Source organism: Anguilla anguilla, chromosome 9 (assembly GCF_013347855.1).
Source record: "Anguilla anguilla isolate fAngAng1 chromosome 9, fAngAng1.pri, whole genome shotgun sequence".
In the NCBI taxonomy this organism is placed as follows: domain Eukaryota; kingdom Metazoa; phylum Chordata; class Actinopteri; order Anguilliformes; family Anguillidae; genus Anguilla; species Anguilla anguilla.
Genome location: NC_049209.1, coordinates 45,627,862 through 45,688,809, shown reverse-complemented (window position 1 = coordinate 45,688,809; position 60,948 = coordinate 45,627,862). Strand labels below are relative to the sequence as shown.

Genomic DNA, 60,948 nt, shown 5'->3' with positions numbered 1-60,948 from the left:
GTTGTGATGATCTTTTGTAGGTATGAAGGGGCTGCCTAGTAGACTGGCACCAAAGTTTTAAACGTGATGCCAGGGGTTTATGGGTATGCAGTGGAGGGCAGTGAAGACGCAGGTCACATGGGTGTGTTTTTTTTTTGCATCTTGCTGTATTGGAGAAAGCTTCAACCGATTCAACCAGGATTCTAGGTACCCCCTGAAAGTGGAGCAGTGTGGCTGTAGTCCAAAGCAACTGCTCACGTTGTCTTTGTTGCTTGTCCATAAATCCCAAACCAAAGAAGAATTTCACTCTAGTACAAAAGCAGGCAGTAAAACGACGGGAGAGGGCGGAGAACTAGCGTGTGTGTAGAGACAGCCGCTAGCTCGGGGGTGGGGGTGGGTGTGGGGGCTGGAGATATTTGGCCTTGCGGGGGTGTCCAGCGAGCTTGTGCGCGGATGTGGTGAGGAGTTCAGTTTTGAACAGGAAGCTGTTAAATACAGCCCCCCTGCAGCCTCTCGCCACTCTAGCACCTTTCAGGAGCCCTGCCGACATGGAAGTACTCCGGCGGCCCATCAGATAAAGGTAATGTCCTCAAAAGTGCCCGTTCTTCACTTTGTCCTCTCATGTAGGTCTTTGATAAGGTAGCAGGACGGATGGTAATCAAAGGCACAAATGTGAGCTGCAAGCTGATCTGTCTGTAGTCTGGCCAGACTTTGAGCTTGGGCCAATCTTACTTTTTCCTCTAAAAATATTCTAGGTTTTTTTTGTTTGTTTGTTTGGTTATTTTTTTGGTTTTTTTGGGGGGAGGGGGGGGAGGTGGGGGGATGTTTTTTGTATTTTATTTACTTTTTTTAATTTTTTAAAAGAATGGCCAAAATCCCTGTCTGCTGTGTAGACCTGTCTAGATGAAATGCAAAGGACATTCGGGCCATCAACCTAACTTGTATGCATAGGTGTGCTGCTAATTTTTAGCCCATGTTCTCTAAGTTAAACGTAAAATCAGGATTGCTTTGTTTCATTGTATATGTATTGTATATGTATTGAAAGAATGTGAAGTTCATATAAAAATACTGATTTCAGAATTGTAGGCAGACAACACATGCCGTAATAGCAAAAGCAACCTTTAAAAAAAAGATTATCCTTAACCCCTTTTGTCTGAATAAGGCAAAACAAACAAAAAAAACAATAGGAGGGCATATTGTCCATTCTCCTTTTTTAAAAAAGAAAATGCCTCATTTTATGCAATTATTCAGTGCGATAGATTACATCATAATTGTCCAGGCATGTAATGATTGTGAACCTTAAACTGCCAAAGTGGTCCTTTCCTTGAGGAATATCGTAAACATGCACTGCATGTATATTTATACATTGTGCTCCTCCCCAGCCCTCAATAAACTCCTCTTAGTCCTGGGTCATTTCCATTCAGAATTCAATGTAAATATGCAAGCCTTCGATAACTGGCTCGGCTCAAAAATGTAATTTGGCGAAATGACTCGGAAAATCCATTTTAATTCTGTGTTCATTTCGATTCCAAAAATCCGCATTTTAAAGAGGTTCAAAGAGTTAAATTTTTCCACGCTGCTTGAGGAGCATTATAAGTCATTTTTAGACCAAAGGAAGTTGTGTAGTCACTAAGCAGGAAGGCCTAGCCACAACAGCATGCAGCAGGATTCTGATAGTGGCAGCAATGCAGATTTAACATCTCTGAACACTTGGGAAATTCTTAAGCCCTTTCCGCTGCTTGTATATATATGATTACGTTCCTGCCTATACTGTATGTAAAGAATAGAATTTAAGGAAACGAGGAAAACAAGCACAATGCCACTACTACTGTGAATGTGAAAACCTTTCAAAGACTCTACTTTCTTTTATTTTTTGACAGCATTTGGAAAGGCGTCGCAATGGGCTTTCAGGTGGTTGAGCCCGTAAAAGCACTCACTATGAGTTACAGCTGTGCCTATAGTCTATAAAATTGTTTGTTAAGTTCTTTAATTAGAATACTGATAGTTGGCATGACTGGGACTCGATTATTCCAAATTAGGAATAATAATGAATGCATTAATAAATGCTTTTGTTCAGTCCCAAATGGAAGTGGATAATTCATTTTCCTGAGGAAACTTAACCAAAAAAGGCATCTCATTTCAATTAAATGCAGGGGTCACTTAGGGGTCATCTAAATAAAGGATAAATTTATAAATATTTATATATGGAGAGCTCCATAACGTTTGGGACGAAGAGAGATATTCTTTTCTTGATTTGGCTCACAATTTTAGATTCGTAATCAAAAATTCATATGTGCATAAAGTGCAGATTCTAAGAGTTTATTAAAGGGCATCTTTTATACATTTTAGTTTCACCATGTAGAAATTACCGATTTTAATATATAGCCCCCTCCCCAGTTTCAGGGCACCGTAATGTTTGGAACAAATGGCTTCACGGGTGTTTTTGATTAGTCAGGTGCGTTCAATTTCTTCCTTAGTACAGATATAAGAGAGCTTTCTGTATGTAATCTTAATTCTAGGCTTTTGATTGCCTTTGGAGCATGGTTATTGGTGTTTGTCAACATGAGTACCAGATTTGTGCAAATGAATATTGGGGAAGCCATTAGGTTGAGAAATAAGAAAAAAGCAGTCTGAGACATTGGCCAAAACGTAGGCTTACTGTAATCGACTGTTAGGAACGACGTTAAGAAGAGTGCTCTGCTGAGCTCAGTGGTCTCGAAGGGCCAAGTGGGCCAATAAACACCTCTATGGTTAAAGGCCAACGAATTTTCACCACACTGAAGAAAACCCTCCAAACGCCTCGGAAACAATTTAGAAGGCAGTTGTAGATGCATGTGAGTGACTACCGTTTGCAGAAGACTTCACAAACAGAACAGCAGAAACTATGGTGCGAAATGCAAACCACTAGTTAGCCGCAAACAAAAGGCTGGCCAGGTTACAGGTCGCGAAGAAGTACCTTAAAGAGCCTGCAGAGCTCTGGAAAAAGGACTTATGGACAGATGAGACCAAAATTCACTTGTAGCAGAGTGATGGCAAGAGCAAAGTATGGAGACCGAAAGGAACTACCCAAGATCCAAAGCATCCATCTCATCTTTGAGACATGGTGGTGGGGGTGTTATGATTTGGGCACGTATGGCTGCCACATGTAGTGGCTCACTTGTTTTCACTGATGTAAATGCTGGTGGCAACAGAACAATGAACTCGGAAGTGTACAGAAGCATCTGATCTTCTCAAGTTCAAGCGAATGCCTCCAAACTCATCGGGCGGCACTTCATCCTACAGCAAGACAATGATCCCAGATATACTGCTAATGCGATAAAGGAGTTTTTAAAAACCAAAAACTGGTACAGGCCCGGTCAAACAATTCACATGTGGTCAAAGTGCACATTCTGGCTTTAGAATGTGTACTTCAACCACGTGAATTATTTGATTACAAATCCAAAACTGTGGAGTAGAGAGCCAAAACAGGAAAAAACATGTCTTTGTCCCAAACATGATGAAGTGAATTTTTAAATGAGATCGTAAAACCAGTTTTTTCTTTTCTAAAAGACAGCAAGCTCTCAATTGGAGAAGAAATGCCTAATCACAACACATACCTTCATACCAACGAAGAGATGGGGATTTGAATGGGCGCTGTAAATTTACCATCTCTGTATGTGGGCACTTCAGTGAGCACTACTGCATTGCTTGGACTCAGGGCATGTGTGTTCACCTGTTCCAACTGCAAGACATAACATGAATATTTTGATTACATTTTGCCAAAAGTGGATAGGGATCCATTATTCCCTGGGCCCTACTACAGAGAGTGATGAATTGTCGGAGGAATTTACGGAGAAAAAAAATCATTTTCTTTTGTTTTCGCTTGAATAATTCTTGTTTGTGAAGGGAAAAAGAAATGTATATATTTTTACAAGGGCGAAATTCTCCTTTAACATGCTGTTTCTATGCACCCCTTGTTTCATAATTACAGCTTTATTATTTAGAGCCAAAATGTATTTTTATATAGAGCCGGACTCTTCTTATTGCACTGATGTGTGTACATCAGTTTATCGTTTCAGCTTTTTGTCACAGGAACTACAATGAGGTCAGTAATACTTGGTGACAACAATGGTTTCATTACTTAGAACGGTTTTTTTGATCTGTATAGCCCACCTCGAGCCTTCTGGTAGTCACATACACATCCTGTGGTTGACTGCAAGTTGTTTACAGGAAAGCAGTTTGAGCTGAGGCGTTTACCTGGGCGGGCATTTCTTCGGGTTCGTTTATTTCTTTATTTTATTATTTTATTTTTATTAATATTATTTATTCCCCAATTTATGCGAAGGTTGTCTGTGTAATACATATTTTGGCCCAATTAAGATATAGTTGAGTGTTCCGATTTCTTTGGCTTTTAAGATTGCAATACACTTTTTAAAAGCCCTTATTAAAGCCTTTTAATCATGTTCTATTATTAATTATTGCATACTTCAACTATGATTGTTTGATATGAATTCACATTTATTAAATGATCATTCATGATTAACAACATTATCCTAAATAATGTTATCTTTTTTATTCTCAATGTTGAATTGCAAATCTTGTTTTTTGTTTCATTTCTTCAAGTTTATATTCATGTCTTTAACTAAACAAATTCCCTCCAGGAAAATATTAATTCATAAATGATTCATTGTTTCCTTCAATGACTACTGGTCATCATTACACTTAAGACCTCTGTGGAAAGGCACTGGCTTTATTAGCTCAGGAGGTAAGAGGGGTTGTCTGGCAGTCGGAGGGTTGCCAGTTCGATCCCCCGCCCTGGGTGTGTCGAAGTGTCCCTGAGCAAGAAAGTTAAGTTAAGTTAAGTGTCCCTTAACCCCTAATTGCTCCCAACGAGCTGATTGGTACCTTGCATGGCAGCCTTTCACCGTTGGTGCGTGAGTGTGTGTATGTGAATGGGTGAATGAGAGGCATCAATTGTAAAGCGCTTTGGATAAAAGCGTTATATAAATGCGGTCCATTTACCACTGATAAATGAAGCAGGCCCTCGCTCCCTCTGTTTCCCACTAGGTGATGACTGTCTTCCTCAGCCAGCAAGAGGCTGGCTTGGCCGTAGCATCCCTGCTTTCCCTAGGGGTCCTGTGTGTCATGTGTCTAAGCTGTCGTAAGAAACCTAGTGAGTACCGTCCATTTTGCTTCATGCCCAGTGACTTTTTTTTTAGAACTCTTCGTCTACTGCCTGGCTACCTTAACCACCAGCAACCGTGTGGCTTCCACCTGGGCGACACACGGCAGCCATTTCGTGCCAGAACACTCCCCACACATCATCTTAGCATAGATATAACCAAGTATAAAGAATAAATCATACATCTAAATCTGAGATAAGGAAAAGCTGCTACTATTTTTCCGATCTGAATGAAACATCTTCACAAGGGGTTAATGCTGCTACTCATGAATTCCCCCAAAAACAATCATTACAGACAATCTGGGAGAAAAATTATGGTAACATTGGGCCAGTTCCAAAATATGTGTATTTTTCTACCGCAGGGATTATTCGTGAAGAAAACGTCATTTATGGCCAGCAACTGGTGTAAGTACGATTTGTGTAACGGGGCAGATCAGTCATCGATTGGAAGCAAGCGTAGATCAGATTACTAAGTGAGAGTTCAGTTCATTTATCAGGAGAATCTGAATCTGAACATGTCATTGTAATTATGTAACTTCAACGAGGAAATCTAAGAACAAATTTGAGGCCAAATATTGAGTGTTTATGGGAAGTAGAAACTTGTTACATGAGATTTTCTTTTTCCTGTGGTCTGTCTTTTTCCCGCACGTGCCAGAACCAGAATCACTAGCCAATCAACCCCAGACTTGTATTACTTTAACCATTTTGTGAAGAAAGATGAAAAATAAAATTTAAGTGATATGATTATGAAATAGATCTGCTATCACTTGCCGTTTATTTTTCATTTTCTCTTAGCCGTGGAGGTCGTAGGTTTACCGTATTACGATCCAAAACCGGTAAGCAATCAATCAATCGCTCAACCAATCAATTCATTTGCCTCTTGGTTTTAGCCACGTTAAAACAAACACTCAACTTACAAAAGATACCACATCATGTGGCAAGGAATATACCAATTAGAAATTAAATAAAAAAATGTGGTGTTTTGAGACACCAGGGCCTACACAGTTGCTAAAATATTAAAAACATAAAATTTTCTCGGCACCATGTAAAATAAGTTCATACACAGTCACAATGAAAGTGCCCAAGAGAAATTACAAGCTCAAAGGTTTCTACATAGTAGTATTATCGGCAGTTTCATGCTCTAATTAATCAAATAATTGATGCACAAAACATTTGCATAATTTCATTATGATACACTGCATTAATTCCTCCTTCTTACCCAATGTAGTTGGCTGTGTTCAGGTTAAACAACTGTACGCTAACATTTAAACTGTCATTCACTCATTATCATGGCCTCCTAGTTTTGTTTTTCTCTTCTACTCCACAAACGCATATTTTGACATGATCGGCCCCAGTACAAAAATATATCACATTCCAGAAAAGGGCTTTGCAAGGTAACAGACTGTACTGAAACTAGAGAGTACACGTACTATGATCTGCACGATATAATTAGCCTGACTGGGTTTTTCCAACTCAACACTTTCGACCTTTTTGACCTTTCATCTTTAATGTGCCTCCTCTTGCTTTTTTCTAGTTCGACTGACCGCGACGCCAGGAGACCTACCGCCTACCCCACGGTACGGGCTCCACAGATTCCATCAGTCAGCACTTTGATTGAACTGTATTTCAAGGCCACGTAAAGTAGCGTACATTACTCTCCACTAAAATGGTGTGCAGCACAGCTACAGTATGTATTGTCATTCAAGAGTGTTCAAAATATGTCTTCCTTAGCGGTCTCTTTTCTTCTTTCTCAAAATTTCCCTATGCCATTCCTTCAAAACTAGACCCTGTCTGCATGAGTTATAATACACCCAGTTTTATTATTGGGTCACAGTGTCAAATGCAATTTCAGCAGTGTTTTTGTTGGAACTGCCAGGGTATTTATTATATGATTTATTTATGATTTTCATTAAGAGGAGATTCAAATGCTTTGATTGTTATTTTAGGGAGTCGAGGATCTGTGCTACTGCAGCAGGTAAACATCATTTAAATCCGACACAAAATGAACAATTGAAATTGTCTTTGAATGATGCATTTGTTTTGGGTTTTAAGATTCTGATGAAAAACTTCACGAATTCCAACCTGAATTATTCAACCTGAATTATTAAATCAGCGTGTGCTTTGTTGTGCATTATAGTTTGGCTGAGATTTTGGAAAACCAAAACTCCACTATGGTGCTGCTACCAAAAGATGCAGACATTGAGGCATATATATTAGAGTCGTGGAGTTAAAAATCTTCTGCATCAGTTCAGTGAATGTAAAACTGCACCTGTAAATTTGTATAAGAACTAACAATGCATGTTTTGTGATGCACAGAAGCTTCCCCATTCCCTTGTTTTCAATGACAAATACAAATGCATTTATTTTTATTTAATCCCTAGCTGCTGACGACCAACCCAACTATCAAAATATTCATAAATGTAAGTAGCTGCTTTGAATTCCTTATACGGTACCACACAATGTAGTCGTATGAGCTGTTTGTTTTATTTCACAGTTGTGGTATTATCACAACTGTGATAATACCACATGTGAAAATGTGTTTATGCTCCATCAGTAATGCTTTTTAAAGGAAATCATCAGACTACTCTTCTCTCAATTCCCTTTATAGCTCATTTGAATGAATTTGACAACATGTATGTGTAAGTACTGCATTCCCCTTATTTCTGAGGATCGTTCATTGTTTGGGTTGGTGTATAGCAGTGAATAACGATTTGCACTAAGGAAGCATGCCTGTTTGTTCTTTTTAGTTATTATAAGCTGTACCTTTCCTGTGGGTCAAGCTCACCAATGCTTTGTTTATGAGCAAAACCTGAAAAAATATTAGCAGCTTCCCTTGACTGGATCATTATACACTGAAAAGAACCCCTTGGAAAAATGGTGGATAAGGTAAATGTGTTGGGGTATAAACAGGAGAAAGCATCAGGATAAAAAACAATATATCCCACAGAAACGTAGCTCAGAAGTTTTATATCCTTTATATCCAGTTATTTATCCATTAAATTGTTATAACTCCACCTTCCACTACAATGTTTAAAATGTAACTGGTATGGGCAGACTAATCTCTTTACATCACAACAATAAATGTGTGTATCAAAAGCAAAAGAAACCATTTATTATTATTATTATTATTATTATTATTGTTGTTGTTGTTATTATTCTGATCCACTTTTAAAGAATGCTTTGAATCTTTTTTTCCTTTCCTTTGCATTTTGTCATTAGAATCCTAAATGCATCATGCTGTAAAATTGGAATATGTTCTACTACATGCATTCACAAGGTATGCTCAAGACCTGTCTGTTATTTCACAGGAATCCGATTCCAAACTTGGTCTACCAGAACGTAACAAAGCCTGGTCCAAACAAGGGTAAGCAAACGGGGGGGCCTGTATCACCAAGCAGGATTACTGAGTAAAAACCCAGAACAGCTCTTTTTACTTCAGTCCGTGTTCCAGATCTGGGAGGGTTCAGGTTTTTACTCATTGCAGTTATTCAGCAGTGATCCTGATTCAGGTCTCGAGTGCGCACATCTGACGAAGTTTACTGAAAAAAAAGTGCGTCCATGTACAAGGGATAGTAAGTAATATCGTAGCAAACAGAAAGCCTCTTCGTCGCTTCAGACGTATTCGGTTCTTCTCGCTTTTGAGTTTTTGCGACATGAAGGCCGATTTATTTTCTAAGGGTCAGAACGAGAGCAGAATGGAAACTATTTGCAAGCGCTCTTTGAAGAAGCAGCAACTCGGTTCAGCTATAATAGCAAATGTCAGGTCACACGACATCCTCTCACTCTGTGTGATCTGGGTAAGGGCGATGTCTACCGGCCAAACCGCAGAGGTTGTGATGAGAGCGCCATTTTACCTTCAGCTGAACAAAGGACGACAACGCAGAACGGATACTCGTTCATTAAACACGACGCAGAAGAGAACTGTTTTTAAAAAATTATTTTTTTTAGTAATTCAGTCTTGACTGAAATAGTAATCTAGCCATTTACACACGCACTTATATTTTTAAAGTGCTTTTAGGATCAGTCATATGCCTAAAACCAGGGCCTTCTTGTGTTTTTGTGTATTGTGTAGCCACAACAAATGTTTTATGTCAATTCCTTGTCTGTATGTTCCCCTTTTTACAGATGAGGACTCATATTCATACGAAAATGTGTTCCCTACTCTACAGAACGCTGTTAATGAAGACTCTGGTAAGCCCTTCGGTACCGTCCAAATTCTTTCAACAGAGAAATTTATTATTAATTGGATTTTGTCCAAATTGTTGAGTAGTAAGGTAATTTTTGGATTTTTAAGTTTTTAGTTGCCACGCCATATACAATGGCCATGATGTCACTTATGAATAAATGTCACTTATTTTTTCTTCTACATTTTTAATTTTTTACCTCGGCATTACAGCATCTAAATTCTAAATACGTTTCCTTATTGTATTCCTAAAGATATAAAAACGAGATACCTTCTTCTAGCTTATTAAATTGTTCAATTGTTCATGCACATTTAGTATTCAGTAGTATGGTTTATTATTAAGATATACGGTTTTTAAACATCATCCAAATGTGCTATTCATTTCATTACAGAGAGTTCCGATTATGCAAACACCAGCTTCCTGGAAGAAATGAAACAGGAAGGTGTGTACATTTTTAGCTTCCCTCACCTGCACGGATCTTACTTTAAGCCATTACATAATCCGCACTCAACATTGAAAAACTATGCATATCTCTGTTTCAGAGGAGCCAGATTACGTGAACACTGAAGAAAATAATACCTGACAGTACGCCACCCCCCACCCCACCCCAGTCCAAGATATCGCAAGCCCGTTTACATGAAGAGAACCAAGAGATTGCAAATAATGTGTGGTGCCGATAGGCTACGTACTCTGAAAAGAGTACCAATAACTCCCGGAGGAACTGAAGACAGGCAATATTGCTACAGAATTGAATTAACTTGGGAATGGTCAGACAGCTGCGGAGTGTAATGACCAAGACTACCCGTTCAAATCAAATCTGCTCTGTCGACTCCAAGTGACGTACAAGCGTAAACGCAAGCCTCATCTTCCTCGTCTTCAGGAGTTTCGTGTCGAGGTTCTGAGCCAAATCCGATACCATGAATGATGCATTTCGCTAAATTATAAGTGGCGAGTCAACGAGAACCTTGCTCGAGTGTTGAAACTGGCCTGAAAACCCCCGGCTTCTTTGTTTTCAAAATAAAATGTGATTAAGATATATTTGTACTTTTCACTTTTTAGACCAATTTCTCAACTGCTTTAATATTAAGCACCTACAGCTAAAAATTCATTAAAAACACACGAAAAGCACAAGAACTATACTCTCTTGCCTTTTGTGAAAAATTCAACGTTTATTATCGTTTCATGAAAAATGTAAGCATTGTAAGTTCTATCACAAAACATCAGGTGTGCTCAAGGTGGAGCACATCAAATACCTGGATCTGGCCGGGGTGCCCGACAACAGGTTTGGGAACCACTGCTCTACAAAACAGACCCTTGTTTGCAAACTCCCAACAGCAGTTTTTGCATGCAACCTTCACAACTGCAGTCCCTTGTTGTCACTATAGTGGAATCGGCAGTGGCCACTAGATGGCACTGCTGTAAAGTTGACTCGGCACTCTCACATGAAGTAAGATCAAGAAATATGTGGTGTGATGAGGGGAGGAGCCAGAAGGGGAATTGAAGGGAAGCGACAGGATCGAGGAACCAATGGGAGGTTCCGATGTGGGCGGGGCTTAGCTAGCCTCAGGAGCTACAGTCTTGGCACAGAGTCTGCCCAGCAGCCCAGCCATCTGCAGCAGTGAGTTGACCCCCTCCGCCACCTTCATGTGAGTGTAGCCAATCTCCTGAAAGAGGCACAGCAGTAACTGGAGGGTGAGAGGTGCGCACAGAATGGAACGGTCAAGTCCAGTTTACCTTCTTTTGGCAATATTAACTGCAAAATACAAGTACTGGCTAGCTCAAACAGAAACACAATAGTTTTCAAACAATGAGGAAATTCTGTGGAAGGGTATTTGGTTAATGCAAGGACAGGCCATTCCTGTCCAGACGACCTACCCAAGCTCAGTTTCAACTCCAATCAAGTTCAATTTCACATCTGAGAGTTGCGGAGGAACAAAAACTGGCAGATCCTCCGGCCCGTTTTAGAGTGGAGCTGCCTGTTCACTGTCACACCCTAAAACAGAAGTGACACTAACCCTATCGTAGTCCCAATAGGCCAGGTTGCTCACCTTGATAAACTCCAGTTTCAGGTACTCCGGCATCTGGAAGGTCTTGCAAACTCTGAAGATGTTACCGATGATGTCTTCGGGGGAGTAACCTAGCAACCACAGCTGCTCGATGACCTTCAATAGGGTTCAAAAAGTGAAAGTTAAGCAATGGGGTTAAAACCAGTGCTGATGGGAAGTGAAGTCCGTGGTCAGGGTCTATTTAGTACTTCTGCCCATGCTCAGATTTCACCATCCACCAGTGATCAGTGGAACCGTGCAACACCCCTCATTTTACACCCAAAGTAACAAAATCTAAACAGAGGATTCTGTGCACACATTATACACAATTTTCCATTGTAATATTACAAATCGATTACCATTGAGGCAGACCAACAGAAATCTTATGCTGATTAATATATATATATATAATTTATTTATTTTAAACAATTAGCTATTAACTACCTTGTAGGCCTCATCAATGTTGCCATTTACACAATGTTCCAGCATGCTTTTCACCAGCAGAGGATGGGGTTCATCACACACCTGCAAGATAAATACCCCCACATCGTTCAGAACCACTCACTCACTGCTTGCCCCCATTCAAAGTTAAACTAAAATTTCTCCATGTTGTAGACACCAACACCAAGCCATCAGATTATTTTTATTTAATTACTTTAATTTCCATAGGTAACTAGCATTAAAGAGGTATAGACTCAATAGAAGTGAATTGAAGTATGCGGTGAATTCAGAATTCAGTGAAATCTGCATACCTTGAACACATTCTCACTGTTGACAAATCCAAATCCAGAATTTGTGGACTGCAAGTTGTTCAGGGCCTGTTTTCAAAAGAAATGTAATGACAACATTGGTATCAAATTGTATGAGGACTCCCAGCCCAAGTAAACACACCTTACCTTCTAACAACAACTGATATTTACTGCAATTTTTCTCAAACACATATCTGAAACTCCTTGTCTTTATATACTAGAAAAATATGAGAATATTCCAGCAGACCCCCAAAATTTTTCAGAAAAACAGGTTACTAACCTTAACCAACAATCAGAGGAAAATAGAATTTAAAACTTTAAATGTTGTTTCAAATTTAATATTTTAAAAAATTGTTTAAGACGTTTTAAAAAATGTCTCTTAGCCCATTTAAGCCTGCGGGCAACTAAAGTCGCCGAAGTCTCTACCACTCTTTTTCCATCTGTGAATATTTCTTGGATGACTATAGATGCTTACATAAGAAATCTCTGGGAACAAGCTTGCATTAACGGGTTAAAACAGTCGATGACCCGCAGGCATTCCAGTGGGTCTGAAAGGGATAGAGTATCTCTGAGATGCGCACGGCTGAAGACTTCTCTGTGCAAAACGCCACACCTGCCGCATGTCCCCCTGGGCGGTGAAGATGATGGCCTCCAGGCCGTCGCTGGTGGTGGCCACGCCCTCCTTCTCCACCACCTCCATCAGCCGCATCATGATCTGCTCGTCCCTCAGCTTGGTGTAGCGTAGGACTGCGCATCGCGACTGGATGGGTTCTGAGCGGAGAGTCACGCACGCACGCGCACACACACACACACACACACACACACACGGTCACGAGGAGCCTCGGCCCACACGCACGTACACTCCACTGCCGTGTGTGTGTGTGTGTGGTTGTGCATATGTGTGCATGTTTGTGTGTGTAGGTGTAGGCAGACATGGGTGCACAGGCACATTCTGTTCAACACCATCAATAAATTTAAAAAACTGCTTAAATTTTTAAATAGACCAGGGTAGCCTAAGCTTGGTCCTATTTGGCTCTTAGAACTAAACCACTCAATTGAAATAATGGCTGCTTGAAATAGACTAAATGAATCTTCCCTCGCAAGTCAAAGATTTGCAGTCAAAAGAGAGCCAGAAAATTCAATGTACTGCAGTGTGGGATTAAAGTATCAGTCAGAGCACTGCAGCCAATTATTAGAGAATAAAAATGTAAGTGGGATATTTATTCTCTACTTCCTCCTTCTGCGCTGCCGGACTGCTCACCTATGATCTTATCGGAGGCGTTGCAGGCCAGAGCAAAGCGCGTGGTCTTGGAGTAGATCTCCATCGTCCTCCTCAGGGCCTGCTGGGCTCCGTCCGTCATGCTGGGGAGCGCGGTAACAAAGTTATGTTTCAGTTAGTAAACACGCTCACCAGAAGTACATTGCATGCTGGGCTCTGTAGTCCCAATATTGGTCTTCGCCCATGTCATCAGAAGACTACGAATGTGTCCATAATGGCAGGACACGATCGGCCTCATCCTGTCAGTAGGTCAGGAGGGCTTAACCAGAGCTCCTCAGGTTCTCTCTCCAATAAGGTACCATGCACCCACAGCCACCCAGTTCCCACAGTGAGCACAGTTAAAGCATGCATCTACCTGGAGGTTTAAACTAAATGGCGTTTCAAAGAAAACATTGGCAGCTATTACATAAACCCCTCTGTAACTGTTTTAATGGACATATAGGGTATACAGCTTGGATGTCCTCATCATGTGCACATTTACAAATTCTTTCAGACCTCTCTACCTCAGTCCTTTCCCAAGGTTACCCCCGACTAAAGTGATATGGCAGCTTGTCAACGCACAAAGGACCCGATTTACTAAGACCACCAGCAGGCGGAAGACCTTTCATAGCACATGCAAAACCAATAACAAGACCACTGATTGGTCGTGGTATTTGTTTCGCACCACAGTCATTGGCTGTGTTATTAGTTTTTGACATCCATACACAGTGAGGCTATGTGCAGGCTGTGTTACCTGTCAGCTTCATCCAGAATGATGATCTTGTGTCGGCCTTTTGGTAGAGTCACTTTCTGCTGGGCAAACATTTTGATCTTGTTTCTGACAACGTCAATTCCTCTGGAGAAATGCAATACAACAATGTTATTAAGATCCTATGCTTTAGTTTCAAAAGTTTGCGTTGAACGTTTATGTTACAGTGAGTACTTAAAATAGCCGTTATTTATTGTACGGTATACAGTGCTTTTAAAACCAGCTTGTATCAAAGTTTCGTTGATGCACTTCTATTTGAAGAGCAACACCAAAATGCATCCTCAGCCAAGGTGCACCTACTGCTAATAAACAGCAGCTTCAATTAAGCTACATTAGATAAATAAATAAATAAATAAATAAATAAATCTGCACATGCTGAAATTTACGTTGCAATTAATCACACTTGATGTGCTTAAATACATGCCAAGAGGACAGCTTTGTTTACATACTTTGAGCACAAAATGAAAATTTTAGTAACGTCTGTCATTTTCTGACTGGATCTCCCAACACTATTCATCTTGACATTCTTTTGTTTTGTGGTCAGATTACAAAAGTGCATCTGATAAATGTCGCAAACGTTGCTAGGAAATTATCACGAATAAAAACTGAAGTTAGGCTGTCTCGTGTTGCACCAAACATCTTCCCCATCTAGCAAGCTCTGCGATGGCTGCCTGGACTAAATGATCTATTCAGAAAAGACAAATGATTCTGGCTCACCGGTCGTTGGAAGCATTGAGTTCCAGCACTGCGTCTTTCATTGCGGGACCAAGAAGAGCTCGCGCTAAACAAAGAATACTGGTGGTCTTTCCGGTACCAGGGGGACCCTACAAGTAAATATTCCAGACAAAAAGAGGACCGAGAAAACGTATCCTGGTGAAGGTAAAATACTAAAAAGAAAAATACTACTTAAAGTGAAAACCCAGTATGGACTTTTTCAATTTCGATATTCTCCACACTACAAATACTGTTTCCACTATTTAGTGTGAAGCACTTACTGCTATGATGATGTTGGGTACATTTCCTTCTCTGGCAAACACCTGAAACGACATAATTAATCAGAGAACCGTTAATTCAGGTGGCATTGGTGCTGAATTTAACAATTTATTGCTAATGAGAAAAAAGATGAGCTGATACCAAAGCAACCTTAAAATGAAGCCAACAATCTGCATAATAAACTGCTGCTTTGGACCTACCTCCAATCTGCTGACAGTGTCTTCATTCCCGACTATTTCATTCAACTTCAAGGGTCTGTATTTTTCCACCCTTAAATAATTAAAGGAACAATCAAGACGTCACCGAAAGAAGCTCGCAAGCCAACCTAAACGACTACATTGTGCGATGTCTATTGCGTCGGGAACAGCAAGCGTTTACTGACAGCTCTAGTTGAGCATATCATGAAGTTGTCTAGAGAGGTTACATAAAACTAAGCTGAACCTCACTCGTCCCCACCGAACGAGCAGCCGCGAAGGAGATCGTGGATATTAAACTACGAATCTGCGCTATTCGGAAAGCAATTTCAGTCCTGAGTGGCAGGCGGTGGCAAGACTTGCCAGTTAAGTCCTAGCCAACTAACGTTAACATTAGCTATCACGATAACGCGCTGTCAACATTAAAATAGAAAACTTTAGTAACTTTACCATGGTAACTCATATGCAGTGCCTGACACCTTTCCTGGAGCCTCCTCTTTCTTTGAATCTGTGTCTGCTTGAGGTTGTTCTACAGTTTCTTTCATTTCGACATCCATGCTTCAGCTCCAGACGAACCTTGCCCACTGGGTAGCTCCTTCCCGCCACCGCCAAGACGAAGAAGAACCAAACAACTGGCGCTTGAATGACATCACATCCTGCACAGTGGGAGCCACCACCATAGATATTCTCCACCGCAACATAGCTGCAATTATGGCTGCAATTTGAAAACGCTCACAGATAGTAATTTAATAAACAGTATTTGATACTGTGCATTATTACATTGTATATTTGTAGATTAACACTGAATTGAATACAGACGCAAGAGACAACCATGACAGCGAGGATTTGCTCCAGGTCACACAGGTAAGGTTGCTAGCTCGCCAGCTAGCCTTATAGCAATCTTTCACATTCTGATGACTGAAAAGAAATATCTGGAAGGCACCACTTTCGTTCTTCCAAGTTTCGTATTCACCATGAGGTGATGATTTAACAAATACGAATAATCTTCAATAACACACCGGGGGCTTCTGTTTGAAAGCCAATATGGTTTTAGGCCGTGTGTATGGGTGACATTTCTCAATATTTTATTTACGAGACGTGATGTCAGAATGGTAAAAGTTAGTGCAATCAATTTGTCACAACAGAAAGAATATTTGTATAACTGATCATAGAATTCTATGTCTGCATTATTTCTGCTGCAGAGGACGAATTGTGCAGGCGTTTGAGAGCTGTCATAGTTCACAGTAGCATCTATGTACCCAATGTGCTAATAATAATATCGAATACTTCCAGTCTGTATTTTGAATGCAGAGTGTTGCAAGAACAATTGCAAAAAGGCTAGAAAGGTCTTTATGTGAAGTGTAGAATCATAAGTCTCCGACAATACTCTTCGGTTGTTAATTTTAAGGTAACACACATACACGTTTCTACTGGACACGTTGACTGGTTTGTGCTAATGGAAAGTACTACCAAACAAATGATTAAATATACCCGTAAAATCTCACTTTGATACACAAGGTTAGGTGTGCTGTTACAATCCATCAGCCCACAACGATGCTACTTGAACCAAATGATAATTCACTATTTTGCATACCCCTCACCCATTGGCATGATTTTACTGTAATTTGGAATGCATTAACCCACTACCTTTGCAGAGGAGCGGGTCGGGCCAGTTCTATGCCGTATATGAGCTGAGCCCTGTTACCCTGTTACTGTTTTACTGCAGTATTTCAGGGTAAGAAGCATGGCACATGGACATTAAAGGAATAAAGTTTTTGTGTTCCTGTAACTCTGAAACTGACACTAAACGCGTTGCTGTTAACAACTGTCAGCGTTGGGGAGGCGTATATCTGTTATAAAGAAAGCGCCTCGAACGCCAAAGGTTATTGCGTGCGGGTGTCCGCCAAAGTTATCTCATGAAACGTGCGCGCTCTTCAAACTTCTCCTGAAACGTGCGCGCATTATTGTTCTCTGGGGCATCTGCATCAGTCGTGATGAATTACAGCGGGGGTGTGACGTTGGTGATGGAACCAGCGGGGGGTGTTCGAGGTTCTCATCTTCCTCGTTGCTAGTGTAGTCATTCATGTGGGTACTTTATGTTCCGTGTTTAGCTGAGAGCAGTTCAGAAACTTCATTGAACTAACAGCCAAAGTTTACAGCGCACGTTGAGAGTAGACAAAGGTAAGTGTTCATTCGCTTCAGCGATCATTTCTAACCGAGTGGGCTTGCTCCCTCGGTTGAAAAATGCATTATTGTATGTAACGTTAGCTGACACATACCGTTAATACAAAAGTGAATGCATTGTTTTGCTAACGACACTAGCTAGCTAACCCTAGCCATCGAGTTTCCGTAAAGAAAATGTGCGGTTAGTCAAGTAGAACAGCTTAAATAAGTCGAATTCTTGTTACAAGTAGCTTGCTCAATACCACAACAAAACGTTGTAGGTTTCTAAAACAACTAGTTAGGTAATGTTAACTGAAAAGTGGCGTGGGGTAGCCTAGTGTATAGCAGTAACTTATAACCGTGATGTTAGTCAGCTTTAGCTATAGCTAACTGGCCAGTGAGGCACCGGAATGCAATGAAAACGCAGTGTTAGTGACATGTACGTTATCTGTTCTAGCTGTTTAGATAACTAGCAAGCTAATGCGTGTAAGCTAATTAGCTAGCTAATTTCTCGGCTCGACTGTTTAACGAAGTAGTAATGTAATATCAGTGTTGGTAATGTTTCGTTAGTTTTTAAACTTTTGACGAGTTTTATTCACTTCTTTTCTGACGCACGGAAATGGCAAGTAAAGTGAATTCAACCACTTGGCTAACTACTTTGCAAAACAAAATAATTTGTTGAGTCAGGTTTGAACTGATTGTAGCATTTAAACTAAACCAACACATACAGTACAAAGTATTAGATTGAAGTATACCCTATGTTAGAATGACAAGCGTGTTCGAGGAGCATTGTTGTAAACAAACGTTCAAACACGAGATTCTCCTTTAATTCGTTAGTACAAGCAGGCTTGTGTTAGTGTGCATAGAAGTTTTCGCCGACCCAGATCCAGATTCCCCACCGCGTCTGTTAGTCAGTTATATTTGTATTTTTAGTGATCAAACAATAGCTTGAACCTCATGGGACTGTGCTATGACCCAGCAAATTGGACCTGGTTTTTGAATATATTATGCATTCACGGTCAGTGATTGTAATAAAAAAGACAGGATGACATACGTGTGAGAAAACGATAATGAATTTAAATGAATTGCAGCGTCCCCTGGCACGCACTCCCTCCTCGTCCATAAGCTACATGCGCAAAATGCTTTCCTTTTTACTGTCCGTGTGACCTTTGATCTGTTATTACTGAGCTGGTCATTTGCATATAGAACTGTATCGCTGTGTGCTGAGTTGCACAGCGCGCCCATTGTTTTAATTGTTTGCAGGAAGGGCGACGGAGCTGTGAAACGTACTCGTATGACTATGCAACAGACAGGCAGCCCTTACAATAAAGGCCGATCTCTACGCTCCGACTGTAGAAGCTGCTTACTTGTGTTGTAAATCATGTAGTCTGATCATTAATGGCGGTGTTGAGTAAAAACTACCAATAATTAATTTTATAAATAGGTGCAAACTGTTAGCCAGTCTTGTTTTGGATAAAAGCGTCTCCTAAATCAATGTAATGTAATGTTTTTTCTTTTTTTCTTTTTTTCTTTTTTTTTTTTGCATAAGGAGCATCAGCTACTCCTTAGGGTTCTGGCTTCTGGCTTAGAATACTACATTGTGTTGTATCAGCAAGTCCCTTGCCTTCAAAAATCTATCAAGGCATATATAAACGGACAGCTCTGTCTTGTGATAAAATGATGCATTGTGGATCGTCCTACATACGTGTCCCCTCAAGGCAACTGAGTAATCGTGATATTGCAAAACTTTTGAAGAGTATGGAAACTGACACTGCCCTGCAAAATTGCGCTGTCAAGTCGCTGCTGTAAAGGATCGACTCGTTTTCCCACACTTGTTGACCCCTGCACCTGCGTGCCAGAATATCAGTGCTTGCACACAACAGGGGCTGCCCTGGCCGCCCCAGCTGCTGTTCCAGAGCGGAGTAAACCTCCCATGGCCCGGTTTCCATGGTAGCGAGTGTGTAAACAGAGCAAGGGGTTTGCCCGCTGGAGCCCTCTGCCTCCAGAGAAATGTTAGATGGCAGCTAAGTGAGTTTCGGGTTTTTGTGTACGCTGTTGAATAATTTCCTGTGATTGCATTTAGCATGAGTGCTACTGAAACCCTTAAGGAGCTTAGTCTGCGCTAAGACATGGGCCTGCCCTGTAAGCCAGACTGCGCCAAGTAATTGCATTATCTGGTCGAAAGGTCAGTTTAATAGTGTGTGTTTCAGCCACTGACTCATAGCTTGATAGCTTGTTGCAAGTCCAGAGTGCTTGTTTCCCATGCTCGCGTAGAAGCTAATTTCATTTTCACTGGCACTTGGTTTCATACACACTAAATTAGTTACCATAAGCATGTAGTTCTGCATCATATGTCAGCAACTGGCACCAATACAATATAAAAATGATGATTGTGTCGCCAGGGTGTGGCCAGTTTTATTTAATTGAATGGCAGGCTTTTGGGAAGAGGCAATGGCTCAGATTCAGCCAATCAACACTGTGATTTTTCCCCAAAATTTGCAAAGTAACGAGCAAGTTATTTCTGTATTTCCAGCAAATTTTTAATGCTTGTGCAACATGATTTTATACAAGTAACGAAAAGATTTGGCTGCTTGAGCAGCACCAGCAGGGGGTGATGTGGAAGCCCCTGCTCTCTTGTTTATCACTGTGTAAACCCCTCAGAAACGAGGTGCTGGTTTTCCACCCTCCCCTTACCTGGGCGTCCGGTGTGCAGACAGTCTGGCCAATCGGTAGCTCTAATTGTTCGGTTACTGACCTGGGAGGAAGGAAAACCAGGACCGGATTTGGATTCAGGGGCCAGATTCGATGATCCCTGGTGTGTGTGACGCGCGCTCCTCTCAGCCCAGCCCTGTCCCCACCCCGCCCCCCACCCCCTGTGTGTCTCCGGCAGGCTGGAGCATGTGGACGTCCTGCTGTAGCTGGCTCTGCGTGGAGAACACCGCCTCTGCCACGGTGGAACACAACGGCAACACGCGGCGCCAGGTCTACACCAACTCGGGGTTCAGCTCCTCCCCCACGGCCCCCGAGCACCTGTGCAAGGCCTGCGGAGGCCGCTTCAACACCGTCGCCAGGAAGGTAAGACCCGCCCCCCCCCCCCCCCCCCCCCCGCCGGGCGTCAAGACCATCAACGCCATCAACGCTTTCCCAGCGTGCACAGCTTCACTGGCCTGCTCAGTGTTTATACAGGGAAGAGCATCGTTGTTTGACTTAATTTCCAAAGTTAAATAATTTAATAATCAAAATGAATAATTTAGTGATAAAATGAGACAGTCTGTCCTTCCTCCTTAGGTGTTTTTGTTTTAGTTTAGTTCCCCAGTCAGGGGGAAGCAAAGAGAGCTACAGGTAGGGATGGGATCGTAGTGCAGACAGTGCCATGGTGGGGAGTCCACCCTGTGCACTGAGTTGCACAGTCTCGCCATAGTAACGTTGTTAAGGTTTTTAAAAACCTGATGATGTCCCACGGCTCCCAAAGAGGAACCGTACGGGAGTGTTAATATCGTTTCAGCCTCACGCTGTACGGCAACGTCGTCGTAAACCAGGTGTGTCGTTAAAATGAATAAAATACGATCTAATTCGGGACTGCTCAGTTCTGTTCCTGGAAATCTGTCGTCCTGTGGGTTTTCGCTCCAACCCAAACAAAGCACACCTCATTCAGCAGCCAGAGATCCTGTTGCGCTGCTCATTAGTGGAGGTGTGCCAAGTTACGGATGAAATGAAAACCAACTGGACGGTTGGTCTCCAGGAAAAGGGGTTGGGCAGCCCTGGTCTAAAGGCATTTTGCTCAGGTCTTTCATTTGATAACTGTACCATCAGTGACTTCAAGGGTGGAGTCATGCATTCGGCTGAACGCCTTTTCCAAATGTGTGCTTCAGTCATATTCTGGGATAACGGGGGTCAGTCAGAAAATGGCCCAGATGAAAGCGGGTGGGGGGGGGGGCAGATGAACCACATCACGTCAGCCGAAAAAAAGATCTGGGGCTTCAGTCGGCCTGCATCATTCAGACGATAGAAGAACCGTACTGCCATTAACAATGGACAGGTCTGTGTGCTTTTTGTTGTGGACATTTTGTGGTCCGGTGAAAGAGGAACATCTCTGCTTTGTAATGAACTGACCGGTCTTTGGCTTGTGCCCGTTTCGCTCGCGCGGCGCTCTGTGCTTTCCGGAGCCACGCCCTCGGCTCGCCAGTCCCACCCGATTGGCCGAGCCGCGCGCCGCGCGGGTACGCGGGCAGAAGAGAGGCTCGCGTGACAGCGCGGCACCCGACATCGGCGCGGCCGCCCGCTGTTGCCCGCCGCTCCCCCGGCGTCTCCGTCACACGGCACGGTCGTCACGCCCCCCTTACCGCCGCACAGCCTCTTTTCAGTCCAAACCACCGGATAATGTTTTGAGCGGTCAGTTACAGGAAGTCTGGCCTTTCCCATTTCTTACACAATCGTGAGTTTATTTACGTGCGGGATGACTGTATTTCATATTACGCAAGACTTTCCTCCTTAAAAAAAATCCCCCTTAAAATGACTACTATATGTAGTTTAATTAACGCCGTGTAGCAGTGATAATTACTCCAAACACGTGTTGGTCAGTGCATTGTTTATACAGAAACCAGCGGGCAGATGGCGTGTATTTGCCCAAGCGAGACCATTTGTTTGATTACGGTAAGGACACAGGCGCAGATACCCTAGAGGTGTTTTAAAGCAATAAAATTTTAGAGATATTCTCAAACCCCTCGTGTTTCTGCTTTTACAGCAGATGATTTTAAAGGAAAAGCAGACCATCTTGCCATGTTTTTTTTTTTACATCTAAAGTGTACACACAGGAAAATTTTGTTTATGAAGATAAAGTTAATATTTATCGCTGGTGTTCACAATAGAACGATGCCGAAGGAAGTGCTTGTTCTTTTTTGTGTTTGTTTCAGTTTGTGGTGACGGACAAGGGTAATTTAAGCGAAATCCTGTTTATAATTCCATCCTTCTAAAGTCATCATTTACCTCCTGTAATCCTCCAAATAAGATTAATCGCCATCTGTGTATGAATGAAATTGTTGTCGGGCGTCCGCATCGCATCCGCAGTAGTTTTCCCCCATTTTGTTTCTGGCTCTGATTGCTGTGCCCTGGTGTCCATTATCTCTCTTGTACTGTGCTCTGCGCTGGTAAGACACGGCTCTTTGAAGCCCCTGCAACCCGTACACACGCTGATTCCCACGTTTTTGCGCCAGTTCCGTAAACCTAAACGTTGCACCTTTGGTGACCTCGTGCCTTCAAAGAGAATCCGCTCAAAGGCTGTTTTGCCTGCCCTTCAACCCTGCTATAATTCGAGCTCTGGACATTCAGCCAGGTCCACTTGAATTGTTTATGGTCTGGAATCTGCCTCTGGCGATGGAATCGCGCCCTAGCACGAGGGTTTCAGTCTTCCTGTTTACGACTGGGGGAGTTGAAGTGGTGGGTCATCATGTGTTTGGTAAATTTGGTCCCCTTTTCGGGGGTTGGGGTTGGTTGTGACTTCTCGCTGTGGCTAAAAGCAGGAAGTGGCTTCAGACTTGCCTGCATGTAGGGAAATGTAGGCTGGGGATTTCTCTCTTAAGTTGCATTACATTACAGGCATTTAGCAATTTAGCAGACGCTCTTATCCAGAGCGACTTACACAACTTTTACATAGAATTTACAGTGCATCCATTTATACAGCTGAATATATACTGAAGCAATGCAGGTTAAGCACCTTGCTCAAGGGTACAATTGCAGTGTCCTAGCCGGGAATCGAACCTGTTACCTTTAGGTTTCAAGACCTGCTCCTTACCTGTTATACTATACCTTACCCTCCTCATCAGCTTTCCATCATGGAGTAGTCCCTGCCCCTTTCCGTCTCCATGCCTACCCCGTGTGCAGCCTGTGTTGTCGTGGACGACTGACTGCGTGTTCTTCTCAGTGCCGTAAACACAGCCTGGTCTTTGGGGAATGAAACTGCTTGTCATTTCTGTGCGGAAGCCTTTTGGATATCCCAGGTATACATGGAGGGGACAGACCAGGTCAGGAGTGCATTCGATGGTTTTGTGACACGGGGAAAAACAACTTGATTAGCTTTAGCTGTATCTGGACTGGTGGGGGATTTGTAGTTTGGGGCACCTTTTAGGTCAAGACTGGTTGAGCGCTTTCACATGTGCTGTACGTGTGTTTGTCAATAGAAAGTGCACTGGAGGGAACTCCATTTTGTGTCTGTCATAAGAGGCCGACTGTGGATTCCTTCTGGCTGTTTTATGCTTCATTTTGTGGTGCCCGACTGCTTAAACACATCAAGCTCCAAATTTTGATTTGGTGTGTTCGATTGCCCGTGTTTTTGTGAGTGCTTGTGGTCTCTTTCACTGCCTTCTCCCCCCCCATTTCATTGACTAATGCTGCAAGACGGTAAAACAGGGCTGCCCAACCCTGTTCCTGGAGATCTACCATCCTGCAGGTTTTCACTCCAACCGTAACAAAGCACACCTCATTAAACAGACAGATATCTTGGGCTGCTGATTAGTAGAGTCAGTTGTGCTACATCAGGGTTGAAATGAAAACCTGCAGGACGGCAGATCTGCCGGAATAGGGTTGGGCAGCCCTGCGGTAAACACTGTGTGATTAGCCTAGCTGAAAAGCTAATGTTCCCTAGGTGACTGGCACCCAGAGTTTAGCTTCTGATTCTGACGTTAGCTGTCTGTGGTGGAGTGTCTCCCTTTCCACCCGATGAGCATAATTCTCATTTTGCGCAATGACCAAGCATGGCGGTATGTGTTGCACAAAGTAAAAAATAAAAATCTCTTCTTTGACTTCCTGTTTTTGGGTTTTTTGTCACCACAGTAACAATGCTGGGCCCACAGTCAACTCGAAACCTGTTTAGGGAGCATTCTTTGGTGTTACCTTTGAAATCTGTCCCTAATGGATGCAATTGAGGCCCCAGATGTTGTTCACGTAGGAGCAGTTCATGAAACTCTGCAGATGGTCGTGCTGCTATGTGAAACAGACTTGGCACCAGAACTTTGATGAAATGATTTAACAGGGTGAGCTACACAGCAACCCCTTTTAGTAAAATGTTTTGTTGAAAATTCTCAGAAATCGGCAGGGATTTCTCTTGACAAGCACCTAAAGACATGTCAAATTTGAATATGCATATTGCCTGTGTGTCATCATAAATTATTTTAAATTGGTATGTACTACAGTCACAAGCTTGAAGTCTGATATCCATGTCCAAACATGTCCATTATAAACAGTATTTCAAAAGCATGTATGACCCAGGTGTGATTCTGAAGCCTGTTGAGTAGGTTTTGTGAGCAGGTCTGTGAGTAGGTTTTGAGAGCAGGCCTGTGAGTAGGTTTTGTGGGCAGGACTGTGAGTAGGATATGTGAGTAGGTCTGTGAGTAGGTTTTGTGAGCAGGTCTGTGAGTAGGTTTTGTGGGCAGGACTGTGAGTAGGTTTTGTGAGCAGCACTGTGAGCAGGTTTTGTGAGCAGGTCTGTGAGTAGGATATGTGAGTAGGTCTGTGAGCAGGTTTTGTGAGCAGGTCTGTGAGTAGGTTTTGTGAGCAGGTCTGTGAGTAGGTTTTGTGAGCAGGCCTGTGAGTAGGTTTTGTGAGCAGGACTTCGATTAGGTTTTGTGAGCAGGATTGTGAGTAGGTTTTGTGAGCAAGTGGATGTAGGTTTTGTGAGCAGGCCTGTGAGTAGGTTTTGTGAGCAGGCCTGTGAGTAGGTTTTGTAAGCAGGCCTGTGAGTAGGTTTTGTGAGCAGTACTGTGAGTAGGTTTTGTGAGCAGGCCTGTGAGTAGGTTTTGTGAGCTGGTCTGTGAGTAGGTTTTGTGAGCAGGCCTGTGAGTAGGTTTTGTGAGCCGGTGTGTGAGTATGTTTTGTGAGCAGCACTGTGAGCAGTGCTTGGCGCATGCATGCTGACCCGCTCCTCTCTCCGCAGCATGTCTGCGTGGACTGCAAGAAGAGCTTCTGCAGCCGCTGCTCGGTGCAGCTGGACCTGCGTCCGCGGCTGTGCCACACCTGCCAGCGTTTCCACGGCACCCTGTTCGACCGCACGGAGCTGATGCGGCTGAAGGTGAAGGACCTGCGGGACTACCTCCACCTGCACGAGGTGCCCACGCAGATGTGCCGGGAGAAGGAGGAGCTGGTGGACCTGGTGCTGGGCCAGCGCACCCCCAGCAGCAGCGGCAGCAGCAGCGGCAGCGAGGGCGTGTCCCGGCCCCTCCGGACCCCGCCCAGCCCCGCCCCTCCCCGCTCCTCCTCCCCCTCCCCCTCCGACCCGCCCCCCGCGGAGCCCGCCGTGGAGCTGCTCGGCGAGGAAGACGAGGAGCAGGTGAGTGCCGTAGCGCAGCCGCCGCCCCCGCCCCCCCCCCCCCCCCTCGCCAGGTGCCACGCGCGTCGCCATGGCTACCGCGCTGCTCGCCTGTAGCCAGCTAGCAACAGCAGGGCTTTTTGCATGCGGTCTGGAGTACGAGTCGCGCGGCTTGCTAACTGAGTGCTTGCTGAGTGTTGCATTTCGCTCCAGAGTCCACCCGCACCCGTGGACTCCGGTCAGGAGGAGGCCCCTGACACCGAGATGGACACGGAGGTCCAGGGGGAGCAGGAGTCCCAGGTACAGCCCGGCCCCGTAGAAAGCCTCTGATTCGCTGGTGTCTGTCGCGCGTTTTGCCTCTTGGAGACGGTTGCGTTTCATGGGTCGCTGAGCCATTGCCAAGCCCTGGAACCTCGGGGTGAAGATGAATGGTAGCTCATATTCCGTGTATCGGTCTTCCAAAGTACAGAAAACATATTGGTAGTGTACACACTGGTATATACGCAAGTATATTCAGCAGTGTGTTGTAACATATCCTTGACGCTAGCGTGATTGAATGTGAAACTGTGCCGCTGATTACTGGAGGGAACAATGCTCTGGCCAAGTCAACATAGCAAGTTTGGTTGAGCTGCAGTTTTAGCAACCTGGGTTTGAATACCCTTGAGAAAACGATTTTTAACCTGAGTTAAGATCCAGCTGTATCAATGGAACACGTGAAGAAATTGTGACGTGTATTAGTCAGTCTCAGCAATGGGTGACTAGCATATTTAATAGATGTTTCAGTGGCACTCAGGTGCGTTTTAATACGCTTTCAGCGGGAATAAAAACGTCTGGCAGCGAAAACACGCGGAGAGATCTCGCAGCGCGAGTCGAGATTTTGGCTTTCTGTCTCGTCGGGAAACGAGGCTGCGATTCGCGCGAGAGCGACTTTGATCGCCGTCAGCGAGGGGCTTTCCAGTCCTCGTCTCTTCTTCGTAACCAGGACGGCCGTCGTCTCACTCCAAAAACCACCGCTTTCGCCGCGCCGCCGCGCCGCCGTGCCTGGCTGCTAACGCCTGCACGGCGGCCTCCGGTGCGTCTGGCCGTCGCTCGGCCCCGTCGCGTTCTCACCCTTCGACGGTGGCCGGAGATGGGAGCTGCAGCCGGCGGTGTGGTTTTCCTGCGAAACAGGCTGTTTCGCGGCCGCGTGTGTCAGCTGAGGTCGTCTGCGTGAATAAGCGAGCGCTTTCCCTCGCGCTCGCGTGCTCACGGCACGACGGACGGGTGTCGCTGTAATACCGTTTTGGAGTGAAGCGCCTTGATTCTGACACCATGAACGGCTTTTTCCCCGCTCGTTGCTTGCACAAGACGCCAGCTCTTAAAGGCCAATGGTTTACAATGGTTAATGAAATCTACGCACGTGACTCTGGAGCCTGCTGATAAAGCTGTTAATCTAGTGCTGGTTGCTTTAGCGCTCGAAACCTAGCATCCGTAGCCCGCTCTATGTTTGTTTTTGCTGCTTGCATCGCATTTTTCTTTGGTTTCAGCTGACTCCCGAGCTCAGTGCTGTGTGAGTAACATGTAAAAACACTCAACAAACGTATTAGCGAGACAAACCACAAAGCAGAAGGATTTAAATACCCCATCATATACCCCCCTCCTTAGTGGTGCTGGCTTCCCGTATTGACCCCTTGGTGTTTGACCACATCTTGACCGCACTGTGGTTGACCCCTTGATGGTTTAGGAGGACCCCATGTGTGTAGCCCTTGGTGGTTCTGCTTGTGTGTGCATTGCTTCCTTGGTGGTTCTGGATTGTGTCTTAAGAGGAGAAAAACAGTGTTAGTGTTAAATGAGCTGAAACGGTGCTGTACTGAACATCCAGGTTCTGAACACTGTTTCTGAGGTTCCTTGGTCCGTGTTCAGCACAATTCTGACATACATCGCTCACTGCTTATGGGTACAGCCATGGAGCAAACGTGTTATTCATATGTAGCAGGACGTGGAGAAATGCTCTGCGTCCTGAACACACCCCCCCTGGTCCAGCTGATACCGACCCCTTCGGCTCTCCCCCCCCCCCCCCCCCCCCCCCCCCCCAGTCCTCGGACACGGACGAGATGGTGACCCCCAGCCGCCGGGCGTCGCTGTCCGACCTGAGCGGGGTGGCGGACATCGAGGCGCTGAGCGTGCGGCAGCTGAAGGAGATCCTCGCCCGCAACTTCGTCAACTACAAGGGCTGCTGCGAGAAGTGGGAGCTGATGGAGCGCGTGACGCGCCTCTACAACGACCAGAAAGACCTGCAGAACCTCGGTGAGCCTCGGGGGGGGGGTGGGGGGAGGGAGACGGTGCCTTCCCCTAAATAAAACACCTCTCGCAGACCCGCCCTCCAGTGCGCACCAGTCGTTTTACAGCAGAAGGGTGCTAATGAGATCGTCCTGAAATAAATGCGGTGCATTCATTTTATTGTGTGACACAGCTGCACACACAATTACATTATGGGCGCTCCTAATAAGAAATTTAAAGCCTACTTCTGGCACAACATTTATTGTAATGTTAGTCGTTTAAAATTCATTTAGTACTGTACTTAAATACATTAGCCATTTGGCAGTGTAGGGGGAAAAGTTTATTAATTAGATATGAATTTCCATAGAATTCGTCCTTGACTCCATTTGTGTCAGAAAGGGTGAACGTCTCAGTCGCATGCCGTGCTGTATTTGGAAGCGGACGTTCTGATTTGTGGGCCCTCCCTCTCTCTCTCTCGTTTTCCCCCTCCAGAGCCCACTGGCGCCCCGAGCCTGGAGGAGAACCTGTGCAAGATCTGCATGGACCTGCCCATCGACTGCGTGCTGCTGGAGTGCGGTCACATGGTCACCTGCACCAAGTGCGGCAAGCGCATGAGCGAGTGCCCCATCTGCAGGCAGTACGTCGTGCGCGCCGTGCACGTCTTCAGGTCCTGACGCGCCCGGGCGTGCACGTGCGTGCGTGTGCGTGTGCGTGAGCGGCGGGAACGCGGGACAGCCACGCCAGCACGGCCTCTCCGGAGACGCCCCCCCCCCGACACGCTGACGAGTACACACACGTGCGTACAAATGCGCAGGTACGCATACGCAGACTCTCTCAAACACGCGTACAGACACACACGTATCCACACGCATACCCAGACTCTTTCTCACACACACACACACAAATGCGTTCACACACACACACACACACACACACACAACCCCAGAGCAGAGGTCAGTTTCGGGACGGTCTCATCACACCACTGGCCCTGTGCTCAATCTTCCACAAGGGGGGGGGGGGGTTACGGATGCCACCTGGTGCTCTTACCGGCACGTAAAAACCGGTGGATCCTTTCTCCCTCTCGAAGGTTCCTGAACCGTTCAGACCGAGCTATTCACTCAGCGACGCACTCAAAATGAGCCTCCTCCTCCTCCTCCCCGCCCTTAATAAGTAGGCAATAAACCCACTGGATTTCAGGGGTGGCGTTCTCACTCTGGGGCGTCGCCGCCGGAGGCGTGCCGAGCGCCTGTTTCGCTCGCGGATGCAGAACTTTTTAACGCCCTTTTTAGTGAGGTGCGTTGTGTGAGCTGCTAGCCTGAAGGCGGCTGTGAAGCTGTCGAGAGAGAGAGAGGAGATCGCTGGGCCCCTGCAGCGCCGACCGCATCGCGGAGGGTTCCAGAGACAGGGACGGACGGATATGCAAACAACGACATTTCAGCTAATATTGTGAAATGGCTTCCATATTTTATGTGATTTTTTTTGTTTGTTTTCCCCCCCCCCCCCCCCCCCCCACTCCTCTTCACACAAAGTGCAGCAGTGGAGAGGAGGGGGGTGTCTTGGAATGTTAAGGAAGTTAACTGGCCATAGTATAGCAGTGCACACTCAACCAGCCCAGTAATAATAGATCTATAATGACCACTTATACCACAGAGTCTGTCAGCGGAGCTGTTATGTTTTCCAGGTTAAATCCCTTCGGAGATTAGGGGCTTTGCTCCAGGCCACGGCGCACGCACTGCGCTCTTCCCACAGATCTAATCTTTGCCCTGCGGGAACAAAGGGCTTTTGCTACATCGCGAGCCGAGCGCCGCCGCTCGAGAGGAAGCGCTGCTCGGTCCGCCGCGGCCGAGGCCGCTCTCGTTTTTTAAACCGAGGCGCGGCCCCGTGTCACCCCGTCTGATTAAACGTCCTATCAAAAACAGCTCGCGCTAAATTACGTCTGAAATATTGATGCGATGACGTCGCGCTCGTGGAATACGCGGCCCGGGAGAGCTGGAGCGCGTGAATGATTCATCGGGGTTAACCGTTGGATGTTCCTCCCGGTCCGCCCTCTCGCCTACTGTCCTCAGAGGTGTGGACGGCTTTAAGCGGTTAGCGCTTTAGCCGTACCTCAGTGCTGCGTGTGTGCGAAGCGAGAAGCCTCGGCTTCGCGTTTAATTACGAGTCGCGCACTGGGCCCGCCCACTCTGCAGCCACAGCCCAGCTCCTGCTGTACGGTGTATTTACAGTATGTCTGGGTGTGTTCCTGAAATGGAGAAACCTAAATTTACACTCAAATGTAATTGGTTAATTTTAAGACTTCTTCTTCGCGTTTGTTTCGGTGACGTATTAATAAAATTCAATCGCAGAATTTGTTTTGTTTTTTCAAACGTTAGACTGAAGGCCAACTGCAAAATGCAGGCTTGTGTCGACTGTAGCGTAGTGGCCAAAAAAGCTAGTGGATCCTCCAAATTATCAGTTGTATTGGTTTTACTCTACATATGCGCAACATTGTGATGTGGAAATGCTTTCTACCACAGACAGTGGATTCAATTTTCGAACTGGGCTGTATCCTCAGTAATAGAAAGTACACAGAAAGCTTTGCCGTTGCAGATACGTTAGATACTCTGTGAAACCCAGTCCAGTTCATGTAAGGAGACATGTTAAGTCTCTGAAATAATTATTTCTCGTGTCTTCAGTGTAAGTATTGTAAGGGAGCTGAATGTATTTCCAGGTGTGTGGATGAGAGCGCTGTTTTCTGTTTGGCCTGCTTTTCGTGTGCAACTGGTTTACGGCAGGGGCTGCCTCTGAGGTATTCTCTCAGCACCTAACGTGACATGAGTCCCAGTACCTCTGTCTCAATGGGGTCGCCCAGCACCAAACTGCATTACTATGCTATGACTGCAGGGGGAAGTCCATTCAAGTCTTTCATTCAAATTTCTTTAGCCAATTTTTCTTTTATTGCTGGGATGAATACACAAAGCGTTTCCTTAATTGCTGAGTCTCGAGGTAGTTCGTTCAGTTTTTTTTACCAAAATACCTTTGCAGCTGCGTATGTAGGTCAGCCTGGTGCAAACCACTCTAAGTGTACACGAAGGACTTGGCTTGCGGGATATTTTCACCAGTTCAGTACTCTGCCTTCAACGTTCAGATGGAACCCACCGCGTTCCGTAAGGACAAAGTGCATTTTTTGCATCGTGTGCATCGGGGTGGACCCGAAAGCATATAGCACACAACACTCTGAAGAAGGGCAGTTTGTAAACAGGGGGCACCGTACAGAAATCTCAGCGGCGCTGCAGAGGAACAGAGTGCCGGCCGCCAGACGAATCGGCTGTAGTTCAGTGGGGCTTCCCTCACCTGACCCCTGATGCCATGCGGAAGAACACGTGTCTGTCCTGTGGCCTTCAACACCAGCACTTTACACAGTACCAAGCCAACGCTCAGGAGCGCTTCGTGCTTCTCTAGAGAGCTCCTCTTGAAATTTTTATTTTTTGTTTGTTTTTTTTTGGCTGGACCGCAACAGCGGGGCCAGGCCTACAAACGCGAATGTCTGTGACTGACTGAGTGACTGAGTGAGTGATGAAGTTACACCATTGGTCGGCCGAGTTATGAAGTTACACCATTGGTCGGCTGGATCAAGTGTGTTAGGTCCAGCCATATGCTAGGTTTTGACCTGGTCTTGTTGAAATATCAGATTATTTTTGAGAGTAGTTTTAGTACGGTGTTTCTGGGAATGACATTGATTATGATGATAAATGTTAATGTCGTCAATGTATGGCAACAACAAACAAACAAAAAAAGTGTACCATTATGGGGAGTGGTGGAGGTGCATGTGTCTAAGCAGAATACGGTCTAATGTGGTCTTGGGACATAACTGGTGTGAGCAAGAAATGCACTCGATGTTTTTAACTGTCTTGGGTTTGTTGGCACTGCTTGAATGATTGAATGACTCCATAAGTACTGAAGCGTTGTAGCTCTGCTATACAATTGATTATAACAATAGATTTGACGATGCATTCTGGTTTATCGTAATTAGGACTCGCGGCACTGGAATCAGTTTTGAAATATTTCTGGAACGTTTTTTTTTTTTTTTTTTTCCCTGAAAACGGAAAGTACAATGATCTTTGTTTACAATAGAAAGGGTGGATGGTAATATTTTTTAAATATTTGCCCAAAATGGCTACAGTGGCCTATCCAGGTTGCACGTGTGCGAGCAGGTGCGCATATACGTGTATGTGCGTGTGTGTACATGCATGTACTTGCAGTCATCCTGTTGTGGGTCTGGTGGGGTGCAGGTTAGTCCATATTCTACCTTTGTTGATTCATGAGGACTAATATTTTAATGGAAATTAACTGCTGTGGCCTTTGGTCGAGAGGTGGCCATTCAAAGCCTCTCTTACGTTTTAAGTTGAGAGAACGAACTTTGTCTTTCCAAAAGTGCCATGCTCATTGTTTAATGTTGTAATCACTGATTTGAAAAATCTTATGTATTGGACTACAATTCCCTGCTTCCTGTGAACGTGTATGAAGAAGAACTTCAGAACCCAGATTCAATCTGGCTGGAACGGTGTTAGTCTTTACAAAAACAGAGCCTTGGATTAACACCATATTGAGCAAAACCTTAACGTACTGCAAATACTAATGTGCATTTGAGAGCACAAATTAGAGAGAGGACAAACCAGCGTGCTGTGGGGAAGCGTCTGGAATGCTTGTTCCATGTGGTATAAAGTATGTCGGGGCAGACTTTCTGTAAGGTATTGCATCTGGATTATGTTTGTTATATTTAGATTGTAACTTTATTTTCTTATGCCACTGTGAGATGTCATGAAAATGATCCAAACCTGGGGAGGGAGGGAGGGGGGGGGGACTGAGGGGTTGAATTTGTCATGATTCTTTGCTCTCTGTTGTCATGCAAGGGTTCTCTGGTTTGGATTTTAAGCAACAGTGTGAGCCAGATATGCTATACACTGAATACACAGTGAACAGGATAAAAATGAGAAAATAGGGTTTAAAATTCTGAGAAAAGAAAATGTAAAAATATTTTTGAATATGTCTAAAAAATATATACATTACCAAATCTACCTTTGTTCTGTTGTGCAGAGATTTTTGGTTGACATTTTTATATTAATAAAAGTTAACTTCAGTAAAACGTTGTCTTCATTGTTTCCTGTTGTTGTGATTCAGACGAGGAAAAAATATACATTTTTTATGAAAAATGCAGAAAATGCTGCTGTAAACGGTTTTAGAATATCCTTGAGTATTTTTGCTCATTGCATCTATAAGGCAATACAGGAGAAAACTGGCAGGATGGATATGCTCTCGAATCTGTGTTTCTGAGAGTAAGGCAAGAGAATTAAAAACTTGATGTACCCTTTTACTGAAATCATTTTCTTTCCCAGTGGATACGGTATTTGCCTCATCCTGTGCTTCTATCTTGTTTTCGATTGCTTGCACAGGAATTTCCGTCTGTAAATATCGACCCAGGTTTACATAATGCTTAAACCGTCTTGACTTTTGAATCCCTGACTGGGAGGAAGAGCGTTGACAGTGGCTTTTAAATTCACTCCCCAGCACAGCCCATCTGTTCCTGTGGATCAACATCATTTTGACAAAAGCTGGCCTGGGCATTCTTCTCCTTGTTGAGCAGTGTAAGTCGTACCAGTACCATAAAACAGCCAGGAAATACGAGATCTCCGCGCCCATTGTTTCAGAACTCTGAATGGTGGGAAGTCAGCCCTGGAGTTCCGAGCATTGTTGCTCCACCGCAGAAGAATTCTTTTGTAAAGGGTGGGGGTGGTGGGGGTGGGGGGCATCGCTTTTACCTTGAAATGTCCTCAGAACAGCCAAAATGCTGTCTTTGCTGGATCGCTGGGTGAACAATACACCGTACCAAGATGGTGAAAATTGATATGTCTTTCCTCTCCGCGGAGCTCATGACTCCCAACCGAAGAGAGCTTACTGATTGTCTATAACCACAATAGGAAGCCATTCAATTATTACAATCTCAGGCTGTAATTATGTGAACAAAATACCTTTAATAATATATATGATGTCAGACTCCTAGGTATCTTGAAATGGATAGGCACTGTTATGCAATGCTTGTATCAGGTTGCCTCAGCTGTTGTGTAGTCTAAATTGTGAACGGCAATTGAGTTTTTTCACGTGAAGAATAGCCTTGTGGTGTGCCTGATTTTATGCATTGAGATTAATAGCAGGAATAAAAACAATGATCAGTGCTCAGCATATTGGGGTTTTTTTTTCCACAAAAGTATATCATCTTACAAATTTTTTGAGACTAAGAATGTATTTTCCTTAGAACACCTACTGAATTACCCAGTCCCTCAGGAAAATACCACGTCGACTATATGGTACTACGCATTTTCAATTTCTATGATGGCAATTTGGCTTCCAGCACCATGTTGTTCAAAAGATTTAATAATTGGTGCCATTCTTGTATTTTCAAAGACGATGCAATGTCTTCATGATCTATTATTTATTGATTTAAAACTGCAGTTTTTTTGTTTTTTCCTTCCTTTTTTATTATTAACTGATTTGGTTATTTGCGAAGGCCTACAAATTTAACCTACGGACACTCATTTTTAAGTTAAGCACAATTAATTAATTCCCTCATTTCATTTATTTTTTGGACTTGCAGTGCATGTATGAATGCACAGATTCATCTTGAATAAAATGCTTGCTTTCCACCAGCTCAATCAACATACTGTTGTCAGTATGCTGTCGGACACCGTCTATGAACCCACTTTCCTCTTGTCTTCTTCTGCTGAGTAGGCTGCTTTTACCATGAGCTCAAGCGTCTGAGCACAAATACTTCAAAAAGTCAGGTAAGAAAGTGGAAATGTTAAAGCCCTCAGAATTTTTCTTCATGCATGCATTTCATAATTGTATTTAGAAAAATGCTGCCTGCAAGTTTATCTATTTTGTAATGAAAAGTTTGAATAAAATCAAATAATTTGAGATTTTGTTGTGGTTTTAAATAATGAAATGCCATGTAAAGGAAACTCCTATGCTGTACAGTATTTCCAACGAACCCTGGTGCTACGCCATAAACAATATCACCATCTAGTGGGTAGTCGGAACACTCACATTTGTAACCTCAATTTGGTTCAGTCAACAGCCGCTCTCAAAAACCTAGCGAAATTAGATTGAAAAATATATTTATTTTAATTTGGAATGTAAACTCATATCTGTGTCAGGCTCATCTTTACAACACCCTGTCATTTCGGGAAGGCAGGTCTACAAACTATAAGCACATCTTCGACCTATGATCGCCGTCAGCTACTTATTCCACTCAGCATTAATGCATCCATTAATGATCTTGTTCGACTGTACAGCAGTAGTTTAGTTATACATTTTAAACCATTTGACAGATCTTTGAAGGGGTCGAAATACTGACTAAACTCACGAAAACATAACCCACTGAGCTCTTACTAAACGCCCTCCTCTCAAACCAACTTTGGTGCAGTGTTGCTCCATGCATGATTCCCGCCGTATGATAAACACGGATTAACTCACGTGCCAAAGAACACCGGATGGAGATGGTCAACAAAGCAAATCACGGTCAGGCGTTACGTGCCAGCTAAAAAAGTTATTTTGTGCTAGAATTGGTATTTGAAAACACTCCACGTAATAGAGGTTTGTTACTTCGATCCGTAAAATAAATAAACTGCAGACGAACTATAATGTCAGCAAACGGGCTTGCATCTAGAATCCAGCAGTTTTTAGACCCCACGGAGCGGCTAATGGCTGGCATGCAGGTAACGTCCGGTAGCTCTTAAGCAAACACTCAACCTCGACCATCATTTTCAGGTGGCTTTGCAAGCTAATCATTGATTTATAGACATCCAGCATGATCTGCAGTCGCCCTATGTACATATAGCTAATGCACAGTTTATCTACTTGCCAACCGACAGTGACCGCACGTTTGCAGCCCGGTTGCAAACTAGCCTGTTGTCCGATACAAACAGTAGTGAAATCCGCACAGAGACATACACGGCATGGCATGCAGTGGCCAGGATATTGATAAGAAACATGCATAGCTAATTTAGGCAGAATGAGCATTAGCATACGTGGACATCTGTGTCATGTTTGGCGTTTCAGAGCCCCTTTCAGCGCCTAGCTCAGCAGATGCAGGACATTTTGGGGGACCGGGGCATCTTAAAGGAAGTGATCCAGGCGGGAGAAGGTCCCCCAGTGCCAAGGGATGCATCCGTGTCAAGTATTACATCCATCCGCCCTCCCTCTTAAACTGCTTCAGCATAGTTTGATATTACTCACACATACTACACGCTGCACACTAGTCCACACTGAGTGTGTGTGCTTGTTTGCTTTGTTGATTTTAACCTTTTTCCACAGCAATCTTTGTCTTTTCCAGTGTAGTGGAGATTTTACATTTGTTTCTAGTGAAACTGCACCAAAGCTCTTTTGTGCAGTAGTAACTGGCTCTATTGAAGCGATCGTATTTATATAGAGAAATGTACTGACTACGTTAATGCCTGTGCTCTTTCACAGTTCATTTCTCTGCATACCTGGAGTATTCTGACCAGCCGTTTGAGACCACCAGCCATTTGAAGTACCCGCGGATGATGAAACTGGGCAGAGGTATATTTGGCCTGTGGCAAGCATGAGCACGTCGGCATTTGTGGACTTGTTCTAGCGAACAGGGACAGGCTGTACTCAGTGGACTGCAGGTTGAGCCATTCCAGGTCGTACTGTAAATAGGTTACTGTACTAAGTTGAGGCACCCAGGCCGCTCCTGGAACTTTCTGACTTTGTAACCTAATGCATTTATTGTCACATACCCTTTATTAAAACATAGCCTAGCATGTGGTCAAATGTGTATTTAAAATGTTTTTTTTTAGCAGACACCATCCTGACTGTGTTTAGACTAAGGCAGTGCAGCTTGGTCAATGTAGTGTGGTGTGAGTGGCCACTGAGAATGTGTAGTACAAAAAGTTTTTTTTGTTGTTTTTTTTTTTTTTTTACTTCCCTCCTCCACATGCATCTTGCGACCTGTCACATGACCCACAGTTTCAGAAGTAAACTTGGGTCATGTGACAGGACTATTATTGGGAATGCCTTTTTCCATCCCTCTGTACCCGGTGTGTTCACCTCCTGTCGCTCTTTCCTCCCGAACGTCGGCCAGACGTCACGCTGTACGGGCTGGAGCTGGGCCTGCTGTCCATGCGGAAGGGCGAGTTCTCCCGCTTCCTCTTCCTGCCCAGGTACGCGTACGGGGAGATCGGCTGCCCCCCGCTCATCCCCCCCTCGGCCACCGTGCTGTACGAGGTGCAGGTGCTGGACTACCTGGACTCCGCCGAGGTGGACGAGTTCTTCGCCCTCTCTCCGGTGAGCGAGCTTTGGGAATATGGCGCAGTGCGTGCATGGGCGCAGTTCCGGGGGGGGGGGGACGACACTGGGGGGGGCACATCCCCCCAACCTTGGGAAAACACCAAATGGTCCTCCCCAGTATTATCACGTCCCCCCCCCCCAAAAAAACTTACATTTCAGATTTGCTGTCTCCCGCAAAGTTCAAATGAGATCTGTGTCCATGAGTGTATGGTAAGACAAGGGTTTTTTTTTTTCTTTTGAGTTGTTTAAATTAATTCATCATCTCCATCTACTTTATATGTTATTGGAGGAATAGTCAACCGTTGCTTCTCTGAGACGCGTTTTTGAGTTTAGAGTTTTTGGGCCGTGTGCCCTCCTTCCAGCTGTGGTATGAATGTGAGAATTTCTTGCGTATGAACGGGGGCCCCAAACCTAGAGACAGTGCCAAGCGCCTCTAACCGGCCGCAGCGACTGTACAGCGTGCGAAACCAAGTGCTGCCGCTCGGCAAATATTGGCGTGTTGCGCTGTAAATCAACATTTTGGGTCGTTCATGACGACAGTGCTCAAAGGGCGCTGTGTGATAAGAGAGGGTGTGAGGATGCGGTTGGGCTCTGTCTACCCCCCCCGACCCCCCCCTCCCCCCCCCCCCCCCTCCTGGGGTGTAAAAAATCCCCTTCTCTTTCCAGGAAGAGCAGAACACTGTTCCTCTGTCCACCGTGCTGAACGTGGTCAAAACACAGCGCTGCTTTGGAAACCGCTGCTTCAGCCAGAGCCGCTACGCGGACGCCAAGGACCGGTACAAGCAGGTAGCGGGCCGAGGCCAGGAAAAGTGAACTCACACAGGGTCCTGGCTGGCTGTGTGTGTGTACCCAGCAGCCCGCTGCGACCCACGTTCTGCTTCGGTTTTTGTGGCTTCTCAAATATTTGTCGAGCCGCGGCCCGTTGCTGTGCACATATTTTTTTTCGGCGCTTTTGTAAGGGGGCGTAAAAATATGAACCTATTAAAAATCTGCATGTGCAGTACAGAAGCATAGTCCATGAAAATAATGAGTCCTTTGGTTATGCTGATGTGCTAATTAAAATCAAGGTGGTATTGGCTCCCCCTGATCTCTGGTTTCCACTTTCATATCGTACTTTAAAATGCAGAAATGTTGACTTTTGCGGTGTAGAAGTAATAGATTTCTCAGAAGAGTTGCTACTCACAGCTTCTCTTTTCCAGTTAGTTCAGTTAGTATGACCTTTCTGTAATGTTTTACACCGTCCGCATACGGTAATTGGAGAACTGCTCCTTCACTACCTTACACAGAACATGTTTTTCTCCAGTTGGCCTCCTGTTTTGTTCATTTTGAGAGTGACGCGCAGGGACGCAGTGTGTTGGAAGGGGCCTTGCGATTCTCTCTGTGCAGCGTTGCGCTTGCGGTGTGTTTGGCTCTTAGGGTCCTTCCATTAGTCTCAGATTTCTCCCCAGGAATTTCCTACAACTGGGTGGCAAACCATACTAACCTGTAAATCACTTTGCCCGCGGCAAAACAGTTCATTTAATTTACCATATCATTTTCAAAAAAAATATAATTTATAGCTTTTAGTTTTTTAATCAAAAGATCCAGTGGAAGGACCAGACTGCAGTGCCGGGGCTGACCTGCAGATGCCGCCATTGTTCACTAAGTGATTTCCACCCTTCACCTCTTTAATGGGTACCTGCATGCGTGTGCTTGTGCCCCGACGCCCAGGCCTTGACTCTGCTGAAGAACCGCGAGCCGGCGAATGAGGAGGAGGGGCGGAGCATCGCGGCGATGCAGCTGCCCATCTTCCTGAACCTGTCGCTCACCCTGCTGAGGCTGGAGAAGCCTCTGAAGGCCCTGCACTACGGCCAGAGGGCCCTGGAAGTGGACCCCCAAAACACCAAGGCCCTCTTCCGCTGTGGCCAGGTCAGCTCCCTTTACCCTGCAGGCCCAGGGTTCTGTTTGCCTTCTCCTCTTCCTCCCACACCCCCCAGTATTGGGTACCCCTGGGGTCTGTGTCTGATACATAGGCTGTATGAAGTTACAAACGCTTGTCACTGGGGTGGGACCCTATACATAACCTGCAGGTGTAACTGATTTTTAAATGTTGGGTACATACAGCCAGATGTAGCTCTGACTTCTACCATGTTTTATTAGGTTAAAGCACAACTGATACAGTTTTAGGGTGTTACTGTCATCCGTTGATTTCGTATTTACGCAGTCGTGCTTCACTGTGCCTGGTCGTGTGAGTCTGGCGCTTTGTGTGAGCACTGGACACTCTGCCCTGGCTCAGGCCTTTGTCTTCTGTTCTTCAGGCCTGTCTGGAGATGGATGATTATGAGAAGGCTCGAGATTTTCTACTCATGGCTCAGGCTAATGAACCCTTCAACAATGACATCAACAACACACTTAAGAAGTTTGCAAGGTAGGCAGCTTCTTTTTTTATTTTCTTACATTTTCTCCATTTCTTTTATTTTCTGCATTGCTTTCTTGTTCAGGTGGCAAGTAGGTGGCATACGTATTTTTTTAAGAAAGGAAGAAAAGCTTTTCCTGTGTTGCTTTGCAGCTGCTACAAGGACTTCATGGACAAGGAGAAGGAGATGTGCTCCAAGATGTTTCCGGATTTTCACGTGACACTGAAGAAGTGAAGGTAGAGATCTCCAGCTCTGACTGGTATGATGATGCATTCTGTGGAGGACCAGCAGTGAATGAGCTGTTTGCCCAGTTGGTATATTCAGTTTAGTTTGTTTCTGCCACTAGAGGGCAGTGTCTGAACAGAACTGTGGCTAAAGTACACAATCTTTAGGTGCTGTACATGTTGGTTTTGGCCTCTGATATTTTTAATAGAGAAAGTAACATGTAGTTGTTTGCTCCTGTTTTCCTCCTTCATGTCACTCCTGTGCTTACTGAAGAGTAGGATTGAGTATTGAAGAGTGTTTTAAGTCAGTGTTCTAGAACTCCATTGGTTTCAATCACCAGCAATGATTGTTACATTGTCATTAGAATGTTCAGTTCATTCTAATCACATATTTGCGATCTTGCACCTTTAAGGGTTAAGATATTCATATTTGTAGTTTGCAACTAACTCAGATAGAGGTGGTTATAACAACCTGTTATTGTTTACAGGTGTTCTATTCCTGATGAATGTTCTTTAATATATCATACCCCAGCAATATTCTCAGAGAAAAGCAATACTGGTAGCCGCATCAAATCAAAAAAATATCTGGAAGCTTGTGGTTCATAATTGCATTTAAACACATGATTATTCATAGCAGTTCACAATGTTTTATGTATCAGGAGTGATGTGTACAGTTTGTGAGAGCCAGCGTACTGTAGCACTTGGATAGTTTTAGCCTAATTCATTCCTCCTGTGTAAAAGAATTAGCTTGTGTGACTGATGTTTTCAAAGCTTCAAACAGATATATAAAAATGGGGGCACTATATTCTGTCTTACTTGTGCAAGTATGTCTTAATTGCGTTTCTGTTTCTCAGATGTAGCCACCATAATGTGGCAATTGAACTCTTACTGATCAGCTCCATTGGATACGATCCTGTCGGTAACAGTTGCTTCCAAGATTCACGGTTTGAATTTCATCCTCTCAACAGCCAGGTCTTCGGCATTACTTGTGAAGTAGCTGTCTTTGAAAGTGTGAAACGCGATTACGGGTTAACACGTCGGAAACACTCCGCTAATTCTGCTAATCTCGCTGCTCTGCACGGCCGCGCTCCCACACGCGAGAACACGCTCGGGGTGTTAATAATTACAGCGGTAAAGTCTGGGGAGAAGCGGCGTCACGCGGCTCTTCAGGGAGGTAAATGTTCGTGCCAGTCTGTTATGAGCCCCGGTGGCGTTCATGTTGAAACGTAAGACGCCACGAGATAGCCATCGGGCCGCATATGAGAGCAGATAAGGGAGTCTTCTGCCGCAGACCTGACGACAGAAAGCATTTTGAGCGAGATTTGTCAGAACACGTTTTTTTTTTTTGTGTTTGTTTTTTTCTTTCTTTTTTTTAGTTTTTCCGGGCGTGCACGCACAGGAGCGCCGCCAGCGCGCGTTTCCTGGGTCTCTGGTGCAAAGTGCCGCGCGGAGCGAAAAAGAAAGTGCCGCCGCCGCAGCTCGCTGCTCCGCGCTTCGGCGTTTTTTTTATTTTATTTATTTATTTCTCTTTTTTTCACTTTTAGTGACAGTGGTTTCGCAGATCAAAGCTCCCTGCGAGTAATTTGGGAATCGTATTAATGACACGCCCTGGATGCACTTCAAAGGCTTCGGGCACACCTCAGTTCTGCTGAGGCATCTTCCTTTTTATCACAGCGTGCAATCTCTCCTTTCTACCCCAGTTTTACGAGTGTGTGTTTCTGTGTGTGTGTGCGTGTGCATGGGTATGCACGTGTGTGTGTGTATGCATGCGTGTGCATGTGTATGAATGTGTGTACGTGTGTGTGTGCGTGTGCATGTGTATGCATGTGCGTGTGTTTGTATGTGTGTATGCATGCGTGTGCATGTGTATGAATGTGTGTACGTGTGTGTGCGTGTGCATGGGTATGCGTGTGTGTGTGTGTGTGTGTGTGTGTGTGTGTGTGTGTGTTGTGTTGTGTTGTGTGCGTGTGCAGTAATGAAGTGGAGACGGGCCCTTTTGTCAGCCTGTGGGGCCGCAGTGGAGACCGTGTCGCTGTGGAGCAGAATTCAGAGCTGGGTGCTGTTTCCCTCTGCCCACAAGCTACTGTTTACTTTAGCTGAGCAGCAGTGCATCGCCTTTTAACAGGATGCACATTTTTACCCATTCAACGCAATATACAGAGAAATGAATGTGGATTTGTGATGCCAAATTTGGACATTGAAAAATTCAATGTTCACGCTCTCGTGATTATATAATATTTTTTTCTTTGTCAACCAAAGAGTTACATACACCCAGTAATGGAAATTCCCTTTTTCTATCTGTTAACATTCTTGTGGTTTCATGGCATTGACATAAACGACCTAAATATTATTTGAGAATTCAAAATAAAATGTCCTGTCCAAACTGCTACTAAATACTGCTGTTTCTGTAATGAAAAGCAGTCCAAAACAGACGGAATGAAATCTTCCTGTTCTGTAGGCGAGAGAACAGTACTTTTTAAAAATATTTTTTTTCTCCCCTGAACGTTGGCAGGTCTGCAGTTATGAGTCACTCACATTTGAATTTTGGGCAACCTGCTTCGGCTCTGACCATCGCTGTCCTTTTTACCCCGGTCGCCTCAGTGCGACGGCTGCCAGCTTGTCCTCGCTCATCATGTGATTTTTGTAGCGAGGGCTTCTGAGCGTGTCTGGGACCTTCTCCACCAGACATTACAAGCTCTCTGTATGCTGTTTAAGTGTGCTGTCTGTTCCTGTTACTGTAGGTCCACCTGGATCAGGATCTGCAGGTTACGTACTGCATTGCAGCGCTGCCCTACAGTCTGAATGTCCGGGGCCACCTGTGCTTCGTATTTATACTAATTATCTGAACGCTTTCATACTAAACAGATGCTCTGCTTTGCCTATTTTGAGCACATAATATAAGGTTTGAAAAAGTTTTTCTCGATAATCTGCTGTAACGTGTATCAGGGCTGGGGAGGATTTCATTTTCGAATCTAGTCAGGTTCAGGAAATGAGCTACAATTCGGGTCAGAGAATTGAAAAATGCCTAAAATGTTTTGTGGGTTTTTTTATTTTTTATTTTTTTTCAATCGGCTCTTGGGAAATATAAATTCATTTCCTGAATTTGCTGAATTGAAGTGGATTTCACTTCCAACTATGATGCACGTGGAGATACTCCACCACGCACCTTCAGTTCACCACGGCTCACAGCCCCTCTCTACCAGCTCCCATGATGCAATCTGTTGCCCCACCCCTCTCTGTTACAGGTTATGGCGGGAAAGGATCTCCCAGTTGCCACTTGACGCAGGTGGCTGGAAGGAAAAGACCCAGAGAGGACAGGACCAGCTTCTAATTACGTACAGATTTGGGTGTTTGTGTTTACCAAGTGCCAAACTGAAAATGGATATGGAGTCAGCCCTGAGTGGGGAAAATGGGTATAACTCACCTTGTATACTGGTGAAGTAATATCCATTTATCCATTATCAAGAGCCTGCGCTGCCTATGCTTTTTGGTTTATTGGTTATGTGTTTTGAATAAGGTTATTTTTCAAAGCAATGATATACTTCAGTGATTTAATTACATGTTTTTGGTGCGAGTTTTGAAAATCAAATGACTCAAATAATCATAGTTCTACCACAGTGAACTCGATGTTAGCTGTTGTGTTGGCTTGTTTGGTTATGCAGTTCATTGTCTATAGAGTCGGGTGCAGGAAATAAAGTTTCTCTGGACACTAAAAGTTTTTCGTTCTTGTTAATTGACTTTTGATGTTCATCCGGCATTTTCCAGCTGTTTTCTGGTGAGGAGAAAATATAATTGATCTTGTAGTCTACACCATTCCAACTTATAAAAATGACGCTTGATCATACCCAGGAGAGTTTTCTGGAATTATATTAACTCTAATTTGTCACCACTCGATGGAAAGCCAAACCCATGACCCGGCTTTGCTTACACATGTACAGGTGCAACTCGGTATTCCACAGTTTAACTTGTTGGGAACAGGTTTCATGAAACTCAATAGAGCCCGGTCAAAAGGAGACAATACGGACTTAATAAATATTTAATTTTTTTAATCACCTTTTCATACAGCCATTTCTTCCTGTGGAAATATAGATTTCATACAACCTAACACCCTCCGCAAAGGAGTGTATTGCTGTACATATATGTACAGCTGACCTGTAGCAGTTGTGTAAACGTTCCGGTTAATTGCCAGTAATTGCATATTTTGTGCATTACCAGAGGAAGCAGGTAGGGTTCCTACTGAAGAATAGTTGGACCCTTCTTGTCTTTTGCAAGTAAGTACGCTGAAGCAAATTTCAACTGTATTAAGTTTTAATTTAATTACATTGCTCGTGTTGCTCTTTGCCCGTGGGGTAATTTGAACGAGAGTTCGTCACATGAAAAAGGTTTTTGGTTCCAGCACAATCTGAGCCTTATGATCCTGTCACTTGCCTCATTGAATTTCATATTTATATTTCTCTGAAATGAATGCGTTTTTGTCTGAATCTGGTTCGGCGCCCTGAATAGTTTCAAGGAGTTTCACTTAACCCTCCTGTTGTCTACATGGCCAAAAATGACCTTGTCCTGAATTTAACAGCAGTGAAATCCCCCAAAATTAATTTTTGTCAGCATGAAATTTGATGACTTTTCCTGCAGTGACCTTACCATTAGAAAATGTTAAACTTTGCCCCTTTTTTTATATTTTTATGAAAGTGGTACACCATCAGGGTACAAAGATAGTCTTGTGAGTCTTTCTTAACCTTGCAGTTATGTAATCAAAAGTCATAATCAAAAGGTAAGTGCCAAACATCTATTACAACAAAAAACAATCATGATGTGTGTTTTGTAGTAAAAACGAATGGTGTAGACTGAAGAAATAAAGTCTCTCTGGACTGTGGAGTCGGAAAACGGTTATTCATCGAATGATTGATGAGTGACAGATTGTTTCTACGAGAAAAATATCGAACTTCAGTTTAAAATCCAATGAGGCTTTATCACAAGGGGTCTGGAGAGGACCATTTCTGACCCTGTGGACATGGGGTGCATATAAAGACCATATAAATAGATAATATAAAGACAACAGGATGGTTGAGCTTTTGACATATATTAAAAATGTATCAAATATGTTTTGACTTGCTTTTAGGTTGCATGTTGATCTTCCGTTGAGCTTTTAATGAAGATGATATCTGCCAGAATTGCAAAATAACATTGCGAAACAAAAATGTCTGTTTGATAGGCACGCTAATTCGATGCTGACCTCTTCACGCACTGCTTTTCTTGCGCTCTCAAATTCAGCAGCGGCATTGGCCAATGCGTATCAAAATATATTTCTCTAATATAAAGGTGTCTCATGACACGGGAGCGTGATGCCTTCCCGTACACTGATCCCCCCTGTTGCCAAACATTCACCATTTCCCTGCGATGTTCAGGTTTTCCGGGCCTGATTCCGTCCCCTATGCTGGGACCCGAGCGAAAGTCTTCTTGACTGATGTGACAGCTGCGTGTGACTGCCCATGGGTTCACGCTCCTCTCTTCGTTTATGTATTGAGGTGTATTGGGTTCTCCGTGATGCTCCTGTGTCATATTTATGGCCACCGTGCACTGTTTTAAATCATGACATCATCATACAGTGAGTGCCGTAATGTTTGGGACTGAGACGTATATTTCTTGATTTGGCTCTGTGCTCCACGATTTTGAATGTGTAATCGGGCAATTCGCATGTGGTTAAAGTGCAGACTCTCAGCTTTTTATTATTTTAAGGGTATTTTTACTTTGGTTTCACCGTGCAGAAATTACAGCACTTTTATACAAAGTCCACACATCCTTTACATGCAACGACCACTTGAAGTCTGTGACCCATAGACATCACCAGGGGCTGAGTATCTTCTCTGGTGATGCTCTGCCGGGCCTGTATTTCTGTCATCTTCAGCTTCTGCTTGTTTCAAGGGCCAGTTGCCTTAGGTTTTCTCTTCAGCATATGAAACACATGCTCAATTGGATTCAGATCAGGTAAATGACTTGGCCAGTCAATAATTTTGCAGTTTTTAACTTTGGAAAAACTCCAATTTGGAGTTTTTGTTGCTTTAGATGTATGTTTGGGATCTTGCTGTAGGATGAAGCGCCATCCAATGAGTTTGGAGGCATTTGGTTGAACTTGAGTGGATAAGATGCTTCTGTACGCTTCACAATTCACTCTGGTGTTGCTATCAGCAGTTACATCATCAATGAAGACCAGTGAGCCAGTATCTGTGACAGCCATATATGCCCAAACCAAACACCCCCACCACCATGTTTCACAGATGAGGGTGGGTGCTTTGGATCTTGGGCAGTTCCTTTTGGCTTCTGACAGATCCACGCCTGCCTCTGGAAGAGTGTCTCTGATCTGTTGGACAGGTGTTTTGGGGTTTTTCTTCATTGTGGTGAGAATTTTTCTGTCATCAACTGTGGTGGTCTTATTTGGCCTACCAGGCCCTTTACGATTACTGAGCTCACCAGTGCCTTCTCTCTCCTTAATGATGTTCCCAACAGTTGATTCTGGTGCACCTAATGTATGACTGTTTTTTTATTTTTATTTCTCAGCCTCATAATGGCTTCCTTGCCCTTCATGTCAAGCCTAAAATTTTAAAAAAAGTACAGAGCCAAATCAAGACAAAATATATTTTTGTCCCAAACATAATGGATCTCACTATATATATATATATATATATATATATATATATATATATATATATATATATATATATGAATATCTTTTTACATTTTTAGCTATGATAATCTTGATGCTAATTAATGTTATCATCATCATTCAAAAGGAACCTTATGGCAGAAGAAATGCTGGTTGTGTGCCAGGAGTGTGGACAGACACACGCGCGCACACGTGCACACACACATGCGTGCAAGCACACATTCGCACACACATTCACACACACACACACACACACACGCACACTCACACACACGCACACACACACTCACACATAAACACCACACACACACGCACGCACACACACAGCGCCCAGATGTGAGACTGGCATGGCATGCCAGCTCTGTTGTTTACCTCATCCTGCACAGTTAGCATTCCCCGCTCAGTGGCGCATGCAGCGCGGCCTTGTCCAGCTTTCCAGCCCAGCGCTGGCTACTGGCGCATTAGCGCTGCAGCACGTGGACAACAATGGGATCGAATGATACGCAGCGGCCCCAGGCCCGCATTGTGCCAAAGCTTTATTGCATTATAGAATAAGTTAGCATTAGGGTTTTCAGGAGCCATACGAAAAAGAAAAAAAAAATCCTAATTGCTTCAAGCTGACTAAATTTACATTTATGGCTTTTTACAAAAACGACTATCTCAGGTTTTGGAGGGAAAGGAGTAGACTCTACACGGACTGGGGGGGGGGGGATAAAGATTCTTTTTCATTCTGAAAAGTTTATATTATATACTGGGTAAGTTTTCCAGTGGGTCCCCCTGACCTCCCCACATCCCTCAGCCTTGGGACCTCTGAAAGGGGCGCTTTGATGAGCTCCACTTCCTCGCTCTGGAGTTTGGGTTGGCACTGCCCCGGCTTCTCCCGCACGGGCAAAGGGGCCCCTCGGTTTGCCCGGCACCGAAAGATTAATGGAGCCCCGGGCCCGAACACAAAACCGCTCTCACCTGTCCCGTCTGGTGGCCTGCTGGGAGATAATTAGCGCCCCGCGGACAATGCGCCTTTGTCTGACCCCTCCCGCCGTCCCCTCGGTAACGTGCGAGGCCCTGTTTTCCGAGTGTGCCTTCGCAAGGATTTTCTGCGGGGCGGTTTTCCGCGGGGCCCGGTCCAGCTCGTGACTTGACACGCACGGGGGGGGGGGGGGGGGGGGGGGGGGAGAACCCCCGACCGCGTAGGCGCGTGTTTGCTTTAGCGGTGGCCGCCGATCGCGAAGCTGCCGCCGCCTCGGCATTGTGGGTACGGCTCTGATCTCTGTGGGGTGGGGGTCGGGACGCAGAACCTGAACATCGACGCTGTTCGGACAGCGTTAATGTTAAACTCAGTCAAAGTAGTGTTGTGGAGCGTCCAGCTGCTTTGTGTAGTGGGGTCAGTCATTGTGTGAGGAAGAAAGACACCTAGTTCTGTTTAAGTGAGCATTCACACTGTGGGTGCAGAGAGCTTTCTGTAATAACTCTTCCCTCTCTCTGGTGGTTCAGATGGGAGTGTAGTGTAAAGGTTAACCTTTCAAGGTGCAAGATTACAAATATGTGATTAGAATGTCAACTGATCATTCTAATCCTGACGCAACAGTCACTACTGGTAATTGAATGCACTGGAATTCTAGAACACTGACACAGAACTTTGAAAAAACAAGCTGGTAACAGCACTGATTCCCAGACAGAACATAGCTTGTACCTATGAGCAAGGTACTTAACCTGAATATCCTCAGCATATATCCCCGTTGCTCAAATAGATACAATGCAGAAACTGTCTCTGCATAGCTGTCACATCCTGGACAGGCTGGCTGCAGTGAGGTCAGTCTTCTCCGCGAAGCACGTCCATTCTGGCTCTCATTCTCCTCCAAGCATGATGTAGGCTGGATGTCCTGGACTGCGCGCGCCGCCCAAAAGCCCCATTGCGAGTTGGCGATGCACGCCACCGCTCTCTCTGGGAAAGATTTCACTCCAAGGCCTTGCGCCTGAGCGCTTGACACAAGGCCACCGTGCACACCAGACACGGCCATCTCCGGCGGGGAAGATCACCGCTGCGGACATTTTACGTCTCCATAGAAACGTGCGCGTGGGGGGGCGGGGGGGGTGGGGGACGAAAAACAGCTTCTGATGTTTGTTTTACGACGTTGTTCACAAACAGCCCCAGATTCGCACCACTCATGGGAAATCTAGCGTGACGTTCCAAGCCGTCGCCAGGAGTGTTCCAGATGCTCCGCCTGTCACACGCCCGCGCGTGATCAAGACCGGGGAGGGGGGCTTTGTAGTCCGCAGTCTGAAACTTAAAAGGCCCGCGGTGGAAGTCTTCTGCTGCGGAGTGAAAGTGGAAAGTTTTCCTTTCTCGCTGCGAGTACATTTGCATCAGTTACAGGGCCCGCATCAGCAGCAGTCTTGGGTGCTATAAGGAGGACGAGACAGGCTTTCATTCAGACGACACTGCGAAGAGCGAATGGACCCGCTCTCCGGACAGAGTTCGTGCTAACGCCCTGAGCGCGAGGTCACGACACCCCATAATGTGCCCTTTATGAGCTGAAAGCGGGGGCCCCCCAAAATCAGGAGAGAGACCCAGACAAGCTCCCCCTTGTAGTTCCTGCAGGTACCCTGGGGCAGTTCAGCACAAAGATGAAGGAAGCGCTTGTCCTCCTCCTGTCTAGAAGTTCTCTCAGACCAGCTCCTGTTTGCTTTTTACACCAATTGCGCCTGATTGAATATAAACACTGGATATTTTTGGGTTGCCATATCAATGGCTTAATCCTATCCCCCCACCCCCCCCCCACCACCAACCGTAATTGGAAAAACAACATTACTTCCATTTCCACAACTGCTGTTTAACCCGTTTCCCCCACAGTGAGGAATACATTAGCTCGAATAATAATGTGTTGCGCGTAACGGGGACGGCACTTCCTGTCGGAGACGGCGTCTGATGGAACGGGTGGTGAATGGGCCTGTGTCCCCCCTGGATGTCAGACGCCTGCTGATTGTATCAGAGACCCAGGTGGACGCCCCGAACCTCGCTCGGTACAACCGTACCTTTCACCACTTGTAATTTTGGCTTTAATTTAATAGCGTCCCCTGGAACACTTCACCAGAAGCTGGTTTAATATTCTTTTTGCTGTGCCTTGTTTTTCAGTCTTTCTGGCCTTGCTGGATTAATTTGCCTTTTTTATTTAGAGCAAAATAATAGTTTTTTTTTTTAAGTTCTGTATAGTAACAAAACACGAACAATACACCAGAACACACTGGTACCACTGAAATCAAACTAGTCTGAGGTCAGCATGTTTCAGGGCAATATAAGTTAATTGTGTTGGGTTTCAGCTTTAAATATACGCAAGTTGGGGGCTGCATAATCGCTAAGACAACTAAAGACTATCCCTCACATCTTTGACTGAGCGCAGGTGGTCGCTAAGCGGTTCAGCTGGTGAAGGTGATAGCCATGAACACGGGCCGAGCCCCATGGGCCTGTCATTAGCCAACCGAAGACCGTGAGCCTGTGGTCGAGGGGCGCAGCTGGATTTGGTTTCTCATGGTTTTTCGCATGGTTTCTCTCTCTCTCTCTCTCTCTCCCTCTCTCTCTCTCTCTCTCTCTCTCGTTCCTCTGAAATGTTGCCGTTGTGCCCTCACAGTGCAGTAAGTCTGCCAACATCACAAACAAGGCTTTGGTGCCTCTTCTGTGCACAGGTTTGGTTGAATAGCAATGAACGCCATTAACATGATTAATAATATTACTGAGAACACTCTGTACAGTAAAAGTCACAAAACCCATTTATTTTAATAGGATAGGTTACAATCTTTTTTTTTCCAATCTAGGCAATGAACATCTCTTCATGTTTGTTTTGTCAAATGTAGACAACCACAATGCAATATGTTCATACCAATTTCAGCCAGAACAAAAAAACCTAACCTAGCCTTTTTTAAAAAAACTCTTTTTAATTAGCTCTGAAAAAGCATGGCTTAAATACCAGAATGTAATGCAACTATGTTTTTTGTATTTCATCAGGATTTGCACAGTTTATTGTGCTTTCTAAATGCGCCTCATATTACCAGAATACTTTTCCCTTTTGGGATATTTCTTGTGAGTATGTGCGTTTTAAATATCTTTTTGATTATCTGGTGTACGGGCATACTAGCTGTTGAACTCTGTTACGTTTGGTAAGGGGGAGGCGGGGTTACTATGCTGACAGCCAATGGCGTGGGCTGAATGCTCGAGGCAGATCGCGCATCCAGCTCGCCGTTTGCATAAACCCCGCCCCCTTACGCAGCTGGAAATAAAGCCGTAGCTGTGCTTTACGGGGCCCCAGATAAGTCTTGACAGATTTAAAATCCCCTTCTGTATCTTGGCTTCCACTCTTTCTTTTCGGACACGGCATACGTTTTATGAGGATCAGGATCCGGCCCAAAAGAAATTACCCGGGGGGGGGGCGCTCGCTCCACTCTCGTCTCCCATTGGCTGCCGCTCCGTGACCGCTGGCGAAAAGAGCAGCCCGCGGACTTGGGAAACGGAGATGACACAACAAGTCAGCGGCCTGGAAGCCAAGCCTCCGAGCCTAGCGAGGAGCTCAGCCAAGGAGTGTTAAACATCCAGGCGAGATTCGAGCGCAGCGCAGGAAAACTCATTCCATATTGGAAAGCAATAAGCCTAACTCACTGCTCATTTACAAAAAAAAAAACACTTTTCAAGATGCAGTTATTTCCATTTTTAGCAGCGAAGCAGGGTAGCCTAATAATCCTAGATTTAGAAAGTATACTGCTCAGCTATCTTACAGAGCCGGGGAGGGGGGGGAAAGACAGGCTCATCTTGAGAGGTAAAGTGCTGTAATATAAGCATCTGGCTTTCCCTCGCCGCTCCTGGTCCTCGTCCTAATCGCGTGACCGCAGTGCCTTCCGCCGGTTTTCCTGCGTACTTCCTGTTTGTGACCCGGTTTCCTCCCGTCTCGCGCAGGGGGTCCGAGGGACGGTCGCCGGTCGCGGCTTTAAACGGCGCCTCCAGACGTCCCGTCGTCAATGGCGGCCATCTTTCCAGAGCACGGAGCGTCTTGACGGCTCCCACGGCAACGGCGGAACAGCTCCCAAGGAACTGATGTCGGGATTGCGCAACGCAGCATTCCACGCAGAGCTGGCCACGCCCTCGGTGAAATCAGACGACATCCACACAGTCGCCTCAGCCGACTGCGTGAATCAACCTTTTTTTTTTTTTTTTTTTTTTTGGGGCCTCCGCGCTTCACAAAAACATTCACAAGTGCCGTAAATGTTTAGGCCTTTTTTATAAGAAAAGAGAAGCGTGTCTGGTGTTTAGACTGCAGCCTTTGCCTGGAGACGGCGCGCTCTGGTTCTGCGTGCAAAAAAAAAAAAAAAGAAGGCTTTTCACGCAAGCCGAGCAGACACCACCCTGAGACGGAGCGGCGCGATAGCATCGGACACAGAGAGCCGGCGCGAGCCCGTTCAGCGCGGAGAGGCGCAGGCACAGTCCGATGGCGATCTCGCTGAGGGGGGGGTGGCCCGATAAGATGGCCGCGGGGGGGGGGGGACGGGGGGAGCCTGTCGAGCCACCCAGCGCTCTTGATGCTATCGCCTAGCCGGATTCCATTCACTCACAGTCAGAGCGCGGTAGCCTCAGCGCCGAGGTGATGCGTCTTACTTCCTGACTTATTTATACGCCGTATCGCGCCGCCCGCCTCTCCTCTGACAAAGAGGGCGCAGCGTGCAGGTCTTCCGCGTCACCCCGCGCGCGACGGCGAGGCCGCTCCTGATAAGACCGCCTGCTCCTGGCGGCGAACGGCGGTGCGTTCGCGATCGTCCGCGGCGACGAGAGCGGATCAGAACGAGGGTCAGCAGCTGGCTAAGATTAGCCCCGGCTGGGGAATTTGATGAGCACAGAAACGCTGGGACAGCAGCCCCCCACCCCCCATTGCGATGACGGCACTGACAGCCGCATGGCCTTTCAGAGGCATTCTTACCGACTGTCTGCCCAATATCAGTCTGAGAGAGAACCCAGGCTGTAGCACACGCACGCACACACACACATAAACACACACGCATGCACACACACATAAACATGCATGCACATGCAAGCACTGACATGCATGCACACACATAAACACACACACATGCACGCACACGCAAGCACTGACATGCACACACACACTTATACATGCACATACACAAACACACACGCATGCACGCAGACACACTCACAAACACACACACACACACACACAAATGCGCACACACACACATAAACACATACACACACACACATCCACACACACACACATAAAAGCACATACACACATATATACACACACACAAATGCACACACACAGACACAGGGCAAATGCTGCAGCCAAGTCAGCCTGTCGCAGCTGCTTGCCAAAACAGCCACACTGAGGGAGCAGCCTCACCATGACAAGTCAAACCAAATGCCGGGGTCCACAGAGAGAGCGAGCAGGAAAAAAATAAGCTTAAATCAAGTCAATATGGCATTTACTGTGATTCAGGGGACAGTAATTTAAGAAAACACCCCTGTCTTTTCATGTGCCCCTAGAGCCCACCTTTTCCCAGCAGATCAATTTCTCATTCATCATCTCCAGGAAGGTCTCTATTCCATCTCCGTTTCTTACGGTTACTCAAAAAGCTTGTGCTTTCTTCCCCCCTCAACGCCACCACCTTCCAGAACCTTCTCAGGCTTGGGATCAAACACCCTCTCAGCAGATTCGGGGATAAATCCTGGGCGGTTAAATATAGACGGACGAGTGTAGGAAAAAGGAAAGGAAACTAAATGGACGGGGTGTTTCTCTCTCCAATCCCCCCCCCCCCCAAAAAAAACACAACGGCAGCTTTGTCGGAGGCTGATTTCTTATCATCTTATCTGAGAGATTCAGTTCCTGCGGTTAGCATGAGGGGATGGGGGCTCTTTGCGTTCGCTGGGTGGGGTTAAGTACATGTGTGCGACGAGGGGGGAGCAGGGAGACGTCAGTTGGGGGGGGGGGGGGGCAGGGGGGTACCATAAAAACAGCGGTGTTTTTGTTCCACTCCTTCCTTGCGTAGAAAGCATAAAGCCCCCTTCTCCCAGCCACTGTATAATTACTAACAGCTCTGACGCCTGGGCCATTCCAAATGTTTTTGTAGGTATTTCTGGGTACCCCCCTCCTCCCCCCTTCCAACCCCCTCTCAACCACCCCTCACACGAAAAGGACACCTTTTTAATTCCCACATTCATATTTCAAAACGGGCGATGGGTTTTTGGGAAGAGAAGCTGCAGGGGTGTCTGGTGACCGGTTCGGGCACAGAGGCTCTGTGTTGACATAAATAATGGTGCCCCTTCTCGCTTGGCGCGCTGTTTGTCCTGGCACGGGAGCCGTAGGTAGCAGGAAGCCTCTTGCCGAGTGGCGGACACGGCGGCGCCCAAGGGGGGGGGGGGGGGGGGGGGGGGATACTGTGAGTGGAACGAAGGAGAGGGAAGGAAAGGTGAAGAGGGGAGGGCAGTGGACACGGGAGAAGGAGGAGGAGAAGGAGGGAGTAATAACAGCAGGGGGGGGGGGGGGGTCTCACGTCTGAAAAACTCACAACTGGCCACTCTGTCACATTCATTTTTTTCGTTTTTTTTTTTTTAAACATGTCGTAATTTGATTAGTAGGGTTTTTGTGCTATAAGTGTGTCAGCTTAATTTACTGCCTTTCGCTTAGCCCATAAAAAGACTGACAGACATCGTGCTTGTGATGTATCAGTCTGTGTGTGGAAGTTAAAGGCTACGGTGAATATGTCAGTTGAGGGCGGGCGGGTCATTTTACCGACGTATTGGGCAATTCCAGAACAGTCCTGTGGCACAGTGACATTGCTGCACGCAAGCAGATGGAGGAGTACTACATGCTATACAAATATACCGATGTTACCATGTGCACCACATCATAAGGAGTGCGGCTCATTCATAAAACGGTTAGCCGCTTTCAGCCATTATGGATTTACAGGGGGAGGGACCATGTGGTCGCAGGGTGGGCGGGCGGGCGGGGGGGGGGGGGGGTGGGCAGGCTGTGGGTTCGGTGGCTGCCCGTGGGCCCACGCTGGTTACGCGTAATGCAGTGCAGCGTCGATCGCAGCGTGATGTTTCGATTTCCTGCAATTCCGCTCAAATGGAGCGGAGCGCGCCCAGATCCGCATTTCATCAAAAAGCCGGCGGAACCCGAGAAGGCCTAGCCAATCAGATGATGTCACCACAGATTGCCTATACGGTAAACAGATGCTCAGATCCATACCCGTTCACGTTGAATGTCCTGTTACTGCTACGGCTGAGTTTTATACAGCCTCGATTTACTGGGACATTGTGAGTATTCCAGAAGGGAAGCATATGGAGATAGAACCTCCATTGCCAGCAAGGCAACCTCTTTTTACCTGGAACTGGAACCTTCCAGAATCTGGTTTTTGTACAGAACCTCAGCGATGTCAATGTTCTGCCGCACGAATGCTATCTGTGTTTCGCTGTGGCGCTGCGAGGAATTCCAACGGTGCCACGGCACACGCATGGAGCTCCGGAATCTTCCGCAGACTCCTGGCCAATGACATCTCCATCCCATGACTCACGCGAGTTATTCTTTCCACTCACCGAGAGAGGACACTCAATACCCGTATCGCGTGTCATGTAATAGCGGGGATTAGCGACTGGACGTTTCACAAAAGCCTGCGAATTTGTACGTGCAACAATAGCTCTTACAGCTGGGAGCTGAACAGCCCATGAAAACCTCAGCCCATCATCAGCGATTCTGTCATGTTCCTGTGTTCCTGTCTGCGTTTCCCCTGTTGGGCCGCCAGATGGCGGCACTTCTGTTTTGTGTCCTGCTCCCCCTGTGTTAATTGTATAATTGTTTCCAATTGTCTAATCATTGTTTTCTGGCTGTCTCGTTTTCCCTTCCCCTTCCGTGGCCTGATTGTTCATGGTGCCCTCCTGTGTCTCGTCAGTGTGCTCTATTTAAGTTGCCCTCTTCCTTGACTCAGGTGCTGGATTCTTGCGGTATGTCTGGTTGTTTTGTGCTCCCCTCCTCAAATCTGCTCCATGCGTTCCTGTCTATGTTCTGGTTTCCTTGTGTTTGTTTCCACTTGTGTTCTCTCCTGAATGTAGGTATTCTGCCCGCTTCGGTTCCGCTTGTGCCTTGTGTGTTTTCTGTCCTGCCAGTGTTCCGCCCTGCCTGTGTTCTGTTTTGGTTTTTTTTTAGGTTCTTAAGTATCTTTTTGTGTTTGTGGTTTTGCCCCTCGTGGACTTTTGTTTGTTCCCTGTTTATTTAGTAAAGTCTTTGTTTCCCTTCATTTGGAGTTTTGTGTTTTTGACCTCTGCATTTGGGTCCAACCCCCCCACGCTACCTGACAGATTCAGTCATTATTTTGGATTTTTATTGCTATACGAATTAGATCTAAATTTTTATGAGTGAGTGCAATCAGAATGTTTTTCCAAACAATTGGATGTTAGCTAGGCATCTTTATGACTAAATTTATCATATTAAGGGCCTGATTTACTAAGACCTTTTGCACATGCAAAACACTTTAGCAACACCAATAACATGACCTGTGATTGGCCATGGTATTTGTTTTGCACCAATTGTTGGTTGTGTTATTAGTTTTTTGAGCGCTAAAAAGGTTTTGCACAAGTCATAGTCATAGTAAATCAGGCCCTAAGTGCAGAAGCTACATGTACTCTGTTAATTGCTGTCTGCGAGTCTGGAGCCCTTGCAAGCTCAAAAAGGTCACAGGTCAGGTTGGCAATGACTCGTGCAGAAGCGATTATTACAGCCAGATTTGGCTAAACCGGCCTCAGGAGACACTTAACGCGCAGAAGTGTCTAAATTCGGGGGGCTTTTAAAAACATATTTACAGGTTTCAAAACAGCAGGAGCCCACATCAGCCCGAGGGGTCGTATTTATGTTTGGTGCAACACCTTTTTTTGTTTCTCCACAAATGCCCATTGTAGTCAGATGCAGATTTGGGACAATTACACGAGAAGCGGACATTCATGGGCCGACCCTCATGGACATGGAAGCTTCTGTGGTGTTGGCTCATTATGAACACACTTTGTGTGTATATGCATATGTACACGTAATGAGGCTCACTTTTTTAAACACTGAGCTGTGTTTCAATCACACGCGTCCAGGCATTGTAATGACACACACGGTTGTAATTAATGCATTGTAATTTTGAATGTTTTACTGGCATCAGTGTGGACGTAAAACAATGGGGAGGAACTATAAGCTGGTAATGCAAGACAGAATCTGATCCAACTTGGAGCATAAATATTACACGTGATTTCTACAGAACTGCAACAACACTTCAAGTATTGAAGTGCGTAATTTCATAGTTCCACAAGGTTATTTACACATATTCAACCACAGTTCAATTAGTCCTAAACCTTTAGTGAAGAATTTAAGCAAAACAAAGCAGTCGAACATGCTGCAGAGAATTAATACACTTATTTTAGGTTGACATAGAAAAGAGTCCAAGATATTAGAGGTATTTCTTTACAACATGCAATGGCATGTTTGAACTACAGCCATTATTCTGAAAGGACAAGTTTGAAAATGCATTGTTGCAGGTAAAAAACTAGACTGTGTTATAAGCTGTATTATAAACCTTATAATGCCACATATTTGGGATCAATAAAGAAACTTGTATATATATCCAAGTGAATTTACTTCTTTTAATATAAATGTGATAAGCTTGATCCTTCTATGTGATAAAGAATAAGGGAATAAAAACATAAAAGCTTGCAGACAAAACTTAAAGACAAAAAGCACTGAATATGGGGCCTTAGGCCACAAGTGTGCTTGTGTAAGACAAGGGGTAGAATGGTCCGGACTTGTGGCTGCATCCATGAAGTGCGTAATTTCATAGTTCCACAAGGTTATTTACACACATTCAACCAATCACTGCAGAATTTGGTGGCATCAAATATCTGCAAACAAAATGGTGGACATGGTGTTATGTATCTATCTGTATTTATGCTCAGATCAGCCATGCTCAAATATGTGCCATAATCATAAAATGGCCGTGCACTACAAAGTCAGTTATCTAACTGGCTCTGGCTTGATGTACAAAGCAGATAAAATACCACCCACAGTCTCACCTTCCCCGTGAGTGACAACAATGTGTGCGCACTTCCCCCAGCGCTGGAGTTCACATCCTGCCACTGTTGCAGTCAAAGGCTGATTAGGATCGTTGTCATGCACATCCTCCCCAGGTTGGTCTTGTTTTTTTTCAGAGACAACAAGCCTGCGGGCACATGTCCCGTGCCCACGAAAAAAAAAAAAAAAGACCAGAGCAGTGCCTCCCAGCTCGTCCCGTTTGGGCCCTTGCTCTCTCTCGGCAGGACGCCGACACGGGGTGGGGGTGGGGGTGGCGTAACGCAATCCGAGCGGCGGGTGCCGTCTCCGCCGCGATCAGATGGCAGGTCGGCTATCGATGTCATCTCCGGCGTGTTCCGACACCGACGTCTGGGGCTCGGGCTCGGGCTCGGGCAGGGCGTCCTTCCCCCCAAACAGGAGCGCTCCCGCACTACGGCTAACAGACACAAAAGGACTGAACAAGAGAGGGCCTGTCGCCTTTCCTGGTTTCATTGTGTCTCGGGAAAAATAAATATGAGAACTCACAATGGCATTCCGGCTGCGGTGCTGTCACCTGCAGCTTCCATTCTTGGCGCGTCCCAGTATTAACTCCTCACTGACACTGCGTGTGCAACCGTGTTCTACAGCCCCCCCCCTCCTCTCAGCCAATACGTTATTGGTTCCACCTGGGCCCTCTCTACTTTCAACTGATTTTTACCATTTCAGCTTCTCTCCTTGTTACCAACCGAGCCATGTGATGGGTTCTATTTGTCAAGGTATCCAGAACTGATCCTGGTCTCCCCCAGACAGTCGGTTCGAGTCCAAAGCACTCCAGTTTGTCCTAAAATAGCGAATATCGAACGCGCTTGTGTCTGAAATGTGGAGAAGCAATGAGAACCTGTTGTCTGGAACATTCTGTCCTCTACGGATGGCAAGAGTGGAACAGATTTTTTGGGCACTAGGAAACTCTTCTCTCAGGTAAATAAATGTAGGAAACACCTTTCAAATTTGGTGAGTATATTTTTTATGACACAAAGCCGTGGTTCCTAACCTACACCCATTTACCCTATATCATTACATGTGTATCAAACAGTTATAGTAATTAAAATAGTTTGGTCATGTTTCAGACACCAATCAATAGTCAAATCTCTCTTCCGCTGTTTATAGGACTGGAAAATGGCCTGCTCAGCCAGCAGATACACTTCACTTGCTGAGCATAAACTCAGTGATATGCTTATGTGTTGACCCTCCTCGTTGCTACCTTGTCACTGTCAGTCTGTCACCAAACCCTCTCAGTGACCCCTGGCCTCAGTGTGTGTATTCTACCAGCGCTGATGCTGAAATGCTACGTGCTGGAGGTTTTCATTCAACTACTGCATTCCCTTTTCTGACAAATGAGAAGCTGTAAGGTAGACTAATACTCTAGCCCTTGAAGATGTGGCAGTCAATTGGAACCTTACTTCACGTCAAAACTTCTCTGAAAAGACAAACCAGTGATTTCACAGAACAAGGGACAACATTGTCCGGCCCCACCATCCCATGCCAAAAATTACCATTTTTGTTTTTCTTTTTCCTTTTCCCCCCTCCTTTTTTTAACACAGAGGAAAAGAATGGAGGCTTTATATGAGGCACAGGAGCCGTGTTTATGCTGGGGTGCCGGTATGGAGGAACGAGGGAAAGGCCAGAATGGAGCGAGGGGGGGGGGGGGTGGAGGTGAGAAGGAGGTGCATCTCGATCTTGAGTAGGGGAATCGGGAAGATGGGGGTGGGGGGTGGGTGTAGTGAGGAGAGGGAAGAGGGGGAAGAAAAGGGCTCTTTGAGTGACAGTAAATTGGGAACCTGGAGCTGCTTATGAGCTTCCTGCTCCAAGGAAAACACGCAGGGAGCCGGGGAGGGCGGCGGGGGTGAAATCAAAGAGCCGGTTCAGCAGGGGCTGTGCGGGTGGGGAACGACAGCCGCCTGCGCGCTACGTCTCATTCTCACTGACGCGAGCGCGCGCGAGCATGCGGGCACGGGCGGCGTACGCACGCCGAGCCCAGGGAGGCCTGGCCTGGCCTGGCCTGACCGACTGGGCCCATCCATACGCCTGGTCCTTCACACACCAGACTCTGTGCTCAGCCTGAGGTGGGTCTTAAAGCTTGCAACATGCTGTCATTCACGTGTGTCTGATGTACACAGCCCTGAGTGAAAGGTTCTGTGACGCCTCTCTGTGTTTTTTGTCTTTGTATCGGTGCAGGGTCTAGTGCGATGATGGGTAATTCCAAGTCTCCAGGGGAGAAGGGGAGTCACTCTCCTGCAGGTTTTGGAGTTTGTCTTCCCATCATCAGCTAATTTACACTTCAGGGAGTGCTGGGCTGCCCGTCTCTCTGAGCTGCTGCTGGGAAAGTCCAGAGACCGTGTGAAAGTTTTACGCATCTACTGCAGTATTTCCTCCCACTGGAGCCTTTTGAAAAAGCAGTGGCCATTGTTTTCCCATTGGACTGTATAAAATAGTGCTTTGGAAATTAATGCCCTTTAAGGTGTAAGGTTACAAATGCGTGATTAGAATTCTTAACTGAGCATTCTAACACTGATGTCACAATCACTGCTGGTAACTGAAAACAGTGAAGTTCTAGAACACTGACTTAGAATTTTGAGAAGACATTCCAAAAAAACCTACCCTTCAAAGGGTTAAGACATGAGTCTGGAACCTCAAGAGACCCTTCCAAAGTCAGGATCAGCCATCTCTGGTGCCCTGCTCCCAAAAGCAAGGATTTTCACACCCTCCAAAGCCACGACCAAACGAAGCCATCGCTGTGCGAAAACTGCAAGTTTCCATCTACATTGTGACCACTGCTTGCATAGCAGAAAACCTTATCCAGAGAGGCTTAGGTTACATTTTACACACTATCTATTTACACAGCTGGATATATACTGATGAAAGGTTAAGCTGTTCAGGTTAAGTACTGCACTCAAGTCTACAACAGCAGTGCCCACCTGGGATTTCCACCATCATATTACATAGCCGCTGGTTCATAAGGCCCCGTCTCCAGGCTGAGGGATGGGCATCACATATTAAGTTACGTTGCATTACGTTACAATCACTTAGCAGGCTCCCTCATCCAAAACCACTTACAAACGTGGAGAACATCCGTGTCAGTCTCAGCAATACTAATGTGCAATATATAATGGACATAGCACGCGATACAA

General features: G+C 45.4%; 4 protein-coding genes across 8 annotated transcripts; 3 read left to right on the top strand and 1 right to left on the bottom strand.

Moving 5' to 3' along the window:
• The first annotated feature begins 353 nt into the window (after positions 1 to 353).
• si:dkey-183i3.6 (linker for activation of T-cells family member 2) lies at positions 354 to 10,362 on the top strand. Its single transcript, XM_035433166.1, has 12 exons — positions 354 to 559; positions 5,026 to 5,131; positions 5,503 to 5,545; positions 5,936 to 5,976; positions 6,675 to 6,717; positions 7,087 to 7,115; positions 7,522 to 7,560; positions 7,749 to 7,779; positions 8,449 to 8,504; positions 9,266 to 9,331; positions 9,716 to 9,766; positions 9,867 to 10,362. The coding sequence occupies exons 2-12, from the start codon at positions 5,029 to 5,031 to the stop codon at positions 9,905 to 9,907; spliced, it is 543 nt and encodes a 180-aa protein (XP_035289057.1). The 5' UTR covers positions 354 to 559; positions 5,026 to 5,028; the 3' UTR covers positions 9,908 to 10,362.
• A 97-nt stretch (positions 10,363 to 10,459) lies between these two features.
• Positions 10,460 to 15,973, bottom strand: rfc2 (replication factor C (activator 1) 2). Its single transcript, XM_035433161.1, has 11 exons — positions 15,783 to 15,973; positions 15,339 to 15,408; positions 15,141 to 15,182; positions 14,863 to 14,969; positions 14,131 to 14,232; positions 13,380 to 13,480; positions 12,732 to 12,889; positions 12,122 to 12,187; positions 11,814 to 11,894; positions 11,373 to 11,486; positions 10,460 to 10,988 (listed from the first exon to the last, which is right to left on the bottom strand). The coding sequence occupies exons 1-11, from the start codon at positions 15,887 to 15,889 to the stop codon at positions 10,878 to 10,880; spliced, it is 1,059 nt and encodes a 352-aa protein (XP_035289052.1). The 5' UTR covers positions 15,890 to 15,973; the 3' UTR covers positions 10,460 to 10,877.
• Positions 15,974 to 16,014: 41 nt separating this feature from the next.
• LOC118235621 (E3 ubiquitin-protein ligase rififylin-like) lies at positions 16,015 to 29,069 on the top strand. Of its 3 annotated transcripts, none has more exons than XM_035433163.1 (6): positions 16,015 to 16,196; positions 20,386 to 20,570; positions 25,423 to 25,815; positions 26,008 to 26,094; positions 27,870 to 28,080; positions 28,546 to 29,069. In XM_035433163.1, exons 2-6 carry the CDS (start codon positions 20,394 to 20,396, stop codon positions 28,725 to 28,727), a joined length of 1,050 nt encoding a protein of 349 aa, XP_035289054.1. In that variant the 5' UTR covers positions 16,015 to 16,196; positions 20,386 to 20,393; the 3' UTR covers positions 28,728 to 29,069. The 3 variants fall into 3 exon arrangements, with proteins under 3 accessions (XP_035289054.1, XP_035289053.1, XP_035289056.1); XM_035433162.1 differs by lacking the exon at positions 16,015 to 16,196 and adding an exon at positions 17,256 to 17,513; XM_035433165.1 differs by lacking the exons at positions 16,015 to 16,196; positions 26,008 to 26,094 and adding an exon at positions 17,258 to 17,513.
• Positions 29,070 to 35,548: 6,479 nt separating this feature from the next.
• Positions 35,549 to 43,733, top strand: fkbp6 (FKBP prolyl isomerase 6). 3 transcript variants are annotated; one of them, XM_035432578.1, is made up of 9 exons: positions 35,549 to 35,804; positions 36,148 to 36,265; positions 36,559 to 36,648; positions 37,193 to 37,395; positions 38,065 to 38,184; positions 39,109 to 39,306; positions 39,696 to 39,805; positions 39,947 to 40,053; positions 43,264 to 43,733. In XM_035432578.1, exons 1-8 carry the CDS (start codon positions 35,730 to 35,732, stop codon positions 40,026 to 40,028), a joined length of 996 nt encoding a protein of 331 aa, XP_035288469.1. In that variant the 5' UTR covers positions 35,549 to 35,729; the 3' UTR covers positions 40,029 to 40,053; positions 43,264 to 43,733. The 3 variants fall into 3 exon arrangements, with proteins under 3 accessions (XP_035288469.1, XP_035288470.1, XP_035288468.1); XM_035432577.1 differs by having other exon boundaries at positions 35,550 to 35,804; positions 39,947 to 40,030; XM_035432579.1 differs by lacking the exon at positions 38,065 to 38,184 and having other exon boundaries at positions 39,947 to 40,030.
• The last annotated feature ends 17,215 nt before the right edge of the window (positions 43,734 to 60,948 follow it).

Coding starts and splice junctions, on each gene's coding strand:
- si:dkey-183i3.6 (XM_035433166.1), top strand. CDS start 5,029: ATGACTGTCTTCCTCAGCCAGCAAGAGGCTGGCTTGGCCGTAGCATCC. Junction 8,505..9,265: donor AAAGCCTGGTCCAAACAAGG/GTAAGCAAACGG, acceptor CCCTTTTTACAG/ATGAGGACTCATATTCATAC. Junction 9,767..9,866: donor GGAAGAAATGAAACAGGAAG/GTGTGTACATTT, acceptor TCTCTGTTTCAG/AGGAGCCAGATTACGTGAAC.
- rfc2 (XM_035433161.1), bottom strand. CDS start 15,889: ATGGATGTCGAAATGAAAGAAACTGTAGAACAACCTCAAGCAGACACA. Junction 11,895..12,121: donor ACAGTGAGAATGTGTTCAAG/GTATGCAGATTT, acceptor TTTATCTTGCAG/GTGTGTGATGAACCCCATCC. Junction 11,487..11,813: donor ACATTGATGAGGCCTACAAG/GTAGTTAATAGC, acceptor ACCCTATTGAAG/GTCATCGAGCAGCTGTGGTT.
- LOC118235621 (XM_035433163.1), top strand. CDS start 20,394: ATGTGGACGTCCTGCTGTAGCTGGCTCTGCGTGGAGAACACCGCCTCT. Junction 25,816..26,007: donor GCGAGGAAGACGAGGAGCAG/GTGAGTGCCGTA, acceptor ATTTCGCTCCAG/AGTCCACCCGCACCCGTGGA. Junction 28,081..28,545: donor GAAAGACCTGCAGAACCTCG/GTGAGCCTCGGG, acceptor TTCCCCCTCCAG/AGCCCACTGGCGCCCCGAGC.
- fkbp6 (XM_035432578.1), top strand. CDS start 35,730: ATGTCAGCAAACGGGCTTGCATCTAGAATCCAGCAGTTTTTAGACCCC. Junction 36,649..37,192: donor GATGATGAAACTGGGCAGAG/GTATATTTGGCC, acceptor AACGTCGGCCAG/ACGTCACGCTGTACGGGCTG. Junction 37,396..38,064: donor AGTTCTTCGCCCTCTCTCCG/GTGAGCGAGCTT, acceptor TTCTCTTTCCAG/GAAGAGCAGAACACTGTTCC.